This window comes from Phodopus roborovskii, unplaced genomic scaffold, assembly GCF_943737965.1.
Source record: "Phodopus roborovskii unplaced genomic scaffold, PHOROB, whole genome shotgun sequence".
Lineage (NCBI taxonomy): Eukaryota > Metazoa > Chordata > Mammalia > Rodentia > Cricetidae > Phodopus > Phodopus roborovskii.
In genome coordinates, this window is record NW_026125489.1 from 2,477,301 (window position 1) to 2,549,389 (window position 72,089).

Below are 72,089 nucleotides of genomic sequence, written 5' to 3' on the forward strand. Positions count from 1 at the left end.
TCTCCCCTGTCTGTTTTTTTTTTTTTTTTTTTTTTTTTTATTGTCTATAGCTAGCCTTTCCCTCATCCACGCACCTCCCATTCAGGTTCGAACTTGGGGCCACTCGCCTGGTTCCGATAATAGCATAACAGCGCCAAAAAGACAGCTCCTGGCAGGGCTCCATTCTGGTTAAGGAGGAATGGAAATCTCTCCAGGCAGCTAGCCTTGTCAAAAGAGAGGCACATGAGGACTTAACCTTGATGGTAAGTGTGGGAGGTAACAGGAAAATGCGAAATGGGCTCCTAGCCTTGAGATTCACGGACACTGTTTTATTTTGGGTGCTAGAATATGCTTCCTCACAACACAAAATATGCAAATCTGAAAACCTGATCATAGAGGACTGAGAGCAGAGAGTATATGAGATGGCTCTTTGTATAACTAAGGAGACCGCACAGGGCACAGTAAAGATGCAGATACGGATTCCAACAAATACGACCCACAGTGGCATCTGTGCGGCTCTGGACTGGCTTGTAAGCGTTTCCATGGACCTCGTCTTCCTCATTCCTTATTCTTGGGCGCAGATATCAGGTGGCCGTCCCAAGTGTTGCGTAAGTGTCATGCTGTAGCCTGGTGACCACCATTCTGCACTGTGCACCTGGCATTGAGGCAGTGCTCGACACAGAGTGACACTCAGACTCTTTAAAGCAACTCACAACAACAACAAACAACAAACAATGGCGTGTTTACTATTCCATCTGGTTCCTGAGGATCCAGAACCTGGGGCTTCCGTGTCCGTCATAGCCATTGGTCTCTTTTCAGAGAGGACAATCCAAGAGCGAGTGAAGAGTGAGCGATAAGCAATAACTATTGTTGAACACATGGATTATAGAATTTGAAGGAATTGAATAGGTATTATGGATTCTCCTTTAACTCAGGCAAGTTCTTCACTGGCAATGTGTTTTGTTTTCTTTTTTTCTTTTCTTCCAAGAACTAATGTAGCTCAGGCTGGCTTCAGAATTACTAAAGTAACCCTGATTCCTCCCTCTGCCTTTATATTCCAACTGTTGGGATCACAGACATGCACCACTATACAAGACTCACCGGTGTTACCTTCCCAGGAAGAGAGCTTTTATTGCCTAACTTATGATATTGGGTTCTCTACAGGAACAGAACAGATAGAATACATTTATATCAAAAGGGGATTTATTAAATTGGCTTACACGATACAGTCTGGCTAGCCCAACGATGCAGAGAGGATGGATGTCTTTGTCCTCCCAACCTAGTGTTTAAAGAGTGGAGGAATTCAGGAGAGTCACAGGACTTTAGTCCACATTGCAAGGCAGGAGCTACGTATGTGAACTTGCCAGCTGTAAAGTGAAAACAGGCAAGGCCCAAGGCAAAAGGGTCCCCACTGTGGTCCCCATCCACCAGGACTTCTGTCAGAAGGAGCTGCTCACACGTAGGGTGGATTTTCCCTGAGTCATCGGATTAAGAAAATCCCTGACAGCTTGTCCTTTAGTCAATTCCAGACGTGATCAACTTGACAACCAAGACTAACCATCACAACTATGCATAGGCAACTATGAAAAACTTCCAAAGTTGACCATTCTACACTTGCTTTTTATTGGTAGAATTCTGGCAGATTGCTTGGGCACAATTATGAATCATATATCCTCCTGTCTCAGAACATTTCTGTTCATAAATTATTTCTAGGAGTTTTTTTTGGGGGAGGGTTGTTTGTTGCTTGTTAGGCAACATTTTCAATATGTTGGGATAGCCACAGAAACAGCCAGGTTAGAACACACAGATTTTACAAGTGTGTGCATGACAGATCTCCGCTCCTTATTTATTTTTAAATATTTATTTTTATTTTATGGGTATGGGTGTTTCGCCTGTGTGTATGTCTGTGCACTATGTGTGTGCCTGGTGCCCACAGAGACCGGAAGAGGGTGTTGGATCTTCTGGAACTGAAGTTACAGATGGTTGTGAGCTGCTGTGTGGGTGCTGAGAATTGAACCTGGGTCCTCTGGAAGGGCCCCCAATGCTCCAAACAAGATTTATTTTATTTGTGTGTGTGTGCACGTATATTCGTTGCTGCTTGTGGAGCCCAGAAGAGTGAGTGTATCAGATCCTTTGGAGCTGGAGTTGCAGGCACTTTGCAAGCTGGTCTGTGTTCTAGGAGCCAAACCCGCAGGTCCTCATGATAGAGCAGCAAGTTCTCCATCCCTGATAGAGATACCTTAAACATTACACTATTGTTGAAATTAACTGATGTTTTTGTTGGAAACGTCAGTAAGGACCATGGAGCAAGGCTGACATTTTTAAAGCCGGACATTTTGCCTTTGGAGTCACTCTCTACAGCATTCCCTTCATTTTGAGCCTGCTCATGAGAGCTCTGACATAAAGTGTGAGTAACGTATTTAGGGTAGCTGCCTGATGGAAGTGAAGGGCTTCACCTTCCAGAACGATGGCTCACATGCCTTGCAGCCACACAAACCAAATTCTTAGTGTTGGATACAGACTTCTTAAAAGAATGAAGTTTGGAAGAAGGCCTTTCTCCAGACAGCAGGCTTAGGCACCCATGTGGTCAGTGGTATCACCACAGTCCTTATGGAGAATGGTAAATCTTAAACGTTTTTGAGAAATAGAAATCTAATACTAATATTTTATTAATAAACACCTTTAAAAGATCATTGCAGCCTTGGGGTTTATTGCAAAATGAAATCGTTACTGAATAATAAAACACGGCGTTATAAAAGACAAAACCGTTTTGATATGGGCTTTCAGGATACATTCTGTGAGATAATATGGAAACACTGTTCTGACTCTGATATGTTCTAAGACTTCCCACGTTTTGCCTCTCATGAGTTAAGAGGGGTGCAGGGTGTGTGTGCACACAGGGCCTGCGTGGGTGTGGTTAAGCAGCTCACCTGCGGGTTCAGCTGGCTCTTTACCAAGTTGCCACCAGAGGGCGCAATACCGACCGTCTCCCACAGCCTGGCAAGTGGTTCTCTGGCATTTATCTTATTTGGGGGCAAATTTAAGCACCGTCACATTCTTCTTGGAAGTAAGTTATTCATCCCGTTGCTTGTTTATCATCTTTCGATTTTAAACCATATATTAAAGTTCGATAGTTCGCTGTGTGTGTGTGTGTGTGTGTGTGTGTGTGTGTGTGTGTGTGTGTGTGTGTGTGTCTGTCTGTCTGTCTTTCAGGAGGCTAAATGAGAATTACGGCAGACATTGCAAGCACAGAGTGTCAGTTTATCAAACGCATCTTGATTTTCAAATTTGTACTGCCCAAAAGCTCAGGGTGGGGGTGGGGCTCCACCGGAGAGCAGTTGACTCACTAGGCGCCACACCAGTTAAGAAAACTGACATCCCCTCCCGGAGACCATCAATTGTCTATACTTTCTCAGGAAGGGCTCAGGAGCTCTTCCTCGCTCCACAAGGTCTGGCTTTTTACAATCCTTCCACCCCAATAAAAACACTCGGAGATGAGTGGAAAAACTGGCTCTGAGTGAGCAGGCTTAATCTGGTCCTCTCCCAGGACAAGAGCCATTTTTACTGTGCCATGGAGAGGCCACCTCTTGAGTTCACCCCGTGCTTGAAGCTTCCCTCTTTGCTTCAGGCTGAATGTTCTTCCTGAGCACTCTTGGCCCCTTCCTCTGCTCACAAATGGGGTGTGTGTGTGTTCACTTTGTGAGCAGAGGAAGGCAGCCCGGCAGAAGGCTGCAGAAGACCCAAGCCTTAAGCCTTTGAACTCGGATCTTCCTGAAGTCTACACCTGGATCTTCCCACTTTAGGAAATTAGTGTTTTCTCCCTGTTCCCACAATCAGTCTTCAGGCAAGTTCCTGAATAGTAAGTGGGATATATGAGGGCCCTACCCCTCCACGACCTGGCTCCTCCCCTCACGCCTCTGGCTCCATCCCGTCCTAAGCATCTCATTTCTCAACCACATCACACCGGTCCATGAGCATCCAGGGCTATGTATCTGTATCCGACATTTCAAGAATGTATTGTGCCTTTCCGGGTGCAGTGAAGGACTCTGCAGAGACTTTGGTTGGACTTGAGGAGCAAGGAATTATTCAGCCAGTTGTTTATGCCCCTCTGCCCTTGCGATGAATGGTGCATGTGAGATTTATAGGAAAGGATAGGCAGCAACTTCATGCTCTTGATTCTGTCCGGAGTGCGACGTGATTCTACCTGCCCTTTCCCCCATCCTTGTACCGTCCTCTCCACCTGCCGCCATGCCATTTCGGGAGCTCTGTATTTCTGGTCCTGTCCCATGTTACCTTGAAGTCACCAGAGAGCACGTTGAGTCTCATCTTTCCTCTCTTCATAGCTGTCTACCTTGTTTCTCCTCTTCAAACCTACGGTATTCGTGTACTTAGCATTTCCTATAGCTGTTACGAAACTTACGTGTACATAGTGTATTGCCACACACACACACCAGCATCTTCTGAAGTTCACAAAGGACAGCGCTATCATTTTGGGTACAGATACTGAAATTAGTCTTTAGTTTTTATCCATTAGGATGCCTTGTGAAACGATGACCTGCCTAGGCTGCTGCAGCGATGACCCCCCCCCCCACTGCCTTGGTGCGGTCATTCCCTTTGCCCACATCGACCCGATAGCGGGTGAGAAATCTGGTAGGACATTCCAGTGGATGGCCTCATACCTATAACATGTATGGGCAGCCCAAAGTGGTGAGGGAGGGTTCACGGTGAAGTTAGGAGGCGGTGGTAAGAACTAGGGAGAAGTTGGGGGTGAATATGACCAACATATACTGCTCCGGGTCTGAAGTGCTTCATGAATGCATGAAGATATCATATTAAAAGAGACTGGTGGAGAGATGAAGATGAGTGCACACCTGGACAGCTGCGGGGGGGGGCACCCTTCATCCTGAACACTCTACCTGTAAACATAGTGCTGAGCTTAGATTTGTCAGCAGAACTATAGAATGTTATTGCTGGTCAGACTCTACAATCACGTGGTCCCAGTCCCTTTCTTTTATAGAAGAGAAATCAGACATTGACTCTGCCCGCCGCCGCCGCCGCAGTGTCTTCTTATGTGGAAACTTAACATAATAAAGCCTGGGTGCATAGGGGAAAGAGCAGGGGCATTGGGAGGGCGCTGGCCTCGGAGGCAGAGGGCTTTGTGATTTGGTAGCAGCTCTGCCATCACTATCTGTGTGACTTTTAGGGCGCCGGTTTCCCTTTAAGCGTCGGTGAGCTCCCCTGTAGATTAGAAAAAGCTAAGTTCTTTCCTGCCTGTAAAGGTTGATTTTTTTTTTTGCCCAGCGTTTCCTCAGACTTTACTTTGTGCTACAACCTATATGGAGTGCACGATCACGTGACAATCTTGGAGTAAATTCTGAGGGTGACTCTAGATGACAATTAAGTGGTCTACTCAAGGTCATTGGACTCAGACGTGGAAGTTTGAGGCCTGAATGCAAAGCACGATCGAGAGATGGAGGACCAGAGTGTGTGAATGTCTCCGTGTGCATCCATACGTTCACACACAAGTCAAGCAAAGATGAGTCTATAGTGCTAATGAGCGAGCCTAGAAATAACGAAGCTGAGAAATGCTGGTTTGAGTCGTAAGAGCAGATAGTGGATTTTAGATAAGTTTATTGACTGATGGTGCCAACTAAAGTTTTTGTGCAAAAAAAAAAAAAAAAAAAAAAAAAAAGAGCCTTTTCTCATTGAGGAAGCCAGGGGACCGCCCTGCCTGGCTCTTAATGCACAGATCTCAGAGTGCCTACCAATCATTCTGGCTCCATGAAATGCCTTTGTTCAGGGTTACTTACAATCATGCTTCCCTGATTGCTTGCTTGAGTTAAAATATTTTTCTCCACTCTCATAAAAAAAAAACAAGCTAAAAATAATAAGCAATATTATAATAGGCAATTCATAATCAGAGGATGGATTTAAGATCTATTATGACAGGCAAGCAAAAGTGAAATTTTAATGAAGGTTTTCAAGCAATGCTCTGCCTCTCAGATTCCTCAGGAGCCCGACAGGTTGTCATTTTTAAAAGGCCTTATATTTTGAGCTGTCACTGGGCTAGAAGCAATGCTGTCTGGTCTTCCCTGTGAGGCGGTATCCTCGGAGTTGGTACCTGTGGTTTTCTGTCTCCCGAGGAAAATCTTGAGAGCAGAACTTCTCAGAGTGGATGGTTCTTTCAAAACAGGAATACACAAAATCCCTGTATACTGGGGAATAATTTGCATAGAGTAGAATTCATAGATCTTAACTCCAGTGACTCTGTGATATCATTATTCATACTTAGATACAGAACAGTTTCACTACCCTTAAATGTCTAGTCAAATCCCCCAACATAAGACAACCACTTTAGCTAAGATTTTCTTCTTGTCTCTTTTCTAACATCCCTTAAATGAAATAATATAATATTTGCATTTTATGTGCTTCCCTCTGGTCAGCAGCATTCTGTTCTGAGATTTACCCATGCCGTTACATGTCTTTTCCTTCTAGTTACTTGCTAATAAGTATTTTCTGTCCTGTGAATGTGCCACAGTTTGTCCATTCTCCAATCTGTTGGTGGACGTTTGGATTGCTCCCAGGTTTTGACTGTTACGAATAGAAGTGCTATGAATATTCATGTACAAATGTTTTTGAAGACATATGTGTCTAGTTCTCTTGGGTACAGAACCAAGCATTGAAATGGCCACACCACGGTGTATGCGTGTGCTAAGCATCCTGGCCACTAAAAAATCACAAAAGATTGTTCAAGAGATTTGCTGGTGTTTCACTAATTGCGTATAAAATCTTGAGCCAGGATGACCTTCATATCCAGGACCCTATTTAGTTTTGGAGAGCTTGGCTATGAATCACTCATTTCCTGGAGGACATCCACTTAGCTAGATGGTTGGTTACTAACAGACTGACCCATTGTTAATGAATTTATCAGAGCTCTGCGGAGGGCGCTAGACATCTGCGTCCAAAGTGCGGGTGGCAAAGGAGATTTGGTTTTATAAAACAGAGCAGCCGGATGAGGAGACAGACATGTGAGCAGCTCCAGCATCAGTGGAAACAGATGCACTTGCATGCCTGAGAAGCAGCAGATAGAGTTTATATCCACCTGGGAGTGTAAAGCAAGGTCTCCTAGAGAACATGACGCAAGAGAACCCTGAGGACAAGTCAAGTAGGGGTTCAGCTTGGGTAAAACCATCTTTCTTCTCCTGACTGAGATGTGAGTACAGGGGCTCAGGCAGAGGAGGAGGTGCCAATTAAAGTGGGAACACGGGAGCGAGCACACAATTTTCTTATTACGCACCAGTGAACAGTATTATCAGAGCTGAGTGATTAGACAGGCAGTGAGATGGCAAACTGGGGTTCAAAGGTGACATCTCCCCGTGTGGTGTGACCTTCAGGGCCTCTGTGGCCTGGGGAGGCCGCTAGCAAGTGCCCTTGCCCCTCACTTTCGATGCTGAGGCTCGCTGGATCCCGACCGTTGTGTGGCAAGAGATGTTAGGAACAGAATTTCTAGTCCCTGGCTTTAGACTTGAAGAAACGGAGTGACTAGCTCAGTGTGTTCTGCAGGGCTGGGGCCGGTGTGTCTGTCCCTGGACCGACAGTGGCGTAGGTGCAGGCACGTGAATGACTAGCCATTTGGAGAATGGTGGTGACTCAGGCCAGGCTTAGCTTTTGGGAACTGAACCCCTCTCTCTCTTTTTTTTAATTTTGTTTGTGCCTTTTATTTTCAAATAACAAACCTATTCCCAGAGCCCTACACTAATGTGGTTACAAATGCTGTGGCTCGTGCCAACTCATGGTCCCATCGCCTGTGGTGGGCGGTGAGGCTTCTGGGGACCCCGGTTTCCCTGGTCATGGGTGTGGCTTGGGTTCTTTCCAGAGCCCACATTCTGTGGAGCAGCAGCACTGGGTGGGTGGGGACTTCATGTTTCAGATCTGTGGTCCAGACAGTCTGAGAGACATAGGGACAGAGTGAAGTCTGCACATTTGTAAGCCCGAGCCTTCAAACGCATCTGACATAGACCCGGTTTGCTTCCTGTATTTCAACTCTAAACCTCATTTCTCCCTTGGTTTTATATCAGTCCAATGGGACATGCGCTTGAACAGAGTTTTCAGAAAAACAACCACCTCCAGCAAAAACAGCCACAAAATTTGAGCAGGAGAGACGCTTTTCCTTCTGTTCAGGTCCAGGTGGAGTCAGATGCAGGGTCCGTCTCCCTTTCTTATCGGACCTCAGGAATCCGCTCTCTATGACTTGGGTCTTAAACCATCCTCAGGTCATACTTACTGAAAGCTTGCTCCTCGATGCAACGGTGTTCAGAGAGATGTGGACCTTTGGGAGGTTACTGCGTCGTGAAGGATCTGGTCTGATGAATAAATAGATTAATACATTTTTGGGTTTGTGCTTGGTATAGTATTGGGGAAATACTAAAAGCAAGTCCCCCCCCCCCCAGTCACTATAGTATGAACAACTTTCTTCCACCATGTATTTTCAACACCATTTTCTACCTTAAGGTCCAAGACAACGGGGCCAAGTGACCATGGACAGAAGCCTATGAAATTATGACCAACATTAAAAGCTTTTCTCTTGAGTTCCTCATCTCAGGTATTTCGTTGCAGTGAGGGTAACTGACAGACATGGAGCGACCTTGTGGTCCCAGATGGCTGGCTCTTGTTCAAGATTCGCAGGAGGGAAGGACAGAACAGGGCCAAGGATGAAATTACTGCTCCCTCTGAAGGGCAGAGAAAGAGAACTACACCTTACCACCAGGTCATGTCACACCATGGCATGTGCCAGCTGCCCACACACACACCAACATGTCACTTACATGGTTTGGTTTTTCGAGGCAGGGTTTCTATGCAGCTTTAGAAGCTGTCCTGGAACTAGCTCTTGTAGACCTGACAGAGATCCACCTGTCTCTGCCTCCCAAGTGCTGAGATTAAAGGCGTGCGCCACCACCCCCCCCTGGCCTGAGTCAGAGTAATAAACATCTTTATTCCAGGTAGCAAAGGATGCAGCTTAAAGTTCAGAGACTTTGCAGCTATCTCTGCTACCTGCCTGATATTTTCTCTTTTTCTCAGTGACTTGGCCAGAAGGACATTGTCGCCTCCTTATTTGTACACATTATCAAGCACACATTAGTAAGACCACCCAAGGAGAGGCAATAGACCCTGACCGTAGACTGTCTCACAGACCCAGCGCTGGTCCTGTTGTGTGACGTGGTCCCTGGTGCTCAGCGAGGGCTTCAGTAAATGCTTGCTACTTTTGTTCTCGCCACCACTAACACTGTAAAACAGCTGTTTCTTTGGATTCCCCCCCCCCCCAGCCCCCTTTTTGGCTCCTCTTGTTCCAGCTCCAACAACTGCTGGTTCTTTCTTGTACTGCAGGATGATCTCAACCGTATGATGAGATCATTTCTCTCCCAGAGAGGAGATCCTACTTAAGTATTTGAATTGCTCTGATCTGCACTGCTTTTCAAAGTGAATTTAGCCAGTGGTGTGAGAAGGGCAACGGATAGGCCCGATTCTTAATAACTGGATGGACCTCTCCTTTTGGGCTTGTTGGTCAACCCAGTGTGGTACAATTAATTCAGGAGAGGAAAATCCAGTTCAACACTTCTCTTCCTGCTGTAGCGGGAGACTGTGAGGTTTTTTTTTTTTTTTTTTTTTTTTTTTTTTCTGTGTGAGGGAGTTGGTGCACAGACTTTGATTTCTATGGAACCAAGGGTTATGCGGTTATAGGGAAAGCGAAAAGGAGAAAGGTTAATGCTCAAATTGTTGGATTAATTGGTGACTCACTCACTCATGCAGGCACGGCCCTAGAGGCAGCGTATCATGTGAATGACAGTATCTTTATTTTGCTGTTATAAAAATCACCTTTCCCCACACCTGATAAAGTACCACAGACAGCAAATTAAGTACCAATTTTCAGCAATTCAAGAGTGTTGTTTTCCACTTACCCATCTTCCTGCAGCCATTTAGATATGCCCTGACTGACGGGCCTCAGAGCCCGCAAGTATTTTAAGGGAACAATTTACACAGTTAGCGCAGTTTCTTTCCAAAGAAAATACAAGCTTTAAGTAGGAAAGAATAGAGCTCTACAAATAGTAACCATTTATTGAGTCCAGGTTGGTTTGTTTCCCGCCCCACCCCATCTTTCCAAATAGTTTGCAAAGAACTGTGCAGCCAAACTATTTCCAAAAGCGTCAGCCACTGCTTTACACTGGGAGAAGCGAGGGGCATCAGGACCCATACGCTATGAGCTGTGAGTGATGCTGCCCCAGCCTGGGACTCAGGGGGTGGCACCCATCTGCCTTTGTTTCATTCCCAGCCCCCATGCATGCATGTCTGGTCTTCCCTCTCAGGCAAAGTACTTAATCTGTTTGCTTTCAAATTATTACCTGAAAATTAATATGAACAGTAATAATACCTAACTCTGGGGATTGAGGCTGTGAGGATTAAAAATAAACATGAATTACATTCATCTAGGGCTTGCTATAATTTGTTTTAGTATTCTTCTGTGAGGGTTATTTGTTTTTAAATCTTTGACTGGACGTGAACATTAACTGGAGGCAGACAACTCCTCTGCCTCTTGCCACCCGCAGATGACCAGAAAGCCCGATGCAGTTGCTGGTAGCAGCATTCACCTCATAGGATGGACGCATGGATGCATGGTGTGAGAGGCGGGGGATGGATGCATGGATGCATGGTGTGAGGTGTGGGGATGGATGCATGGATGCATGGATGCATAGTGTGAGAGGCGGGGATGAATGCATGAATGCATGGTGTGAGATGCAGGGATGGATGCATGGATGCATGGTGTGAGATGCGGGGATGGATGCATGGATGCATGGATGCATAGTGTGAGAGGCGGTCTCATTGTGATCCAGCATGGGCTGTAGAGCTCAGGGCTTAGATCTTGCCTCAGCCACTCTTAAACTGTGTGTGACCTTGAGTAGGTCACTTACCCTTCTGAGGCACAGTTTAGTTACCGATGGGGCAATTAAAGAGGGAAAGAATGGAAAGTGTGTTGTATTGCACAGGGTTTGGTGTAAGTGCTTAGTAGAAAGTGGCTTCTAACTATTATTGTGGCTAAGTCTTGGAGGGAGAGCATCTCAAAACGTGGAGTGAGAGGGCGGTTGTCCTAGTCTGCCTCTCCGTTGCTGTGCTCACACGGTGACCAAAAGCAACACTGGGAGGAAAGGGCTTCTTTTCACCTTACCGCTTGCCGTCTGTCCTGAAGGGAAGTCAGGGCAGGGACCTGGAGGCAGGAGCAGAAACAGAACCACGGAGGGAGGCTACTTAATGGTTTGCTCTCCGTAGTCTGCTCATGCCAGCGCCTGCTGCTCAGGACTGACATCACTCACAGTGGGCTGGGTCCTCCCCTACCAAGAAAATACCTCACGGACTTGCGGTGGCTGCTCTGATGGAGCCATTTCCTCGTTGTGTGCCCTGGTCCAGTTAGTTAACAAAAACTAACCAGGGCTGGGTTAGGTCACTTATTCCCCCCCACTATATATTTTCCTCTGGGTGTAAAGTTAAAACAAAGCAAAGCAAATTCTTTACTGAAATAATGTCTCAAAAACTGCTAACAGTTTGCATTTTCATGTTTTAACTATTCAGTTCAACTCTCGAGAGCACACGAGAAGCCCTTTAACAGATCAGTCCAAAAGGCATCCGAGGTCCAGGGAGAGGAGCATTCTGGCTGACAGCGTGAAGTCTCACTCGTGTGAGAACGAGATCTCACTGTGGGGCGGGATCTAGACACAGACAAGGGTAGAACCATGTCCTCTCAAATCACTGGTTGGATATATTTCTTTCACTTTTAAAACGGTTGTTTCTTTCTGCAGTTTTACTCAGAGACTGTATACAAATTTAAACTACCAATGATGGCTGTTGATAATTTATCCTTAGTTTTGTACTGTATGCTCGCCACTCCTGAGGGGTGGGCGGCATTATCCCGTGCGTAGGACTGTTTTGCAGCTGTAGTGAGTACTATTCTTTGCATAATGGGGTTGCATCAACTAGTATTTATTGCACTTGATATGCAGGGCTGCGTGATAAACTCAGAAAGGCATCTAAAGTAATGCTTTTAAAAACTGTCTTAAGTAAATGGGTGGCTTTTTATTTTAACCCAGTTCAAATAATTACCCAGCAGTGGAAGTAAATCTCTCTGGTAGGACATACTATGAAGAGTGATGGCAGAGAACTGAGTTCCTTCAGACTGAGAAAAGCGCTGGCTCCTGCTCTGCCCTTCGCGTCCCTGGCTACCCAGCATGCCCTGCGACTCTACTACTCCTGCCCCATGAACAAACAGAAACTTTCCGAGAAGCCGTCTTGTCATTCTTACCGCTTCTCTCGTGAGTCACTGGTCATTTTGGGGCAGATGTCAAAGGCAAAATTAGCATGTTCATAAATGTTAACTCATGATAAAGAATTCCCAGTTTCCTGTACTGATTTTGTTTTAAATTGTTTCAGTCTCAAAAACACACGAAAATTATAGGAATAAAACAGACCTTATGAATTGTGAAAAGTTAGCATATTATAATAATATAAACAGATGTAAACAGTATCCATAATTACAACTCTAACTTGTAAATACCATTAATATCAAGGCATATATTTTGTTGTGAGGACTTCAACTAACATGTGATCTGGGAACTGAAACATGAATGGTACTCAATGCTTTAATTTTCTTCTTTTGTTATTTTTGGTTGTTCGAGACAGGGTTTCTCTGTGGTTTTGCAGCCTGTCCTGGAACTAGCTCTTATAGAGCAGGCTGGTCTGGAACTCATGGAGATCCACCTGCCTCTGCCTCCCGTGTGCTGGGATTAAAGATGTGGGCCACCCCTCACCTCCCCCCCACACCTGGCTTTAATTTTCTTTTTAAAGAATTATTTACATTTTATGTGTGTGGACGTTTTGCTTGCCTGTCTCTGTGCCCCGCATGCATGCAGTGCCCACAGAGGCCAGAGGGTGTTGGATGTCCTAGAGCTGGAGTTGCTGATGGTGGTGAACTGCCATTGAGTGCTGGGGTTTTAACCGAGGTCCCCTGGAACAACAGCCGGTGCTCTTACCCTGTGAACCATCTCTCCAGCCCCACCCACTTTCCCCACGTGAAGTAAGTGTTGACACTGCATAGGGGAGGGCCGGCCTTCACTCCAGCCCTTCCCACATCTGGATTCCCCTGAATTAATTACAACAACCCTTAACCACTTATTAATAGTCAACTGAATATAGTGCTAAACCCTGTGTTAGATTTTCTAGTACCCTGCAACCACTCTATGATGTAATTGTTAGCTCCCCTTCCAGAGTTTAAAAAATGGACCGCTGTGTGGGAAGTGGTTACATAGCTAAAGTCATACATGGTAGTAGGGTAGGAAAATAAAACTCCTCCTGATAAGTACATCTGCTCTGGTCCAGGAGGTCTGCTCGCCATTCTCTATCAGGATCCGTCTATGGCCACTTTGCAAGGCCCAGTTAAGACCCATCTCCATTTCTTTCCCTTTTCCTCATCTAGGCGACATTTATCGACACTGCGTTGCTTCTCAGCCTTCGCTGATTGCTCCTCCACTGCGTATGTGTTTCCCAGCTAGATTGCAAACCATTTATTTTGGAAGTTGTTCCTTCAGGGGACAGGTAAAAACATGGGACAATCTTTGTTATGTTTGCAATATGTGACTGTAATGTATATTGTAATGAGGGGTACCATCGGTGTGTGGTGCCTGAGGCCTGGGGTATTAATTAAATCTCACAGCATGCATACGATTGTCCTTTTCTGTGGGAACTTGTCTCACCCTAAATGGTAACATTACCTTCCTCTGGAAATGCTGGTGCAAAGGGATCAAGAGCAAAGGTCATCCTTTCTGTAAGCTTGGCGTTGTGAAGTCTCTGTCCTACTCATGAAACGTGTTGGTTGGCTGTACTGCAATCTTTCTCTCCTTCCATAGGTTTTGTTTCTGTGTGAAAGACAGAACTCTTAACGAAGACGATATACCTAACCATTGTCATGAAACAAATATCTACGACAGAATCTAACATATCTAAACAAATATCTACTCCATTTTTTTTGGGGGGGGTGTTATTATTTCCAACAATCATTTCTGTAAGCAAGATATTTTTTATGTCTTAGGTTCTGAAAAATCCATCCTCTAAAACAAGACAAGAAACTGACCAGAAGAAGGTACACAAACTCTATCATGTTAACAGAGTTTTTGGTAAATGCTACCAAGGATATTTTTATCAGAAGTACCTACTCAGAGGGGGGGGAGGGCATTGGTTGTGACATGTTGTTTGTATTGTGGATAGTGAGGGTCTGGTCTGTTATGAGGTAATTGTCACCCCAGGGCCCTCCATGTTGCTAGTTGATTGGCCGTCACTTGGCTTTACCCCCTGTATCCCTACCTCTAAACTGTTGTCTTGCAGATGCTCCTCTGTGTTCTCTGGTTTCCACCAACTGTACTATCCCTGTCCAGTGTAACTGGAGGACATTCAGGAACCTTCTGGCATCCTCTGTGCACCTGGAACAATTTCAGAAATGTCCCTTGTCCTGAGAGTCGGGCTTTGATGGGGTTTGCCTTTTGAAGGAGCCTTTGGCATTTAGACGGGAGGGAAGGGCATAGGCCACGGGAGCCGGTGGCTCCTGGTCTTACTGTGTGCAGGCACTTCCCCACTCCCGCCCATCCACCTCCCCTCCACAGTATCTTTGTAATGTTTTCACACACTTATGCCATTGAGCTTTTTCACACTCACCCCATCCAATGTCCTCGCCCATACCCCTCCTTTCCCTCTTGCTGGTCCTTCTCTTCAGATAGACCCTCTTTGTTTCCATGACACATATGCTGTCACCTTGCCCCTCTAACCCACTCTGGACTTCCTCCTCCTTCTCATAGTCCTTATTGCAGTTTCATGTTCCATCCCCCAAACAGTCCACCCTCCCCCCATTTAAATGTACATCCGCATATTGAAGAAGGTTATTAGTATTAGTCCCTCTTGGTCTGGTGTATTTTCGTAACATACGACTTCAAGTTTCACTGGTTTTCTTGCAAATGGCGCAGTCTCATTCTCCCTTACGGTCAACAGAATATGGACCACATTTGTCTTTATGGCTCATCTGTTGTTGACTATCTAGCCTGTCCATAACTTGGCTGCAAATATCTCTTCTGTGGGGTGGGATTCACAGTCTTTCAGGCTGGTGCACAGGAGCAGTGTAGCTGGGTCATAGACACCGCTCTTTCTAGACTTTTGAGGAACCTTTGTAGATTGCAGCAGCAGAATCTGAGCACCTCCCCCCTTTCCTCATCTGCATTAGCTGTTGGTCTTCTTGGTGATGCCCTGAGGGGAGGGTGGGTATAGGGTCTCACATCTGCTTTAATTTGCATTTCTCTGATGACTAAGGATGATGAACACTTACTCAAAAACCTGTTGGCCATTTGCATTTCTTCCTTTTGAGAAATTTTTATTCTCTTCATCAGCCCATTTATTAGGATTGGATAGTTTATTGTTTTGGTACTTTTTTGAGGTTCTTTCAGCTTCTAGATGCTAACCTCCTCGCAGATGTGTGCTGACAAAGATTTTCTCCTATTCTTTTGAAATTGCTCCTCTCCACAGAAGAAATGAGCCATTTATCTCGTTTAAGTTACTGTTAGAGAGAGATAGAATTAATGCTAATTATCCCGTTAATTGATTAATTGATGCTAATCAATGCCAGTCATTAGTATCCATTTTCCAAGCCTAATCTTATAGCCTCATATTTCAGGGGTTACTCAAGAGCGTTCCAAGAAATTCTTCAAAGCTTTTGTTTTTCTTAGAGAGAGAGAGAAAGAGAGAGAGAGAGAGAGAGAGCACACTCGTGCATGCGTGCGCAACCTAGCAGAAGCCAGAGGGTAGAGGCTGAGGTCTCCCTTCAGTTACTTTGTACCTTACTTTCTGAGGCGTGCTCTCTTACCAAACCCGGAGCTTGCTGCGTTGGCAACACTGGCTGGTGGGTGCGTTGGCAACACTGGCTGGCGGGTGAGCTCCGGGGACCACCCTGTTCGTTGTTCTCCCTTGCGGTCTGGAGTTACAGCCAGGCCCGGCCACACCCAGCTTTTATTGTGGGTGCTGTGGAGTCTAGACCAGGTCTTTGTGCTTTCTCAGCACTTTATGAGGAGTTGCTGAGCCCTTTCTGCTGTTTACATCACCAATAGTAGTATTTTAAATAAACACATCCTCAAATTCGGACTTGATCAGCTAGGGAAGTTGAGAACAATGGGATCGATCCTACTATCGGAGTCCAGAAACTTACCTTTCCTCATTCCCTTTAGCTGGGCAGCTGGTAGGCTGGACTGTGTGTGGTTTGGGGATTAGACCTTTTGCCTACAAAGGCCAGAACATTGTGTAAAAACTTTAAGGGGGCTGATGTATTTTGACTACTTCTCGTAGGCTTAAATAAGAACTGCGAAATGGGCCTGATTTAAAAGAGAAAGAAAAGTCCAACAACTTCATGAAGAAAGGTCTTTTGTGTGGTAATCTGTTCTCCAAAGTGGTGAGATCTAGTCGTCTGGCATGGTTGAGGAACTCTTTTGACCCTTGACCCTTAGCAAGGAAGCAGGTAGTGTTGGAGGTTACTTGGGTGAGAGACCCAGGCTTGGGTTAATCTGACCCTGTGAGAAGGGTAGAAGACAGATGGAGAGAAATAACATGTTGCCCAGATTCTACCCCTCTTGGTCTCTGGACTTTCTAGTTGCATGAGCTAAGGAGGATGCTTTGCTATTTAAGCCAAACATAATCTGTACCGACATAATCTGAGCTGGTTTATCACAGAGTTGCCGATGACAGGTGCTTGTGTGCATGCAATCTTTGACACTAAGTCTAACCCTCTTCCAAGAATTTAATGTCATATTGGTTAGATCTGAGTGGTCCTTGATGACATCTCTAACCTCCTGGGTGCTTTCTCTTTTGCCTTTATGGTCTCATCAGTCAACGTTGCTAATAACATTTTGATTGAAGGTGCCTCGTGGGGCAGTACGCTTACACTCTCCAAAGGTTTGCCTCAGAGGCCCCACCCCTAATAACAGCTTCTCTGTCTGTTCCAGGAACCCATAGTATTTGGTGCTGCCTTCACTTTTCCTTGGGAAATGTTTAGAGCTAGCAAAGTGTTCTTGCATAAATGTCACCAGAACCGGTGTGTACCTTTGTCCGATGACAAAGGTTACTCTGCTGCACCAAGCAGCCTTTACCGTATTCCACAAGATTTTGGTGAAAAATGTGTTCCAGAGACAGAGCTGGATAGCATTTGAAAATAGTCAGTAAAGGAGCACGGAGGGATTGAGTTTGGTCAACAGTCCTTGAAGTAGGAGAGTGTGGTTATAGCTGGAGCCAATTGTTTCTGTCCGGAGGTCTTGGAAAGGTCATGGGGTCATCTCCTTGAGCAGGCATTTCTTTGAGGGCCAAGCTCCACATGTGCTTGTTGGGGTGAAATGTCCAAATCTGCATGATTGTCTAAAAAGCCAAAGTTAAAACCAAACTAACTCTCAAGAGGCTAAGCCAAGGCTGGAACACATCAGTGCTGCGTGAGGTGTTTCGAGAAGGGACTCGAGGACCAGTTGACGTTGAGTGACTTGTATATCTTTAGTCCATCCCGAACTCTCTACTCTACCACTCTGAGAGAATCTAAAATCAGGTCGAATCTAAATCAAGTCCAATTGTAGCAGGTGTCACACTTGTGGGAATACTCTGGCTGTGGAGGCATGCCTTTCATGCCCGGAAACAATAGACGGAGCAACACAAAGTTAGCCTTTGCCATTGAGTTTGAGATAGCTGGATGAGAACAGGCTCTGGAGTAAGTCATCCTGTATGCAGAAGGGAAATGTGCTCTTCGTTGACACTTCTGCTCAAGAATTATGATCTGTGCCCCGGGCTATCAAACATCAGTGCATACAATTATTCACCAAGGGTTTATGGTTCAAGTGGTAAATCTGGGCATTTGCAAAATGTTGACCCAAGTGAGTCAGCACAGAAAAGCTTGATCTTTCAGTTTGATGAAAATGGAATTTTATGGATGTCAAGCTGAAGTTCAAAAGTGACACGTCGTGTCACACAGATAAATAGTTTTGCCAAAAGCAATGCCATAATTCATAAGCACTTGTCAGGCCAATAGTAACTATGGGGCTGATTAAGAGAAGTGCTTACTAATAAATGCAGTCTCGATCCAATACCATACATTAGCTTTCTCTCAAGCATGAAGATGGCGCTGGGTGAGCACTGGAATTAGTTCTACGAGCGAGAGCCCAATGTAAACACATATGTGATTCTTTTGCCCTTGTGAAGATCAATTTTAGAAAAATACGCAGCAATAAAGTGTGACTATTCAATACCTCCCCCGGCTGTCCCCTCTCCCCATTTTTAGGTTCCTGCAGACCAGCCAAATAACAATGTAAAAGTGTGAATAAATGTAGCAGCAACAACAATACAATAAATCAAATGGTTCTTCTTCTTCTTCTTCTCCTCCTCCTCCTTCTCCTTCTTCTTCGTTGTTACTCTTGAGATGCATTAGCTCTGAGGAAGAAAGAGACTAGGAGATCTTTTTTTTTTTTTTTTTAAAGCATTCTGGTCTAGACTGGCTTTTCTAAAGATCTTTATATATGTGTGCAGGTGTGGGTTACACATGTTTGAAGGACTGAGGTATGTGTGGGGATATCAGCCTTGCTTACTCTCCCCTCTACTGAGGCACGGTCTCTCACTGAACCCAGAACTTGCTGATTCTTGTCTAGTCTGTCTAGCTAGTCAGCGTGTCCCAGGATTCCTCACTCCTGCCTCCCAAGGGCTAGGATTACAGGCAGTGATAGCACCAGTATTCTACATGCTGCGTCTGATTTGTACTGGGTTCCAGGGATTAGAATTCCAATCCTCAGGCTTGCAAAGCTGTCTATCCATTGGGCCATCTCTCCAATCCTAGATTTCATATTATTTTGTAATATATATATATCTCCTGAAAATTTCTTTTATCTTGCCTGTTTTTAGTAGTTCTGTCTTTTGAGTCTCATACTAAGGATGAAACTGATCCACACCATGGGTGGTGGTGCATGCCGTTAATCCCAGCACTTGGGAGGCAGAGGCAGGCCAATCTCTGTGAGTTTGAGGCCAGCCTGAACAGAGTTAGTTCTAGGACAGCCAGGGCTACACAGAGAAACCCTGTCTGGAAAAACAACAAAGAAACAAACCCTGCGTCACAGACCAGCAGACCAGCAGTTTCCTTCTATTCGGACATGTGAACTTTGTGCTTTGGTAACTTTTAAGATGCCAACTCAGAGCCTTTTGTTTCAGCTCCAAGAACTCCCTTTAGCAATTCTGTCTTGGTGTGGGATGAAGACTTCTTAACTTCCTGAGCCAAGGGTTGAATGTTTTCCCATGTTTGGATACTTTTTAGTTACTGTTTCTTTAAAGACACTTTCCTTTTCTTTGAATTCCTTTGCTTCTTTCTTTCTTTCCTTGCTGTGGCGACTTAATGTGGATCCCCTACTACTCTGAACTTGTGGTCCCCCTGCCCCTGTCGTCCAAGAAGAGTTTGGCTTCTCTTTGAGTTCCTTGATTCCCACAGGCTGTCTTCGTTATTTCCCCCACGACTGGATAATTTCTAGTTTTACCTTGCCACCCCCTCCACTCCCTGAGTCCTGATAGAGTCTATAAAGTTTCCTATTGCATCTCCCGTCTCAGTCCTTCATCTCTAAGATTTCAGCTTTATGAAAAATTATTTCAATTCCTTCGACAAACTTATTTTTCTCTTGTATTGCTTTTAAAATTTCCATTTTCCCTTTTCCATCTACTTGTGTAGTAATATCTTTTCTGAAAATACCTCTTGCCTTCAGCTTTTGCCCAACTTTGAAGCCAAGTCTGCTACCGTTCTGTGTGCTCATCCCATTCAACTTTAAGAGGACAGTGTGTGTTGTAATTTAAGAAAAGCGGCACACAAGAGAAAAACACCATGTGACAGGGTTCATTAAAAGGCACCATGACAAGTGGCTAGTAGGAAGGACAGTTTTCAAAACCGAGTTTTTCGTAGCTTCCTTTGGGGGTTAATCTGTCCCATGTCTTGGAAGGATACAGGGAAATCACTTAACTCCAAAGTTGTACAGCTTTTTGATGACGTGCGGCAGCCAGCGAGGGGAGGCGAAAGCTATTCCGATGTCACTAGGGGCAGCGAGTGGATTTAGGTGATCGGGTTTATTGTATTTCCTCGACTCTCTGCAAATACATACATTGTGTATCAACAGCAGGTTTGGTGCTAATCGGAGCCTTTCTTACAGGTAACAGTCGATGCATTTGTGGAATACTAATCCTATGCTGGGGAGACTCGACCCATGCACAAAAAAGGGGAACTCATTAGCAGGCAGAGTACAAACCCTCCCACCTCCCATTCCCAGTCTGCTAAGTGAGATTACTGGCAGGAAAACCTCCACTGCGCTCTCCAAATACAACTGTTAGTCTGTTCGTACGCTGTGATGTCTTTTCAAGCACTGGAACTGTATAAATTAGTTGAGTTTTAATTACAGGAGTGTGTGGGGTTATAGGTTCTATGCGTGCCGGTGGCCGTGGCGGCCGGAAGAGGGCGCTGGAGACCCTGGAGATGGGCAGCCTGATGGCAAGTGCTTGGAACCAAACTAGAAAACCTTTATATGCTTTTTACTGCCCCTCCATCTCTCCAGCCGCTACAAAACACACTTGTACGGTTAAAATAGATGACACAGCATTTCTAGGTTACTAGAACATTTCTCTGATGTTGCTTTTACTAACGGATCCAGCTTCTATTGCTGCAAAGACTACACTGGGTGAAGCAGCTCCAGGCGATGTCGTGAGGGCTATGGGGGTCTGAACTTGGATCAGATGAAGCTGCGCCTCTTTGCTTTCATTTGTCTTTGCTGGGAGTGTGGACCTAGCCGGTGGTTTTGCCATTTCAGGTGTTTTATGTTACCTACAACCAGGGTTTTGCTTTTCTGGTAAACACATGTGAAATATTGATGATGATCTTACCTCGTTTCTATTTCCTTGAAATCTGATGAAGGATAATCCACATTTGTCCTTGTGCGTCAAATACATATATTCCTCTACTTGAAAAGTTCCGCATTTGGAGTATATGCAACAACACTTAGTAATTTAAGGTACATGTAGATAGCAGAAGAAACAAGATGGAAATAGCTCAATTTGTCATGCTCGGTCTGGGTGTTTGCTTTTAAAAAGCGTTTTATTCTATCTGTTCTAGAATATTTTTTTTTTCTGACACGTCCTTTTCTCTGTGTGATTTGGTAAGGTGTTATTTCTCACAAAGATAGAATCACACTCTGTTTCATCTCAGTGTTATGATTTTACATTATTTATTTCCTCGTATCGATTGGAGCTCAGATTCAGGGCCGCCCAGGCAGAGCGAAGGTGTGAGACCTTTTGATCAGATGGGAGAGCTTTTCCTGCAGGCCACAAGCTGCTCTGAGCTGCTGCTGCCCTCTCGGTAGGGCTTTCCATTCTTGCCGCTTCTGGAAATCTACAAGTCTGCAGGCAGTTACGGATAAACCACAGTAAAGGCGGCCCCAAGAGGACTAATAGGGCGCAACACGTGACTCAGACCACTGGCAAACTATCCTTCTTTTAACAGATGAGCCGAGTGAACTGGGTGCAAGGGCAATGCATATTGCACATTAGGTGACCAGAAGCAAGCAGAGGTGACACTTGATGAATGCAGACACTTGTTTGTTAAACTTAACTTTCATCTGCGGGAAAAAAAAAATGCCCAGTTGCAGTTGGTACCCACCGAAGAAAGCAAGCTCGAAGAGCAGGGCTTCCTTCTTAAATTATTTGGAGATTATGAACAAACACATAAGCATACTTGTAAAACATTTGCTAAAAATTAACATGCTGGGGTTGTCACTTGGTGGCATAGTGCTTGCCTAGCGAGCATAAGGCCCTGATTTCATCTCCAATTCTCTAGAAGGAGGAAAGTATTCCCCCCCCCAAAAAAAATTAAATAATGAAAACTAAAAGGATGAAATATTCTTATTTTACAGGCTGTGGATAAAGACGTGCCAACATCACTTCTACCTCTACATCTAACTATACATTAAATCCCTCTTTTAAAATTTAACTTCTTTACGGACTCTTAGGGAATTTCGCATCATGCACCTCCACTCTGCTCACCTCCGGGTCCCCATATCTTCCCCTCATCCCTGTTACCCCACCCCCAGAAAGCAAAAGCAAGCAAGCAAGCAAGCAAACAAAAGCAAAAAAGCAAAAGAAAAACCCCAAACCAAACCCAAACAAAACCCACCACAACAGAAAAATCTCTTTGCTTTCCTTTTTTCCTCCTCTCCGACACCTCTTCATTCGTCCTGGAGGCTTCGGTGTGCCGTACAGAGGACCCCTTTGTTCCATCAGCTTTCCTGGCAAATGTTCATTACAGTAAGTCACTGGTCTGGCTCGAGACCTCTGGTTTTTGGCACACCACCATCACTGGGTCTTCACCGGAGTGACCAGATATCTGGTGCCTGCCCGGAGTCTTACAGATCTTTCCGGTATTGTCCCACAGGAACTCCCTTCATAAACTCCAGCAGGTCCTGGATGGTGTAGATGCTGGGGTGGGTCAACCCAAGGTCCAGTTGTGGGCCTGGGTGGTGGCCTAGCTGGTCAGTCCAGGCCACTGAGGCCAACCACCTCAGCGAGGGGGCGGAGTCAGCTCCCCTACATATGCTCCCTCAGGGTAGGTTCACTCTTGACTGTGATGAGGGGTGGGGTGGGCCTTCTCTCCCAAATGCAGGGGCCAGCTCTCTTCTGCAGTGGGCTGCTGGAGGTAAGGCCAGGTTCCCCAGGGCAGTGAAAAGGTTGGACTGGCTCAGTATCGCCCTCTGCTGCTGGACTATGGAACCGGACATGGCCCCTGGCAGCAGCTGTCCTTTTCAAGCCCTCGGTGAATTAGACAAGGCCGGTGTGGTGGTTTGAAAGAAAATAGCCCCCAAAGGGAGGGGCACTATTGGGAGGTGTGGCTTTGTCGGAGGAAGTGCGTCACTGTGGAGGCGGGCTTTGAGGTCTCCTATGCCCAAGCACCGCCCCCAGTATCTCAGACCACTTCCTGTAACCTGTGAGTCAAGATGTAAGAACGCTCAACTCTAGCGCCATGACTGTTTATATGCTGATGATATATATGGACTCAACCTCTGACCTATAAGCAGCCACCTCAATTAAATATTTCCCTTTACAAGAGTTACTGTGGTCATGGTGTCTCTTCTCAGCAAGAGAAACCCTAATTAAGACAGCCTGCCACACTGAGGTGGGCCATCATCTACTTTACCCAGTCTGTGGATTCCAGTGCTAACCTTTTCCAGAAACATAGATACAAGAAATAATGTTTAACCAGAAATCTGGGTATTCTATGGCCTAGTCAAGTTGGTTAAGACTAGCTGTGTGGAAAGTTATCGACAGTTACTGTCATGGCGCCCCTTGGCGTAATGCAGTGACCCCCCCCCCCATCAGTTGCCTCTGGTCATTACTGCTGGACACTGTACTGGGGTTTTATGGCTTGTGTTCTCAGCCTGGTTCACCACTGTGGCCTCCTGTACATCCTTGACTCCTTGTTCTTCTCGTGGGTGTAACCCACCAGCTCTATCTTGTAGTGGGATCAAATGAGCTGTGTACACATATGCCACTACCACTCTTAACCATCCCACATACTTTACTTGGCTCTGGCATCTGTACTATGGAAGGTATCGCTACGGAACCCATATACTATTCACTACATAAAGATTATTTAAAAATATTTATCAGACCACCAGAAAAGCTTTAAGAGAGAAAGAGAGAGAGAGAGAGAGAGAGAGAGAGAGAGAGGTTGGTGATGAAGTCATTGCAACTTCTCTCCTGCATTCAGTTTGCTAAAACCAATTTCCTATTCTTAACCCAAGCAGACAGCCATGTCCCCAAGGGCTTCATTAACTCATTGTTCCGAGGCAATGTCCTTCCTGATATTTGTTGCCAGCAGATGGGGAGGGCTCAACCTCACCTTTGTTGTTAATGCTTTATAATCTTATTAAAAGCTGAAGAAATACATGCTCAGCTAACTTCTTGCATTACTAAAAACTGATTTACCGGCATCACATCAAATATTTACTTTGCCCGAAGCTACCAGTAATTACAAGTTGATATTGTTGAGGCTCAGACAAACACGGGGTAATGAATTTCTGCTAATTATTAGGCACTGATGAAAAATGTGACTTGTCCCACTCCCAGAGTCATCTTGGATGCATCTGGGACAACTTCAATAGATACGGATATATTTAAGGTCTGCCAGAAAGCACTTCACCGGTGTCAACCGGAGGTAATTACCAGTGTGTCTGGGAAAGTGATTAAAATGGCTTAAAATTAAGATTTGGTTCGCAATAGTTATTTCTATGCAAATAGGCCACATTTTTCAGCCGATGTGGGTGTCTTAATTAAAAACAGGCTGAAGTTGTAGAATAACAAGAGATCTTTTAAAAACCCACCGAACCTCACACTATTAGAAATGATCCTCGTGTGTCAAGTGCAAACGAAAACCAGCCCTCTCCTGCCGCACAGCTTACCGGGCTTTTAAAAAAGTCGCCATGCAGACTGTTAATGAAGCATGCATTTCCCGGTGGCAGGCTCACATGGATTGCAGTGTTCTGTGTGTTTCCTGTTTAACTGTGCGGAAGGGAGTTAGTTGGGATCCTCCCTAGGAAGGAACAGGGGATGGCTTCTTCCCCTCCATGGTTGATGCCGTCAAGCCACCCCCAAAAGTGACTGATATTTGCACCTCTAACTTGGAAGGAGGGAGAGAACAGTTCTCTGTTTCTTAAAGATGTTTTTGTTTTTAGCTGTGAGTTTATGTATGCATCTGGGGTTTGCGCATGCGAGTGCAGTGCCTGGGGAGGTCACAAGAGGGCGCTGCAGTTGGAGTTGTGGTAGCTGAGTCACTGGACCACGGATGCTGCGACTGATTCCAGACCTTTGCAAGAACAATAGGAACCTTTAACTCTGAGCCTTCTCTCCAGCCTCTCTGTTGTAAATACTTCTTGTTTCTTAATGCTGTGACTTAACCATACATAGAGTTTCCCAAACAGAGAACCTTTAATTCTCTGTAGCTCCTTCAAACCCAACCCGGGAAGTTAATTTCATCAAGGGGATAGGTAACCACAGCTTTCTCTCTTGTTCCTTTCTCGCCCCTTTGTGGATACTCTCAGCATCACATAAACCGTCCGTTGTCATTGTCAAGGTGTCTTCAGTGACTTAATCTGAGATTCTAGCTGTTGTCTCAAGGTGAGCGAGGAAGAAAGAGCCTATACTGCAGACAAGTTCAAAATGAAAATAATGCTTCCTCAGTTTGTGTGCTGGATAATTTTATGTCGACTTGACACAGGCTAATATCATCTGAGACATTAATTTGAACTTCAGTTGAGAAAGTTCCTCCATAAGATCTGGCTGTAAGGCATTTTCTTAATTAGTGATTGATTCAGGAGGGCTCAGCCCGGTTGTGGGTGGTGCCGTCCCTGGGCTGGTGGTCCTGGATTCTATAAGAGGGCTGAGCAAGCCACGGGGAGCAAGCCAGTAAGCAGCATTCCTCCATGGCTTTTGCACCAGATCCTGCCTCCCCATTCTTGCTCAGTTTGAGTTCCTACCTTGGCTTTCCTCATGGGACTATGGCCCAGGATATGTAAGCCAAGTAAGCCCTTTCCTCCCAAGATGCTTTGGTTGTGGTGTTTCATCACAGCCATAGAAACTCTAACTAGGACATTTTACCTTTCTTCCTCCACTGCCCACGATCCCTGGGTTTAGCTTCAGCTACCCTGTACATATGCTAATACCTTCCTAATCCACTCTCTTTAGCCAGGATGCTCTTGTAAGACCCACAGGTTCATATTGTGTATATTGCCAAAACACGTCCCAGTCCCCAAACTCAGCTCCCTCCCCCAGCCTTCCCTGGGACAATCATTAGACTGTTGCAGTCATAATCTTGACTGTTACTAAGCCGGTTGCCAGAACTGGGCACCACTTCTCATCAACCGTCTTTCCCTGATCCTCTGAGTTCTGTTTTCATGAATAACTCCCTCTCAGTTCATACTGCTCCTACCCAACAGGTGCTCACCTATATCTTCGTGTCTTGTAGGATGTATTCTTCATCCTTTACCCCTATACCCTTCTTCTCATAACTTCTTTTCTTTCTTTCTTTTTGTCTCTTGCCTAAGCTTCCCCCCCCCATAGTTATTCATTGTCTACAGTTAAAGGTCAAGCCTCTAACCATGATGTGGTGAACATCAAATCTGTGCCTCCCCTCCCCCAGCTGCATCAGCTCTGGCATCAGCTGCAGTGTTAAAAGATGATGTCTGTAGTTAGAGTTGGAGCCAAACCCGTGTCTGGAGTGGAAGGGAAAACTACTAATGCGGATCTTATCTTCATTTAAAAGTTTTAAATCTTGTCTGTCGCAGCTTCATTTGCATTGATTTTATCTAGAAATATGACACCCACGTTACTTTTATTACAGGACTTTTTGACAATCCTTTAAAGTTCATTCCTGGGGTGACAAGGGCCTCACCAGCTTTGTTCTACTCTGGGTCTTAGTTGTGATTCTGAAAAGTTCCCTGTAGAGTCTGGGAATGAAGGCAGTCCAGCAGAAGACCAGAGTCTTAAGACTTGATGGCTTGGGGGCTGGAGAGATGGCTCAGAGGTTAAGAGCACTGGCTACTCTTCAAGAGGTCCTGAGTTCAATTCTCAGCAACCATATGGTGGCTCACAGCCATCTGTAGTCCTCTCTGGCGCCCTCTTCTGGCTTGCAGGAATACATGCAGGCAAAAGGCTGAATAATAAATAAATCTTAAAAACAAAACAAACCTTGAACCCTAAAGTTCCTGAAATTTACACCCGGATCCATTTCCGGAACAGTGCTGTCTCTCTCTCTTGCTGAAATCTTTAGGTGAGTTCCTGAATAAGTGGGGTCGATGAACCCCCACCCCCACCCCCACCCCACCCAATGTCCTGACTCCTCCCCTCTCGCCTCTGCTGCCAACCCTTCCTATGCATCTCATTTCTCAACCATAACCTTCTGGTCTATGAGTATTCAGGGCTATGTATCTGTATTTAAGGGGCTCTGTCTTCTGCTAATATTTCAAGAATGTTCTTCCTCGATTGCTCTATCTAGAGAAAATGTACTCATGATATAATTAATATGTAGTTTAAACATCACCTCCACACTTTTTTTTTTTTTTTTGGTGTGTGTGTGTAAAGGTCAGAGGTCAACATTAGGTGTCTTCTTAATCTCTTTCTACCGTATCTTTTGACACAGGGTCTCCCATTGAACCTGGAGCTCACTTATTTAGCTGGGCAGAGAGTCACAGAGATCCTCTCGTCTCCCCTTTCAAATATATGAAACAGTGGATCAAGTTGGAATCCTATTAAATTCCCTCTCAGACCATTGCCCTTGCAGAAGCAGGTATTTTCCCCCAGAGCTTCATCTTACAAAATATAAAGCATTTAAAAGTAGAAATAGAAGCCCCAGAGTACCATGATGGTGCCAAATTCTAGATGCCTCTTCTCTTAATGTATACTGGTGTGATAATGGAAACATCATAAAATAAATATGGTGTTTAATAACATAGATGGTGAATGCTTACGGTTCTGTGTTTTAGCTAGTCCTAGAAGCCCCATAACTTTGAAAAGAAAAATGAACAAAGGAAAAGATTTAGCTGGCCCTAGACATCTGTCTGAGACTTAGGCACCACCTAAGAACGTTTTGGCGCATGAATTCACAGTTAAACACGTGCAGGTTGTAAACCCTGTGGAGCAGCCTCCTCCCTACCCCCACCTAACTCCTGTTTACACACATGCTATACAGCCTTGGAACAACCAGGCCCCAGCTGCTGCATGGGGAGAGAGTCAATTTTTTTACTGCATCCAAGACCCACACAGCACACCAAACTGTCCACATTCTTTCCTGCAGGTCTGCGTTTCCTGTTGGGACTTCCTAGATTACAGGAGTGTAGTGAAAACATAACGAGAGAAAGAAAGGCCAGGTGCAGGCTCTTATGGGTCTTTTCTGAGACCCCAGGGGTTGAGTTTTAGCAGCAGAGCCCTTGTTCAGATGTGGGCAGGTGCATTCTGGGTGGAGGAACCGTACACTGAGCTCCTGCTCATTAACACACACTTCCTTACCTTCTCAGCTCCCACGTGTGACTCTGCTGGGGTTCTGTGAGGGAAAGCAGGGTCTCCTGGGACTAAGTGACACTGGAACTGGCTTCTGGAAAAGGGGTTGGGAAGAGGGATGCGGAGTCCAGCCTTGGAAGTGGACCTCTTCCCCATCCCTTGCTGTACCCCTGGTCTTGCCATTAAAGGGTCCTCTTGGGTCCATCTTCCCATGCTATCCCCTCGTGTGTAATGCGTCTCACTCCAGGTCTCCATGACAACTTTTTTTTTCAAGCATGTCTATGTTCCAAAACTACCCGCCCATTCTTCATGAATGTTACAAATTGTATGCATGCATGCTCTAAAATGAAATGGTCCTTGCATACAGGGAAAGCACTAACTTTATAATATATCGGAAGATAATGTGAGGATCTTGTTCCGTTATATGATGTACAATGTAACTACTGAGAAGTTGGGTAGTAGCCTTGTCTGTCTTCTAAGACGAGGGCTTTTCTCTGCTTTGGGACGTGCTTAATGTTTTCTAGAAGGGAGGTTTGCGCTCCCATCCCAGAACTGGCTGTAGCTTGCTCTGGGCCACTCTGGGTATGGCTGGAGCCCTCAAAGTACTTCACTTTATAAGGCAAACGTTTGACTTAGGCAACTCCGCTTTGAGTATAAGTGCCAAGAGAAAACGACTCTCTATCTTGTTTACAGACGCGAGCAACCTGTCTGCCAGTGCCCCAGGAGGTACACACTGATAAAAACGTGTGTGTGTCAATAAGTAATGATATCTATGATTATATAAGCCCCGTGAGAAGCACCAGTGCTCTAAGCTTATCAGTCACAGCAGATGTGACCACCCCCACACACAGAGCCCCCCAAGACTGAGTCATAGCAGACAAACTCATGTATCACCCAGTCACTCATCGTGAATCCAGCCCGGGAAAATGTCCGTAGTGGAGGATCTCCGCCTCTGTCACAGTTTCTCTGGTCCTTGACAGGAAACCCACTCCAGAATTCCACCCATAGTTCATAAAATATCAGAGACTTCCCCTCACCACTGTATCAGCACTCAGCCTTCGTCTTGGTTGGACCTCTCTGAGCTCTGCAGCTCTTTAACCCTTTTTGAGCCATCCAACTGCATCCTGCACTTCATTATCGTATATTCTGTATCTCCTACTTCTTGAGCATCTGGCTTTTTACATGTTTCCATGTAAAACAGCTTTTTAAAGGAGAGAGTCATCCTTGCCACCTTTGGCAGGAGCTCTCCCTCCAAGGCTGTCAGAGCCAGAGACCAGATGAAGGCAGCTGTGGAGAAACAGTTTTCCTGGACTACTCATCATCTAGCGTCCTCGGCTCCTCCACTTAGAGTCTCTGTCTTGCTCTGATTTCACTGTGAGGACATCTGGACCAGTGTGAAGGGACCTTGTCCCAATGCAATGGCAAAGATGGTGGGAAAAGCAGAGACTTTCGAATGCAACTACGTTTGCCCATTCACAGCTGTGCCAAAGCCACTATACCTCTCAAGCACTGGTTAAAGGCAGAGGCAGTCCCCGGGGCCGGTCTTTAGAAGTCCTCAATGTGTAACCCTCAGAATATTTGTGCTTAGGGAACAAGACAATCAGGTAGTCTTCTAGCACCTTGGCTCGCTAGCTAATTTTTGCACAGCTTTGATTTCTAACTCCAAATGGGAGCTTCCCAGAGTTGAAAAGAGCCCTAGGCTAACTTTCAAAAGCTACTTCCATAATAATAATAAAAAAAGACTAAGAAGATTTCACTACTGTTTTGTGTGTGTGTGTGTGCGTGAGCACACGGGCGTGCATGTGTGTGTATATACATGCATGCATGTTTGTGCGTGTGTGCATATGTGTATATGTATATTTAGGCATGCGTGCGTGCATGTGTGCATATGTGTTATATGTATGCATGTGTGCGTGTGTGCGTGTGCGTGCGTGAGCAGGTGAGGACAGCTTTTCAGTCTCCATATTAGTTAAGTTTTATTGCTGTGATAAAGCATAGTGAGGAAGAGTTCCTTCTCTGGCTCATGTTTCCAGAGAAAGAGTCGTTAACGGCCAGGAAGGCATCAGGTAGCCATAGCTGGAAGCCGGGAGACTACTTCTTTACCTGCAAACACAAAACTCAGGAACTGACCTGGAAGCGGAGCCAGGCTGCCAGCGCTCAAAGCTCGTCCCCAGTGACGAACTTCCTCTAGCAAGGCCCCGCCCTCTGAAGGTTCCGTACCTTCCCGAACAGCGCCACCTACAGGGGAACCAAGAGTTGAAACTCCTGAGCCTATGGGGCCCGTTTCTCATTCAAGCTGCCAGAGATGCTGTTCTTGTTTACTGAGACAATGTAGAAGGTCCATCTAATTCCCCAAAAGATGAGAAAAATGCAAACTTTACAGTCTTAATGCTGCTCACCATGGACACCGCGCCTTCTTTATTTGCTAATAAAAGAAAAGAAAAGAAAAAAAAAGCAGGGTTGGGAAATTTAGGTGGTGTGGGGAAGATGTGTTCCTCAATCTCCTAACATATCCAAATATTTCAAGCATGAGATTTTAATAGGCAAGTAGCTTTTAAACAACTTGTCTTCTATTCGTGTACTTGATGTGCTTATGCCGGTCCCAAATGCTTATCTTTCACCACAAATTTCAAGTTCTCTCTTTAAAAATTTCCCAACCTGTATATCTGTGGTTCCAGAACTTTCTTTATCAAGACTCCTTCGAGTTAGCATTTTTAATTTAGGAGAATAATCTGATAAAGCCTGTTTAAACTTCCTTTTTGACCATCCATTGGTATTTCTGCGTCTCTTTAACGGTCCGAGTATGGAACGGTGAGAGAGGCTGTGTGTAAAAATGTAACAGGTACAGGTGCATGGGTTACAGAGGGCTGTAGGAGGGGTTGTGTAGTAGGGGTTTCCGGTCAATGCACTAATGACATTTGGGGCCAGACAGTTGTTTGGGGTGGGGGGGGGGCTGTCCTGTGTTTGGACACATAGTGGAAAGTTTAATTGACAGCATCCCTGGTTCCACTCAGAGATGCTCCAGTCAGGGTAACCAAAAATATCTGCTAACTGTCCTTGAGGGTACGGGCACGTGCCTATGTTCCACCCAGGTGTGTTGAGGGTAGCGGTGTAAAGTTTTTAAAAGTACAGGAATAGCATCCTAAGACCTCCCCCCCCCCCGCCGTGTTTAGCCTCCTCTCTTTTTCAGTGACTTTTTTTTTCATGAGTATCAGCTTTGTTTTGTTTTGTTTTCAGTTGTGAAAATGAAGGTTCAATAATCACAATTTCCTCTGAGAACTGAATGAAGTGAAATTTCGTATAATATGGCTGTCAGTCATTGTGAATGTTTCTCTGCCCCTGAATTATCACGTGTGTGGTGAAACCTCTGCACACACGCAGCAGCTTCATTGTTCATAAACTGCGGCTGTGTGTGCTCTCGGGACTTGAAATAACGTGAGGAAATGAAAAGGAGGCCGGTTGTGAGAAGAGGGATACTGGCCATCAAAAGGTAGACATGAACTCAGAGTCCATCAAGGAGCCTGTCATGTGGTTTTTAACTCAGGGTAAGAGTAGACATCTGTGGATAGCAGGAGAGGGTGTCCTTGAGGACAAGGAGTGTGTTGGGGTATTGGTTGGGGCTGAGCCTTTCTGCTCTGAAAACCGAGAAACTCATTCTTAATGAAGACATCATTTCACAAGCTTTCCCTCACCTAGTTTCACAATCACTATATTTGGGAGGAATAATTATACATACTTTATCAGTGTACAGAGCAAAATCTAGGCAATTTGAGACAATTGCAGACTATGGCAGGCTGAAGACTTACTTAGTCTTTTGGAACCGTGCCCTGCAACCTACCCCTCTCTCTATTATTTGGATAAATTAAAATGCACATGGGACTAGTTTGAATCTGAGAAGGTAAGCTTACAATCTGTAGTTACAAAGAACGTCACAGGACGGCCCTTCGCTCCTGATCAGAAAGTTGGCCCAAATCAAAGGTGTTTTTAGCTCATCTCAGGACAAAAAGCTCCAACCTGTGTTTTTGCTAAGGCTCCTGCCTCAAGAGGTGGTTGTGAGGCTCAGTCAGCAGACTGGCTATTGTTGCACAGCCCAGGCCAGCTCTGCCTCTTTCTTTAGGGTTGATTCACACCCCTCCCCCCACATTGACTTTAAATATGCCACGAGCTTAACATAATACCATCATATGAGCTTCGTTTAGGGTACTTGACCAGCTATTTACCATATGGAGATTCTCTAGACATTAGGAAAGGGAGCTTTGCCTGGTAAAAGTGCAATTCAGAGCTCAGATCTCAGGGAGATACTACTTATTTTATTTTCCAATCTTGGAAGATAGTTTTTGTAGTCTTCCAGGACCAATGAGATGGATGCATAAAGTGTGTGTGTGTGTGTGTGTGTGTGTGTGTGTGTGTGTGTGTAAGAAGTTTTTGGAGGTCCAGTGAGGTGGCTTGGAGAGTAAAAGTACCAGATTCGAAGTCTCTGGAATCCACAATGGTGGAAGGAGAGAAATGACTTCCCTAAGTTGTCCTCTGACACCCACATGAATTCCATGGAAATGTGGGGACACACTAAAATAAAAGAAGTATAAATGTGAAAAAATGATTATATACCCCAAGATAAGTTACATAAATGTTTATTCAAATGGGCCAACTAGTCAACAGCTATAGTTTGAGCAAATTATATACCAACTGCTATCTTTTATTTAAAAAAGAAAAATAAACAAAATATCATGTAGCCCAGGCTAGCCTCAGCCTCATTAAGTGGCCAAGGCTGACCTTGAATTTCTGATCCCCCTGCCTCTGCCTTTTGAGTGTTGGGATTATAGACACATGTCACCACACTGGTTTAAGTGGTGCTGGAGACCAAACCTAGGGTTTCATGCACGTTAGGAAAGCACTCAAACATTTATTGAGCTTTTATTAGCAAGAATAATTTAGCCATTATGCTTTGGAATAAGCCTATTGAATATTTATAGCTGGTGCCCCCCCCCCCCCCCCCCCCCCCGTTTGTGACCATATTATACTGGTAAAATTTTAGTATCATTCCTGGTTTCTGCCAGGTTCTGGGCGCTATACTAAAGGGTTTCATGTAAGTTGTCAGCTGCCTCTCAAAATGTTAAATTATATTTTATACAACAACCCTGATGGCTAAAACTGGTGCATTGGAAAGTTTATTTTCTACTCAAAATCTGTTTTATTTTGACCATTAGCAGTCAGGTAAGATGGCTGCTCTTGAATGCTAACTTGGCTGTGCTAAGATGTTCACATAGCTAGTAAAACTCCATTACCCATTGCTGTGAGGGTGTCTCTGGAAGAGGTGGCTTTCAAATTAGTGCACTGAGTAAAGCAGATGCCTCTACCTAGTGCAGGTGGATATTGATGATATTGTTGCAGGCCCTAATGGAACAAAAAGTCAGAGGAAGATCTGCATTCTTTTGAAGTTAGAAAATACCATCCCTGCTTAATAGGCTCTTGGGTTCAGGCCTTCAAACTTGGGGACAGGTCGTGTTGTGAGACTCGCTGGCTTAGATAACTGTGTGGATGGATTTCTATATTAAAATCTCTTCTTGTATATTCTCTGAAGAGCCCTAAGTAGCACAGTGATATTCATGAATGCATCTATGTATGTGCATGCATGTGTCTAATATATTTATGGGCATACAAAATTCATGACAGATTTAAATGAACCCTAAGGACAAGAGACCCTCCAGAGAGATCCATGCCCTGCCTCTGACCACAGCAAGAAAAAGTTTGGTATATTTTATTTTATGTGATGACCTACCTCGGTTCAAAATACTTGAGGGGTTGACATCCCCCTAGGAGATCCATTAAGAATCATTTCTTGGCATCTAAATATATTTTATTGAAAGTGAATTCAAAATACGTTGTAGAATTTACATCTGAGGCTCTCAGTGTTGGAAACAAGATTGACATCTGGTTGCACAAGAATCTTCCCCGCCAATTTGCAATGCAAAACCTGTCATCTTACTTAAATACAGTATTCAGAACAAGAAATCAGACAGGAAGGACAGTAAGGATGGGTGCACAGTGTATTGGAATTGTTTGACAGACTTCCAATTTTCTCTGGAGACAAAACAACCTTCCTACCAGCAAGGAAAGTTCCAGTGGGGACAGTAATAGCCACAGTTATATTTCAAATTAGAGTTGATAGAGATATTTTTCTCAAACTGAATGTAAGGGTATACATTTGTTGATTTAGGTGGACCACCTTCCTGTAGTATTTGAATTACTTGATTGACCTTTCAAAACATGAAAGACAGGCGCAGTCTGGGAAATTGAAAGAAGAAATGGCAGTATGAAGGAAAGAGTCCATTTGAACTTCCAGAGCTGTCAGTCAGAGGCAAACACTCCCTCCTCAGTGCAGTTTCCTGGGTTGAAGAAGGGATGGTTAGACGAAACAATCCTGGGTGTTCGTATCATCTTTTAGCTATCTGGTATAATGATTTATAAAGAGGGTGTGTGGACACCCTAGAAAGAGGGTGTACCAAGTAACACAAGCAGTGATACTTGCTCCAGGGAAACAGTAATAGTTTGAAGTACATTATTCCGGTTTCATTTCTGTGCACCCAGGAATACAGGCGCTTGCTAAGTAGTATTAGTATTTACGCATGCTCCCTTATTTGTCTGAAGTGAGGTCATTCCATAAAATGCATTTGTTATGGTCTTACTTAAATTCATTATTCTAAAATCACCGAGTGTCAAGCCATAAGGACAGAGACCCGGGGGGGGGGGGGCAGGAGCCACACTGAGTGAGCACTGGCTGCTGTGGCTTCCTGCTTGTTCAGACTCAGCTGACCTATAGCATTGCAGACAAAGTACATGGAAATATGGCCACATGCTAGCAGAGAGTGTAGGCAAAATATTACTCTGTTGAATGGGAAATGCTCCATCTTTATTCCCTTCTGCAGAAATTGGATGAAAATCTGGCATGGAATGTCATCCATGTTCTTAAGCAAATGGTCCTTTTCCCTCCATGCTCTCCTGTGTTCAGCTTCCTTTCGCCTCTGTGGACAGGGATGATTTTATCTCATCTGTGTTGGTTTCACACTTCTTAGCTAACTGAGCTTAGCTAACTGTGTGCACCCTTGTTTTATCTTGTCTCTGGCAAAATGCCTGTGGTTCCCTTCTAATCACTTCAAAGTTCGTATCTGGGCCAGCTGCGTTTCTTAGCTCCACGGCTTTAAGATTGTGCATGCGTTGACCACGCCCAAATCAATGTCTCCACACGTACAGTATCTACTCAGTGCTCACGGTAGACAACTGGGTATTTTTGGGACATATCATCCCGAACATCCCAATGAAATGCTGGATACCCACTTCCTGCCCCACACCTCAAAATCTTCTCTCCACTATGTCTTCGCTAGAGTAAACCAACCAGCATCTGTCCAGATTCTCTGTCAAAAGACCCAGCGGTCATTTTATTCTCTTTCCACATCCCATGGATAATGACTCAGCAGATAGTGAGTCAGCCAACGAGTCAGTGGACAGACAATGAGTCAGCAGATTGAATGCTCAGAGGTGAGCTGAGCTGCACGGGGCTCAGAGCGGCAAGCTGTACATCTTTCAGAAATTTGGAGGCTGGATTTAGAAAGCAAGCAAGCAAAGAGCTTCATGCTGCAAGAAAGGAAGTCCATCCTTTATATCTTGTAGGTTATTTGTGACCACTCTTTACCACATGGTCATGTAGACACTGAATACTAATTAAATGACCCGAGGTAAGCCAGCTCATCCCACTAGGATGGCTGCCTCACCACAGGCTTGAAGTCAATGGAACCATGCAAGCACAAACCGAAAGCTCAGAAACCATGAGCTGAAATGCAATTTCCTCTTTTAATTGACAGTTTTGGGTATTTTGCCATAGGAAGCTGAGTACAGGATATATCTTGAACACAGAAGAAGTGGATTTGCTCCATCCCGCATGGCCCTCTCTCTCTCTTATATAATTTGTGTTTCTGGTCAGCTGTGGTTCTGGAATTGCCTTTCCTATTACTCTGGAAAAATTCTTTACATCTTTCCCATGTTAGGATTCTTATTTTCCAAACTCCATCATTTTTTATTTTGGTGAAGCACATATTTTAATATTCTCTTAAATTTAGTGCATGAAAGACTATCTATATGTATATCTATCATCTATCAGTATATTAATCTATCTACCATCTCCCCATCATTTATTTCTCTATCATCTACTGATCCATCATATATATATATATACATCTGTATTTGTCAGGGTTTTCTGAAGAAACAAAACTGGTGCATTATATATAATATGCAATATAATATATGTATATATAAACAGGATTTAATTAGAATGGCTTACAGGTCATAGTCTTAACTATTCCAAAAATGGCTGTCTCCCAATGGAAGGTCCAAGGATATGATAAATGTTCAGTTCACAGGGTTGGATGTCTCAGCTGGTCTTTGGTATACCCCAGACTCCCAAAGAAGCAGGATCTGATGCCAGTGAGGGAATGTACTTGTCAGTGACAGTGAGGACAAATGGACAAACGGCAAACACTGTCCTCTTTCATGTTCTTTATATAGGGTACCACCTCTATAGATAGACACTTATGATAAACAGATGGTAGAAAGATAGGCGATAATAGACAGACAGATGATTTATGGGTAGACTTCTGTGATGCCGGTTTAAATCTGTTTTAAATTAGCTGTCATGTATATCTGTTCTTGTTCTCTGATACTTCCTTTCTACAGTATTTATTTCCTACCAGTAGGAAGGATATTTTCTATTATTTGACTGAAACTATGCATTATGTATACTTTAAAACAAAATTTCTTTCTCCTAGACTGCTTCAACTTAATCAATCCCACTGGCCACCAATATTTTATTTTTCTGTGTTACTATAAGAGAACTCCTTTAACTTTGGACTATTTATGTCTGAGACATCTTATCCTCACATTAGTGCCATTGTTTAATGTTAGCCCACCAACAATACCCAGCATGAAGGGTTAACAGTATTTGTTTCATAGGTGTAGAAACCTTACAACTTAAAAACGTTTATTGAAATAAAGTTCACATACTACATAACTCCCCCAGGTAGCGCATAGGATGCTATGTCTTGAGATCTAGCCACGGGGCATTTAGTCATCATTGTGACTAGGTTTGTATCCTTTTCACCATCGCTCAAAAGAAACCCTGTCCCCATTAGCTGTCATTTATCTACCCACCCATCTCCCCCAGCCCAGGACAACTATTCGATTTTACTATTCTGGCAATTTTAGGCACGTGAAATTAGATCATATTTAAGACTTGCTTCTTTTATTGAACATGACAGTTTTGCTTTGTTTGTTTTTGAGACAGGGTCTCACTAGGTAGCCCTGGCTGTCCCAGAATTCGCCATGTGGATCAGGCTGGCGTCAAGGTCATAGAGACAGGAGGATGTCGGCACACCCATCCTCTACTTCTCTATTTCTGGGATTGCAATTGTACATCGCCACACCAGGCCTTTTTCTTGGGTGCCAAGGATTGGATTCAGGTCCTCATGTTTCTGTGGCACGGGCTTCATCAACTGAGGCATTGCCTCAGTCCCTCCTGAAGCTTCATGGTGAGCCTTCAACCTGGTGACACCAAGCATATCCTTACAGACTGACTAAATTTGATTTTTGATTAAGAAACAAACCTTTTTTTTTTTTATAAATATAACTCTGCTTTCCCTTTTTATCTATTATGAAAATTGTCAGTTATGAAAATTGTCAGTTATGAAAATTGTAACGCTGTGGCATTTTACCACATCTCCGGTGATATCCTATGGAATCACAGTTTCATCATGATTCAGATACATATCTCTGTGAGTTCACTCGGCTCCAACCTGTTGATTCTTAGCTTCTGTGTGGGAAACCGTTTCAAGTCCCAAGTCACTGGTTTGCAAGATATTGAACACAATTTAGCTGTAAACACAGAGCCTCTCATACTTAAACTGAGAGCACTGTAGTGGATCAAAAGTCTGTGGTTTGTTAGCAACAGCAAGGACAGTCTGCGAATGTCACTTGACCAGCAAATTTCAGTGCAAAGTCTCTGTGGCACAGGAAAAAGAGCATGCGAGAGGAGAGAAGTGATATCAAGCCCCGTTGTTATGATAAAGCGGGAGGGGGTCCTTGCGCGGGCTGGTGAGGGTGATCGAGTTGGGGGGCAAACACGCCAGGCAGACAGAGCTTAGTGAGGAGTTTTATTAGAAAGGGGAGGGAGGAGGAAGGAAAGAGAAAAGAGGCGAAGAGACACAGAGAAGGAGACAGGAAAAACAGTCCCGTCTGCCCCAGGGGAACAGCAGGAAAGACAGACAGAAAGAGCATAACTGGGTGGGGGTTTGTCTTTTAAAGGGTCCTTTGCACCTGCGTGCAGACTACACAACAGGGAACCCTGGGCGGACCAGGGCACTGCCTGAGTGCATTCTGCCAGGTGACAGGGGCGGGCCAGCGTAATGCCTGACTCCCAGCACCCGTCATACTTCCTGGAAAGCGGAAGAGCTGCATGAGAGGACTTCAAAGACCTCTTCCAGCTTCAACAGGCTCTACTACATGAGAGCCAAGGTTTCTGTCAAGTTTTGATTTTTCGTTCCAAGTTAAGATCTTTTGTTTTAATAATTGATTTTTTTTTAATTTTTTTTTTTTTTTTAAATTCTTCAAACAGACTCGGGGTAAAACCTGACTCTGTCTGAATCTCCGGCACAGCCCGGCAAAGCTAGAATGACCTCTTGGAGGCTTTCCAGTCATCTGATCATCTGCCACAGTTGCTGCACTCAACTTTATCCTTGAAGCCACTGGGTGGCCTGCTGGCCCACAGAGCGGAGCCCATGTGTATAATTTGCCCTGGTTGCTTTCCTGTAATACAATAAGACGAACAGTCCTTTCCTGCGGGGGGTGGGGGGGTACATTGGCATATTTGCCTCTTCTGGAAATGGAAGGTGAGGAATTCTGATAAAGTGGACCGCATACTTGTACCCACAGGCGGGAGTCCTGTGGAAGGGCAGAGCTGTCACTCCTCTAACACAGTGGTGTTCTCGGGTCCCTTTAGGAAACTTCCCCCTAACAGTGTGACCTTAACTGCGCAAGCTCCTGGGCTGTTTTTAGCCATCTACCCCTTTCCTCTTATCAGGCTAAGAGGGTTAGCATTAAGGTGGTTTTTGTTCTGCCTGTGTTTTCTGATGCTACTGATTGTACACTTTACTCTCTCCCCGTGGGAGTGCCTGGTCTTTGGCTCGCCAAACGGACAGTGACTTTGTCAAAATGTCTGGCTGCTCATGTAAACAAGACTAAGACTCTGTCCCTACATGGATGAGAGTTCTCAGAGAGGGTGGCATTTGCTCGCTGGTGCCTTGAGTGAGGGTGCTTCTGCACACAGGACAGAAGAGTGTTAGTAAATTTCCACGACAATTCTTACTTTGTTTGTTTCTTGTTTTTTGAGACAGGGTTTCTCTGTAGCTTTTGGAGCCTGTCCTGGAACTTGCTCTGTAGACCAGGCTAGTCTTGAACTCACAGAGATCCGCCTGCCTCTGCCTCCTGAGTGCTGGGATTAAAGGCACCACCACTGGGGAAAGGTAGATTTTTGAGGAAGGAAGAAAAGTGTTGTGTTTTTGCTTATGTCGTCCTGGTGGGTCCAAAAGAGAGAATGCTGTAGAATGATTCCATTTTCACATTAAGATTACATTTTTGAGACAGTTCTCAGCCATGTAGCCCTGGATAACCTGATACTGTAGGATATGCTGGCCAAGGACTCACAGAGATCTGCCTGTCTGGCTACAGAGTGCTGGGACTAAAAGCATGCACCACCACTGCCCGGATCCACAACAATTCGTAAGGCATTTAAACTTGCTAGAGTGATTTAGTTCTGGGCATCTTTAAAAGAAGCCAAGACACAGTAGGGTTCTTAACAGAGGCCCTGGAGGCCCTCATGTCAACTGGGAGGCTGAAGCAAGGGGCAACTAAAGGACACATGGCACCATCAAGCTCTCAGGAATGAGGGCAGACGATGAGCACACAGGTTTCCAGGAAAGCACCAGCAAGTAGCTCATATAATAAATGATCATGTAACCCACAATTATGTAACTAGCGATCACGTGGGCAAATGCAGCCTTAGTGTGAATCTGCACGACTGCACCTCTAAAACCAGACAAGGCATTTGTGTGTGTTCGAGTGTGCACCTGCCTGCCAGCATTTGCTTGTGTGCTGGTGTGAACAAACTATGTCACATCTAGCATGCGGTTCCTCACATTTTCCCCAACGTCTCTGCTTCCTGTGACTCCACTTTCATTTGGCATTTGGGTTAGCATTCAGGCATTACACTGGCTGGCCTTGGGGTCTTCAGCTGCAGACACTAAGAGCACTCTCTGTGCGCATGCACTTGCCAGTCCTAGGGCAGGCTAAGGCAGGGTTTAGTTGTATGAGGTTTTCATTGATTTGATTGATTGATAGATGCTAGTCTCGAGCTCCCCCAGTTAGGAGAGAACCTGGGTTTAGAGCTCTGTGTGGCAGCTCACAATCAGTCGTAACTCCAGTTCTAGAAAGAGATCCGTTTCCTTCTGACCTCCATGGACACCAGGTAAACACGTGGTGCGTATACTTACGTGTAGGCAAAACACTCATGAATATACAATAAACTAGTCTTTAAAAAAGAGAGATGAGGAAATACGTGGGCATTGGGGAAATATATTTAGAAAAGAATATGCCATGTTGTAAATAAAAAGTGTTAAAGGTAGATTGAGAGGCAGGGGTTTCCAGGGTTGCCGACTGCACACCCCCAGACTCCAGACAGAACACTCTTCACCCAGGGAGACGCTTCCTGTGGTAGAATATTATTTTAAGGTGTATGACTTTTGTTTACACTGCCTTTGTTTAACTCTGTGAAGCTGTGATTCTTTGCCTGCCTAAAACACCTAATGGTCTAATAAAGAGCTGAATGGCCAATAGCAAGGCAGGGGCAAGGATAAGCGGGGCTGGCAGGGAGAGAGAATAAATAGAAGGAGAAATGAGGTAGAGCAAGAGGACAAATAGAGGAGAACATCAGGGGCCATCCATCCATCCATCCACCCACCCACCCACCTATCCACCCATCCATCCACCCACCCACCCACTCACCTATCCACCCATCCACCCATCCATCCATCCATCCACCCATCCATCCATCATCCACCCACCCACCCACCCACCCATCCATCCACCCATTCACCCATCCATCCATCATCCACCCACCCACCCACCCACCCATTCACCCATTCACCCATCCATCCACCCATCCATCCACCCACCCACCCACCCATCCATCCATCATCCACCCATCCATCCATCCACCCATCCACCCACCCATCCATCCACCCACCCACCCACCCATTCACCCATCCATCCACCCATCCATCCACCCACCCTCCCACCCACCTATCCACCCATCCACCCATCCATCCATCCATCCATCCACCCACCCATCCATCCACCCACCCACCCATCCATCCACCCACCCACCCACTCACCCACTCACCCATCCATCCATCCACCCACCCACTCATCCATCCACCCACCCACTCATCCATCCACCCACCCACCCATCCACTCACCCACCCATCCATCCACCCACCCATCCATCCACCCACCCATCCACCCACCCACCCATCCATCCATCCATCCATCCAGCCAGCCATGGAGTAAGAGTGAAAGTAAGATTTACAGAAGAGAAAGATAAAAGCCCAGAGGCAAATGGTACTCAGGATAATTAGAGAAAAGCTGTTGAGAAACAAGCCGACCTAAGGCCCCCACATTCATAACTAAGAATAAGCCTCTGTGTGTGATTTATTTAGTAACTGGGTGACAGGCCCCTCAAAAAGACCCAAACAGGCCAAAAAAGCCAAAAGAGCTAAAACAAAACACTATTGCTTCTAATCCAGATGCCAGGAGAAGAAAAGTTATCATAGGCCGACCCCATGTCTACCCTTGTTTGCTTTCTCCGGTTGATAGACCCCCTAGTGCTCTGCACTAGCTGTCTGGTCTAGTGGCTGGCTTGTCCTGCTGGCTGGCTTGTTGCTCCAACGTTGCCCATATTAATGATGGAGTGTCTTGGGTGTTTGGTTATGGGAAAGCTATCTCAAAGAACTACTCATGTGTGGCAGGCCACTCAGGGAGGCAGCTTTCTGTCCCTCAGCCTGCATTATCTTGGGTCCATTTCAGAGAAATGCTTGGCTTCCTCCCGGGAGGAAGTTGTGATCACAGCGGGTGACACATTTTTCTTGCGGTTACAGCAGAAGGGCTGTGCATTCCTTGGGTGAAGCTGAGGTTTCAGCATGCAGTGAGCAGCCCTTGGAGCCTACAGGTGGGAGGGAAGTACACAGCCTGGGGGCAGCACCTGTCACCCTAAGTATCCCGTAGTAACGGATCACCAGAGTGCATTTTGAGTTGGAGACCTATTTGATATCTGAGAGATTTTAGACTATGGACGATTCCTAGCTCTCTGTCTTGGCAGGCTGAAGTGATATCTAAGGTGGTAAGATGGGCACAACTGAGCGAGTATGGTTTCCCTGTCAGGGGACTTTTAAAGGGATTTGAAAGGCATGATCTGCTTCCCCAGAAGACACTTTGGCTCTTTGTCTTGCACGCTACCCCATTCCCCCACCAAAGCTCTCTCTGGGGAAGGCACCTGCTGTGCATGGTAATAGCCATGGCCTCTGTTTAAGACTCTGCTTTCTTTTAAATGAAGTCACATTGGTAGCCATTTCCCTGTGAAAAGTGTGTGTGTGTGTGTGGGGAGACTGTTTGGAAGATACTTCCTTCTTTTAAAAAATGCTTTCCCCTTTCCCCAAAGTGAGATTTGTTATTTTGAAAAGGTAATGATTTTCAAGTTCCACAAAAGGAATTGTTATGTCTGTAAATCCTTTGACACCGTTCCTGGAGTCTCTAATTTGCCAGGAAAACTTTGTTGATGAAGTTAACAGTCTTGGTGGCAAGCTTTGGAGACACCAACTGGGTCAATGATTAGTGTGTGTGTGTGTGTCCTGTGTGTGAGTGTGTGTCCTGTGTGTGATTGTGTGTGTGCAAGTGTGCCTATGTGTACACGTGGAGGCCACAGGAGGGTCTCCTGTATCCTGTTCTGTCACCGGCTGCCTTATTCCCTTGAGACAGGATCTCTCACTGAACCTGGAGCTAGACTGGCAGCCAAAAGCTACGGCAGTCCCTCAGTCTCTATTCCCATCAGCTCTAGGGTTACAGGCATGTGTGTAGCCATGCCTGAAAGAGGGCGGTTGATCTTTGCCAGTCTAACATTAACACCTGTCAGCTGGAGAGCTGTTCCCACGTATAAACCATCTACTGTCTTTCAGGTAGGGAGACTACTATAAGATCCTACTTGAGTTTTTTGCTTCTGAGTGGGGCAAATGAGATCCCAGGGGCTCACTTTTGATTATTTTTCATGATTATATTATTTATTCCACTCTGTGCATACCCCGCAAAGAAAAAAAATGTGGTGTTTTCCCAAGAAAGCTGTAACATTCCTCTGGGAAATTTTATGTACTCGTTAATTCACCAAAAAACTTATTGAGGATTTCTACTTTGATAGGGATTGTATTAGTGCTGGGTCAAGGAAGGACCAAAAATTTATACAAAAAAATCAGGTATAGGTTATAAAACATACAGCACAAACAGGCATGTCTTATAAGCTACTAGGGGAAGTGTGACCCCCATGCCCTCAACAGGGCATACCAACACGGCCCTCTGTGTTGTTCTGCATGGAAATGAGTATTTGCCCACTCGATCACATTTTCATTGAGAGTTATCCAATCATCTGTAGTGTTTACTATTGTGTGGAAACTTGACAGGGTCTAGAATTGCCATAGGTGACAACTCTGACAGTCTGTGGAAGAGTTTCTAGATTAGGCCAGTAGAGATAGGAAGAGCTACTCACCATGCTACAGGCTGGAGACCAGGAGCGAGCATCAGGAGAAAGCTAGCGAAGTACAGCATTCATCTCCATGCTTCCTGATTGCGGCGGCCATCTTGCTCCCTTGGCTCTGCATACCCTCAAACTTTCTGTCCTTAGATGCCTTCGTCATGTATTTTGTCACAGTAATAAGACAACTGTCATCCCAGCTTTCTGACTTGCCCTTGTCATTTGACTGTGGCATTCACAGGAAGACCAAAGCAAAGGTTCTGACGCCGAGTCAGAGATGTCTCTGCCTTCCCAGAAGCAACGTTCCCTAATTCCACTCCAAACGAGCTCATATTCAAGGGTTACAACCCGTCTTAACTTGCCAGCATCTCTCAAGGGTCTTGGCACCCCTAAAATTGAGTTAGAAGTTGGGGGTCTCTGACACACAGAGCAACCACAGTTGGCAAAGTCTCATTTCATACATCCTGCTTCCCTGTTTCCCCATACACGCATACATCCATCCCTGCTTCCCCATTTCCCTTCTCTTTACAGCCGTGCGTCTCATGTCTGGATGAGAAGATTGAAGATGCCAGTTTCAGGGCCTGCCAGCCTGGCTGCTGAAACCAATTATTTTACAGTGTACAGAGAATATGAATAGGGAAGCAGGTGTGTCGAGGAGAGGCGCTTCCGTCAATGTTGACGATATTACCGGGGAAGGGGGTGTGTCCAGGGGGAGAGGCCTTTCGGTTAGCACTGATGTTCTCGGTCAGCTTCAAGTTCGTGCCTTCTATTAAGAATCGGTCGAAATGATTTCTGGTCTGAAAGCAAGCTTTTTCATTGAGGGGTTATTGCTGGGTTTTCTGCCTTCAACTTCTTCCTGATGCTGGACTAATGTGTGTGAAATAGATTTCTGGGGACCAAAACTCCTCTAAGTCTGGGGAAATAGAGTTTCTCGATAGGCATGCTTCCTCCAATGCAACACAAGACCTGAGTATTTAAAATACACACAAGGTAGCTTTAAAAAACAGGCCACAGAAGTAGAAAGGTTAAAATCAGTACATTTATTAACATGATGTTAAATGGGATGTCTATTCATAGATGGCTGCCTCCTTGATAACATCTTTTGCCAAAATAAGTAACTAGCTTTGTTTCAAAGTCAGTCCTGTCCTTTAGCATGTGTGCTCCCAAGCTTTCAGAACTACAAAAAGACAACATGGGAACTAAAATAATTAACATCATCAGTAAGTTTCAATTATTGTGTGCTGAAGTGATCCCCCCCCCCTTTTGTCTTTTAAAAGGGAATGCAACTCTTGAATGCTGTTGCTGGTAGCATGACAAGCAGATCTTACACAAACACGTGGACTTGACACAAGCTTGCTGTTTGAGAAATTTCTGTTACGAGACCTACTTTTCTTCCAGTGGTCACAAGAAAGTGGATGTTCTAACTAAAGCATAATGCCATCAGAATGTTGTTTAAGGAGGCTATGATGGGTAGCTTTAATGATCAACTTGACACAGCCTAGAGTCACCTGGGAAGAGGGATTATTTGTATCTAGTTGGCCGGTGGGCATGTCTGGTTGCCTTAATTGACATGGGAAGATACACCCCAAATGGGGGCAGTAGCTTCTGGTAGCGCCCAGAGAAAATGATGTGGAAGGAAAAAAGGCCTTTTCTTTGTTGTTGTTGTTTTCTTTCTGCACCCTGGCTTTCACTCTTCAGGCCTCCAGTGGGAACTGAACACCAGAAGCATTCCAGGAATCTACCGGCCTTCAATGTCAAATTGGAAGTGCTGAGAAACCCAGTCTCAGCGACTGAGCAACTGCGGGGCTCGCAACCTCTTCAGTGTGAGATAGCCGTTGCTGGGCTACTCCAACCATCTCCTCAAAGCCAGCTCAATAACCCCCACATACATACATACATACATACATACATACATACATACATACATACGTGTGTGTGTGTTTTCCATCAGTTGTGTTTTTTCTATCTTAACTATCATAACCGTGGTGTATGTTACAGGCCAGAGTGTTGGGTTGCTGTGATCATGGTGTCTCTTTGCAGCAACAGAACCTAACCAAGATGCACACACTTCCCCTGTTCTCTTTCCCCTGTTAGAGCTGCCGGGATTGTTGACTGAGGAAGGAAGAGCAGGAATGTAAACCAATGGCCTCTCTCACTCTTGGCGTCTCTGGCATGCAGAAACCCAGTAGGGGAGATCTGAAATCCTTTATTGACAGAGAAAGGCTTACAGTACATTTTTGCAACTGATTTCTGTCTAGGCAGCCAGCTAAACGTGCATATCTGACACTGCCTACTTGACATTTTGGTGAAATAAGTAGCAAAAGCAATCACATTTTGCTTGAGTCAATACCTGTCATGTTAATGTCTATCATGCTTATAAGGATGCAAACACTGTTTGTGAATGGCCAAGACACATTTTGGGCCTGAGTTGCACCATCTGGATGACCTGGAGGAGTTTGCTATATGGTCTTGCAGCAGGGCTGAAGTGCACATATGACCATCCAACGGTGAATTCACTCTTGACTGTGTTTGAGTACACAGATGCTTCCCTGACAAGCATGTAAGTGACATTCCACAATCAGGACAAGCTAGCTAATGACCCCTAAATGGTTGGTGACTCATGCCAACTATTGCATGAAAACAAATCCATGGTGTACTTAACTTAAAAGTATAGTTAGCATTCGATGTCTACATGATGTAAAATCTCTATGTTGTGAGAGTCAAACAGTGGCAGAAACATTTGTAAAGTATTAATGTCTCATCTTAGAGTGGAGTTTGCCAATGGGATTGTTTTAATCTGTTTGGTATTCCGGGAAACATGATAGTGAATAAGAAAGAGCTTTTCAAGAGTCCACAAAAAACGTTCCAAAACTTAAATCCCTTTGCTGTCCTCCAAATAAAACCAAAGACACTTATACTGGACATTGAAATTATTTAATATTGAAGCTAAATGCCCTTAGAATACAATGTTATAGTAGTCTACTGTAGCTCAATCCACAAAGTTATGAGTAATTTCACAGCTCTTTTGAAGATGGTTGATCTATTATGGAGTTGCTACCTGCAAAGTCAGAGGTTTTAGATCATTATCATTTAAAGGTCTTAAAAGTGTGTGTGTGTGTGTGTGTGTGTGTGTGTGTGTGTGTGTGTATGTGTGTGTAAATGTCTTGGAAATCTGTGACCCAAACTAAAAACTGTGATGCTCGGTGTGATCATTTCTGGGCTCTTACACCTTCTGAACGTGCTTCTAAAGATGCAATTGTTTCCTTCTGCACATACATTACAACTTAACTTGGAAATGATGAAGGGACTCAAGCAGGAGTTATGACAGACAGCTCAAACAAATCCCAGGATTGACAGTCATCATTCCCTGAACAGTGAATTAGAAAATCTATCCTTAATAACCCTAATGAACATATGCCTTGATGAGCGTTCCTGGGGAGAAAACAGTATGTGGAAATAGGAATCCACAAAGCGAACAAGGAGTTGCTTTGTTCAATTATTCTTTGCTTTAAACGAGTTTTCCTTCTCATTTTTGGCAGGCTCTTGTCATGTAGGGCCAGCTGGCCTCATACTCAGCATCTTTGGTCCTTTCGCTTTAGCCTTTATTACTCGGAGCTGCATGTGCCACTAGTCCTATGAAAATGAAATCTTCTGAGGCATGTATGTGTTCAAAGCATTTCTTTAAGAGATGGTTGCTAGGTTGGGGGGGGGGCGTTGGGGGTTATGAGAGAGCCAAAGAGCTGAAAGAAAATATGTCTAAAACTCAACTCCTTACCTCCCAGACAAAACCCACGATCACTCATCTCCATACCCTCCACTCATCCTATCTTTAGCTCGGCTCATTCTAGGCCACCTGGGTTCTATCAGTTGCCAGATCGAGAAGGCTGTCTTCCTTGATTCCTAGGTCATCTTGCACAATTACCTGCTAATTCTATTTCCTGTGCCTGCTCCTCTTATTTCCTTCATTGAATGAGATTATTTTGCTGTTTTGCCCATGGGGGGAGAGTTTTACCGTGACCGAGACACTCCAAGACTCACACGGCAGCTCAGCATTCTAGATTTCACAACAAGTGTACAAAGATGGACTAACTTGATACCTACACTTAGTTTAGGAGCTCAGATTAGGTGTGTCAAAGAGGATGTGCCCATATAGAAGATTCTTGACCATTTACAGAAAGTTGAATTAGGGCAAGCATCACCTCCCCTGTCAGTCAGTGATGTGGTGAGTCTGGAGGTCTGTGTCATCTCTGCCATTAAGTCAACAGACAAAGGTGACTGAGGCCCAGACAACATTGAATTCTGGTTCTCTTCCTGTCAGTGGGAGGGGTTAAAACTAACTCTCCCCGACCCCTTAGTGTCCACATCTCAACATACACCACGGTCCAAATTTGTTCCGACAGTTCTCTCTAGCTTATAGAGAAAGATACTAACTCATTCCCTTCCATATCATGAAGATGAATGTCATAACAATGCTGTGTTCACCCTCACTTTCGTTCTGAATTGCAAGCCCAGAACTTGGGCTCCGCCGTGCTCACAGAGAAACAAATGAAGTTCATACACAATGAGGCTGGTATCTTGCAAATCCGTCTTGTATAAACAAAGCCTCTAAGGTATAGCAGTCATTCTTAAATAGACATTCATTTGGATTTTCTGACGTGCAACTGTAGTCGTCTAAAACAGGCCTTTGCTTTCATAAATCCAGAAGGAGATGTTGATTTGTTATCGTTGCTTTCCTGGAGGTGACTACGTCTATTAGCCAAACCACAGCTGAACAGAATCACCTTAAATAATATACGTTGGTATCTTGAACGAGGCAACATTTTAACTGCCTGTGAATTTGGTTTATATGCTAATTAAGATGTAAGGCAAACATTCACCCTATAGCCACAGGAGAGAGCTAAGAACTGCCACATCGAGGGAGGCAAACTTGAGCACTGACTACTAAGTGCCTCTCCTGACCTTTGTCCTCCCCATCTGGTCCCTCTGCTTCCTCTCTGCGGTTTTCCATCGAAGGGAAAAGCGCTCAATCTCAACCCCAGGTAGTTCTGTTGAGACTGAAGAAATTTTGCTCATGAGCCACAAAACATGATCCATAAGACAAGCAGATCAGTGGAACGGAGACAAAAGGCCAGAGGTTTACAGAGGAAGTTAACATGGCCAGAGTCGAGTCTCTTTGGCTTTTCTTTTCCATGAAGTAATAGTTTATAGTTTATCAAAGGCCTCTTGGCATCACTTTGCCTGACTTGACATCATCCGTGCTATTTACCAAAAGAATCTACTCATCCTGATTGTTTTCCATGAAGCCATGTATGGACCAGGGAGAAGATACAGTTCCTTGAAATTGATATCATATGTGGTGATATCTTTCTTGCACAAATAAAGCCCGTGTGAAGGTCAGAGAATGGAGCGTGCCACTAGCTGACCATAGAGGTGTGGAGGTCTGTGCAGACAGACAGGAAGTGAGGTGGCTGGGAGGAAACAGGAAGTGAGATGGCTGGGCGGAGAGAGGCTATAAGCAGGGAGAATCAGGAACTTGCTCTCTTGTATGTTGAGAAGCCAAGGAGGTCAAAGGTGGCTTTGGCTCGCTCCTTCTCTCTGACCACTTAGCCTTTTCCTCTATATCTGACTCCCGGTTTTCATTATTTAGACCAGTTAAGAACTCCTTTTTACATATGAACATTTCTCTGAGCAGAAGAGTACATATCCTAACGTGACCACACCGAGTCACTGTCCTAGTCAGACACTAATAAAACACCCGCCTGTGCTAAACACTAATGGGAAATACTTAGCAAGGAAGGATTTATTCTGGCCCATGGTTGGAGATTTTCCAGGGCTTTATCTATGGCTCCACTGGCTCTGGGCTTGTGGGCAGACTAAACATTCTGGATGTGGAAACATGTGGAGGGCATTTTTCACTTCATGGCAGAGTGGGAAGTAAGGGGACAGGGTAAGAAAGCCCCTGAGGACAGGTCCCCATCTCCATAACCTCTCCAGTCAGGTCCACTGTTCTACAGACTCCAATAGTCTGTTCAGAGTTTGAACACACCAGTGGACTAAATATCGATTAGGTTAGAGACCCCAGGCTCTAATCATCTCTTAAAATGGCCTCCAGACACTTAGAGGTGTGCACTGCTGAGCTCCAAAGCAATTCTCCATCAAGTTGACAGCCAATATTAGTTTTCTAAGTCACTGAGTCTTTACAATGGGCTCAAGAGAGAACTACTATTACCATTTTTATGCTCCAGCTAGACAGTTTATGTCAACCTGTAAAACCCTAGTGCCAGGAATGGGTTACATTCATTTTCAAGATGGAGGAGCTAGGATACAGGAAGGTGAAGAAATATCAAATCTACACAACCAGCCAAGTGGTGGACCCTGGATTACAACAAGGCTAATTTAAAATGCTTTCTTTCCTCAGCTACTTGGCTGTTGATGCAACTCCTGGCTTTGAGCTGGGATCATCTCACATAATGATGTGGGTGCTTTTCTGGTTTGGTGACCTAGTTTTTGACAGAATTTCTTGGCTTATAGATTCCTGGTGCATTTTGATCCATTTCTAGATTATTCTCTTGCTTGGGTGACTTAGCTTTCTCTGAAGTGGAAGGTCAAAGCAATAAGATTTTTGACTTGTTCCTTAGCTTATCATTCTTTGGCCCCAAATGTGCAAAACAGGAAGTTGAACAGGAATCTAGGTTCAAGTGCTGGTAGAGTATGTTTTGGGACTGAGGACAGGATCACTACTTCTAGCAATTCTGTGTCTGGAAAAAGGTGCCACAGGGGTGGCTACTCGGTCAGTTTTACTTTGGAGGCACTTGGAAAAACCGGGCTGCTCAAGATCATCACATGGAGTGAACAAGTAGTTGCTAAGCAGATTCAGCCGAGTTAGAATTTGGTTCCAAATGCCCAGTTAGTCATTATTGCTGGACTAGGGTTGGTTAAATCTCTTCCAAAGATCTAGTCTTTTTTCATATCTGTATCCTTGATGTGTAGGACAGTGCTGGACAGTGAGTTGAGTGAAGGAATGAATGCTTGTTGACTGAATAAACAAAAACATATGAAACAGACGATTTGGCACCTATCAGTAGGCTCCACAGGGAGTGTGCTCAGTATTGTGTGGCTTGGGCACAAGCCTTTTACATGCAAGTGTCTACTAGCGTCTTCTAACCTTACTTCTCAATACTTTCCTTCCATTACTATGGACATAACTGTGTCGAATAAGTCTTAAGAGTCTTGCAAGCATGTTGACAAATTCAACTGCAAAATTTTCAGTGAATAGTGAAGAGTTTTGATTTCACTTCCAGAAATAAAGTCTTGGCATAAAAACGTGAGTGAATAATTACAGTATGTTATCTTGAGTGTCTCTATTAAAATATGAAAAAATATTTTATTCTATTGATTTCCAATGTTGAGATTATTATACTACATGTTAGTTAATCAACAGACATTTTTTCAATTAATTCTTCTTGCATCATGAATTTGGAAGATGGAATTACATGCTTGCATATGAAGCTTACTCTTGTATAAGACAATGAGTTAGGATGAGCAGAGGCATTTGAAATGCCAGTATAATCTGCATACATAATTTTAATTTTTTCCTGTATCTCATGGAAGCATTCCAGAGAGTGTTTGGCAAACAAATGGACAGACTAAGATCCTTCCCCTTCTAGTTGCTGTTCACCTCCCCACAACAGTCTTGGCCTTTAAAGCAATGGCCAAGAGCCTGGCAGTGAGAGCCATGGGGAAGCAGAGATTAACTCACACATTTCTTGGTCAGGTTTTAAAATATCTAAAATGATATTGGGTGTCAACTCTGTATTCTAGAAACCACAAGACTCATTTTTCTTTTACTTTAAAAAATAATCCAATAAAGAATAAACTTTTATTATTTTTGGTCTCAAATACCCTGCCCTTTATCCAGAGAAATAAAATGAATAACTTGACCATATATATTTTTTTATTTCCATGTGACTCCTGGGGCGAATATATTTATCACTTTCTGACTCTTTTTACATCTGAAAAAGCGAGAGAACTGTTTCTGATTCATTGCTCGCACATGCATTGGAAATTAACTGCTGCACCAGGGGAAATTACACGAAGTAACAAGCATTTGAGATTGCGTGGTTTTTATGTGTGTAACATTTGCCTGTATGTGTGTATGTATGTGTAGCACACGTGTGCAGAGTCCTTGGAGAATACCCAGAGAGGGTCATATCCCTGGGACTGGAGTTACAGAGAATTGTGAGCTACCTTGTGGGTACTGGGGCTTCTGTTATAGCAGAGAGTTCTCTTAACTGCTGAGCCATCTCCCATTCCTGCCTTCTCTTATTTTTTTCCCGAAGGAGGATCTACTTTTCTCTTGGCCTAAGACTGGTCCCATTGGGCTGAGGGAAGATGGGAAGGAGAAGAGCAGAATCAAAGATTCAGGCAGTCCAAATTGCTCTATATAAAAAAGGACTACAGAGGAGTGTGTACAAGGGCACACATCACTAAAGACGGTTCCATCGCAGAGATCCACCTGCATCTTCCTCTTAAGTACTGGGATTAAAGGTGTGGTCCACCATACCTGGCTATGACTCTTAAGATGCTTAAGGTCTGAAAAAGACTTTAAAGTATAAATGTAATAAATACACGAGCTCTAGATAAACTAGTGTACTTAGGGGTTTCAGTATTTTACTTTTTATTTCAAAGGTTTTCTTCCTGCTTAATTTTGTCTTTCCTTTTGTTTTGACCAGAGGAAAATAGCCAAACAATTTTGACTATTTGTGCTAGCCTCCCTCTCATATGTCAAAAAAAAAAAAAATTAGCCATGGATAGTGTTGTTCTTTTGTACAGTTATAGGAGAGAGCTGAAGAAAGGGGGTGTGTGCTCCAAGTGGGGATCCCAAGGTAAGGACCACGTGGGAGAGCATAACAGGTTTCTTAACAGGTGAGGGTGACCGAGGTGGAGGGAATAACACGACAGACAGAGCTTAAGTGAGAAGTTTATTTAGAAGGGGGGAATAAGAGGGAGGGGAAAAGAGACTGAGACACCGGGAACAGAAGAGAGGAGAGAGAGGTAAGGAGAAGAACGAAAGAGATCGTGAGTGGGCAGGGTCTGGTTTTAAAGGGTCCTTTACACCTGCCTGAAGACTAATACTCATGGAACCCTGGGCTGACCAGGGCACTGCCTGAGTGCATTCTGCCAGGTGACAGGGGCCGGCCAGCGTAATGCCTGAATCCTTACAGGTAGAAAAAAGGGCTGATCTCTGAGAGTTACAAACAGCTCCTTCCCAGACTGGGATGAAAGCTCAGATCAAGGGCAGGTCCAGGAAAATATCTGCCATGCACTCTTAATTTGGCGGTGATGGGGAGTCTACATTCTCTCATCTCTTTACTTGACCTGAGAGGTGTCAAGGGCATGGAGGATATAATCAGGTCCTTGGAGTCAGGTGAAGTGGAAAGTAATGCGTGAGTGGGAGAATGGAAGAATTATAAATAGGAAAAACATCTCTCCCAACATTGTCTTCCCTCTCCCCCTGTCTATCTTCTCTTTCCTCTTTCCCTTCATTCCCCTTATTGATCTTTTTGTTTTCCTTCCCACATTTTTTTTTCCTTGTATATGTATCCGTTACAGTGGTAAAATGAGGTGGGTCATGAAATTGTTCTCATTGATAGGGTATCAAGACTGGGAAGGCCCAGGAGTGGTTAGGGTGTGGGTTGGGGGGTGGACACGTGAGGAAGTAGATCTCTTGATCCCTCTCTGATCAGAGGTTGGGCTGTCCAGTTTTCCTTATTCCTGCTCATTTCTCTTTTATGGAAGATGATCTTATTAGTTAACACCTGTGCCACTGTGACCAAATACCAGGCAGAAACAAATTATGGGAGGTAAGTTTTTCTTTTTCTCTCCACTACTTCCAGTCCATCTCCAAGGCCTGCTCCTAATAATTCTTTTGATTAGGTCCTGCCCACCTCCTGAGTTTTTCAGTTTCCCAGAATGATGCCACTAACTGGGGATCAAGCACTCAGAACAAAACCATTGAGGGACATTGAAGTTTCACTCAAGAACTCTGTCGTTAATGAATATGTCTCTCCTCATTGGTAAGAGTAGGGCCACAGTGGAACTCAGACTAAAAGTGGGTGCTGTTGGTTGTTATACACACACCTATGCTAAGGGGCAGTTGTCTTGGCCCAATTCACCAGGATGAGCAATCCTCCAAGAGAGGGAGGAGTTCTGTCCATGGTGCTGAAAGAGGTGTCGCTTATGGGTTTAGAGTTGGGGCTCAGGACCTAGCTTCTGGGTGGAGTGGCAAATAGAAAGGTTTGTTAGCTTTATCTGGTAGCCAGATTGAACAGGAGAACCCCTGAAAGGTGTCTTAGTTTACTTAGCCCCGATCTTATAGCATTTTCTTTTTAGAAGCTCAGTAAATAGAGGCGTGAGAGGTGTAGAAATGACCGCGGCTTCTTTTGTACACCTATTTGGTTTGGCTTGTAGCAAAGAATAGTTCTGGGTAGCATTATGCTAGAAAGATTAAAGGGATTATTAAAATATTCTTCCTTGGCTGTAGCAGAGGTTTGCAACTCTTTTTAAATTACAGTCAAGAACACAAACTGACATGTTTTAAAACCAGGTAACACTGTGTGAAATACACAGTGCAAAATGTTCTAGGATTAATCTGTGTTTTACCTCTGAAGATACAAAATGATGGATCAATTTCATCATGCACCCCAAAATTACGGTTAATCATAAAAAGATCACACGCTCCATTGCCCTACAAGGGGAATTTTATTTGGACTATAAGACATTTCTAAGCTTTGCGGATGACTGGTGGAAGGTGTAATCTTTTGTGCCACAGAGGGCTCTGGCTAGAATTATGTTTCCCATCAACAAGATTGCAAGTGGAATGATTTTGCTTCAACAGTCATATCCTAAGGGCAAATGGGTCGGTGATTAAACTGGAAACACAAAGTCTGTAGTAACCCCTACATGTGTATCCTTTGCTGATGACTTCACTTGTTTTTGTCAGGACTTTCATTTCTCGGACATTTACCACTGAATTAAGATCTGCTGATCACAGTAATAAGTTAATGAGCTGATTGACGAGGCCACTGCATTTTTTTTCACTATCAAAGTACCCTCAGCATAGGAGGCTGTATGTTGATATATCTTTCTAAATTGAAATATTATACAGAGGGAAAAAGGATTAGATCAATGTATCAAGTAATTTGATGTCAGGGGAAAACAGTCTCATAGATCAACCACGATGAGCTTCCATAGCTAAAACACAAGTACATGCTCTGTAGCCATCAGGCAGATATTTGAGTTAGAATAACTTTTCAAGCTGAAAATAATGGAAACATTATGAATGTTTATTTAAAGTAGCTATCCTGACCTGGTAATCCTGAACAATTGGCAAAAATGACAGCTTATGCTTTGGAAGATTCTACTCTGGGAGTTACAGATGTCTTCAGAATGAAGCGTCTCTCTGAAGTCTGGCCTCCCTGACACTGCATTTTCCACACCAGATTTACACGACATTAACTGATTTGTATTGCGCCTTTCTTGCAGCTGGCTGAGAAGCAACACCACACCCAACAGATGTGGCTGGCAGAAGTGTGTAGGCCTCGCAGGTGTCGATGCACACAGTACCTCAGGTGTGTGCCATACAACATTGTTCCCAGGAAGCGACATCGTAGTGACTATTGAAATCAGAGCAGGTGTGATGATCAGCACAAGGTTACATGGTAGTAACATTTTGCTGCTGTTCTACCTGAGGTTTTGGTAGGCTTGCTAGCTTTGCTAGGGTTCCCTGGAAAAACTGACCCTGTCGTATACAGAACACCTGCAGGGTAGGCAGGCAGCCCGCTGCTGTAGGGTGTCGGTGTGAAATCAGGCTGCTGGCAGGGTTCTCTCTCCCTTGGCTTGTATTATTTTTTTTTTTGGGGGGGGAGACTTTTAGTGAGTGATATGAGGCCCGCTCACCTAGAGGGAAGTCAGCTCAGGGTACTAATTTTAATGCTGACTGCATCTAATGATAAGATGAAAGGGACATCTGCGTGTGTTTGAGTAAACACTAGGTTATGGCAGCCTAGATAATTTGACACTCAGCACCAATCACACCACCATTGGGAGGTGTAACTAGAGTGGAGTGAGGGGAAGGGGCAGGGTACTGATGGTGAGGGATGCAAGGCTGTGTATTATCTCACTCCTACTTTACTGTTGTACTTAGGGGTTGTTTCCAGTGACCTCCCACATAGCCCACTCATCACTTGCTGTACTTGTGTTGTTCAGATGATGGTGAACACCGTCTTTACGGAAGGCAAAGTCCCTGCCAGTAGAAGGGTGAGGCGGCCAACCCCATGTTGCTTGTTGAATGAATGAATGTGTTATCGCTCCCTTTGTGCATCTATTGCATTTAGACATCGGCAGATCTCTGGTCTGAGTGTCTGTCCCTGACTTTCCCCTGAGGGGTCACCTCTGGCCAGGAGAAAGTTGGGGACCAAAGGGCTTATTTCAGCTGGCAGCTTAGTCATCCTGAAGGTAAGTCAACTCAGGAACTCAAGGCAGGAACCGAAGCAGACGGGAGAGAGGGATGCTGCTCACTGGCTTGCTTAGTCTGCATTCTTGTACAACCTCGGACTGCCTGCTAAGGAGTGGTACCGCCCATAGTGGACTGGGCCCTCCTACACCAGTCATTAATCAAGGAAATACACTTAAGCCTAAAGGAGGCAGTTCCTCAACTGATAATCTTCTTTTCAGATGACTTCAGTTTGTGTCAAGTTGACAAATAAAATAAAATCCCAAGATTGTTTTCTCTCAGAACTTCTCTTTCAAGCTTCAGACTTAACATGAATTTATCTATTGCTTACTAAACACTTCTCCCACATTGAACATGTCTGACATGAAATTAATCTCCTTCCTTAAGTCAGAAGGTCCTTCTTCTCTGTTGTCTATCTGACAGCTCGGGTCCCTACCTACACTTGTGTGAACTCAATCTACGTCTTTTAAAAATCATCATCCCTGCTCCTGAACCCAATGAGGCAAGAAATCACGTTCATTTGGCCTCCTTAAGATCTCTCTACCCATTCCGTCTTTGTAAGCCCTTGCATGCTGCCCTACTTAAGAATCAGATCTCCCAGTTGTGATTTGAAGAACATCTTATGATACCCACAGCCATGCCTGTCTTCGCCTGAAGTGCTTGCTGGAGATGTGTAGGGAGAATGGTTCCTGCCTCGTGAGCCTCCGTGTGTTCCCACAGAGCCCAGCCTCCCAGTGAGGCATAGCTCACATTTGAGGGCTGACATCTTGGTTCAGTTATGACCTAATTGGGCTTGGTGAGAGCTATTTAATATTCTGGAAGGAATTCCTTCAGGTCCCTTCTTTCCCATAATGAATTTTTTAAGGGCAACATTCAAAATCAAGGTCAGCTCACAGAGGCATCGTTTGCCTGATGGTACCGGATAGACGCCTCTACGCCAATCTTATCCAGAGTTAAAAAGTTTTCGTTTCATGTAAAAACTAGCTGTAATAGATATCATTAAAAATTACACTACATATAGTACAAAGAATCCTAGTGACATCTGCTCCCACAGCAGAACCCAACAGACACCATGGATAGCTATCTGCCGTGGTAGTCCGGAAGCGCTTGGTACAACAGAAAGGCATATCTAGTCCACTAGGGAGCTGCCCTTAGCCCTGTGATGTGCAATCCTTTGTCTTCCATTCTCATTTGTAAGGCTATTATACAGATACATGCAGTGTATTTTAGCCTATGCCAAACATCAAGTCTTCAAAGTGATTGCATTATAAAATTGTGTGTTTTTGCCTGGTTGAATGCAGAGCTAGCCACAGACCCTTCCTTCTTATCCAATGGAAAGAAAATAGAAACCTGAGAGTAGGCAAGAGGCATTTTTGTTTGTTTGTTTGTTTGTTTTTTAAAGGAAGGAAGGGTTCTGAGCAGCAGAGTGAGGTGGGTTCCCTTGCTGCAGGGTTTGGTTTTGAGTATATGAGGTACAGAGGGATCTTCAATAAGGACTTGGTAGTCTTGAGGCGAGATGGGGGGAGGTGAGGGACAGAAGGCCGCCGCCATGTCTGCCCTTACTGCGGGGCATCCTTCAGCACATTTCAAATGTACTAGATTGCATAATTGCTGCCACCTGTCCTTTGGAGACTTTCCGAATACAGTAGGGAGGGTCTAGTGCTTTATGTAAGACTGGTATGAACTTGATTGTGTGTGTGTGTGTGTGTGTGTGTGTGTGTGTGTGTGTGATAAGGATTAGAAAAAGAACCCTGTGTCTGCAGAAGGTTTTGCCCTCTCCATTTGACAGTTTCAGAACCTGCAGTTTCTCAAGGTTTGAGGTTTCCTTTTAAAATCGTTATTATTAGAGAGAGAGTGTGTGTATTATGTGTGGGTGTGGTGTGTGGCATGGCATGGTCGGAGTGCCATTTTATGGAGTCAATTATCCCCTTAAATCTTTACGTTGGTTCTGAGGATTGAACTGAGGTTGCCATGTTTGGGGCAGAAAGTGCCTTTTCCTGCTAAGCCGTCTTACCAGCCCTAGGTAAGACTTCTGTTCTCAAGATATACCCAAAGCTAGGATGGGTTTCTTTCTCCCTCCCTCCCTCTGATACACAGGAAGGTGGCAGTATTTACACTGGATTTTTAAACACTTCTCTAAATAACTCCAGTCAGAGTAGCATCAGGCGATCTCTTCCCCCGGTGCTCTCTAGTGAAGACGAGGTAGACGAAAACGAAGAAGAAATGTGTGCGCATCTGTAAGAGCCCCATACATGGATCTTTACTACTAACAGAACCAGATTGTTTTTTCTACATGTTGAATTTTGGCAACTACACTTTTACATCTTGTTCTGTTGCTACTCTGCTGGGAATGCTAACCTCTCCGGGGATACTAATTACAATAATAATTAACGCTTACAACAAAGTCCTTTCACTCCCTGGGCCAGGCTTCCCTTTTGTGCAGCCCCTCTCCTTAGATGTCCGTGCAGCTTTGATCTTTATGCGAGAGGCTCCGAGTTGATCCTGCAGGTAACAGACCGCGCCTCCTGTGTGCTTGTGGAGACCTCTCTGCTTTTCATTTCTTCTCAGCGAGAGGCTTTCAGGTTTGTGTATAAATCTTGATGTCTGTTGGGTTTCTAATTAGCCAGCTTATGCTTTTTATCTTTTAATCCTTTCTCCCTTGCTTTCCTTGGGTTGATTTTGTGTTTCCAACCCGGCTTTGGCATTCACTGTTTATCTTAACTCCCAGGGAAGAATGATGATTTTGAACTCTTTTTCTGGTACATTCATTTTTCCTCAAAGTCTGGATTGAAAAAAAAAATATTAACACCACACAAAATAGCAATATGCAGTAGAATGCAGGCTTTCCAAGTATGTTAATGATATGAGAGTGTCTCAGAGCGGTTGTCGGGGAGAGTGGTTGGGGTTGTGTCCAGCTCTTGAAGTGCTTGGTTAGACTCCTCATCCCCCTCTGTGCATTACTTTGCTCCTGGATCTGTTTGCTTCTTGTAGATTGAGGGGTGTGGTCCAGCCATGGACCAGTTTGTGCACAGGGTGCAATGGGTATTGACAGTCTCTCTGGTTCCTTGTGAGACACCAGAAATTCCCCAGCAGTGCCTAGCAGTAGGTAGGTAGTTCAGAGTCTTCCACTGTCAAATTTGTTCATGTGTTCTAAGACAAAAACAGACTCCAGTCCCCACTTCCCGAGTGGATCTTGTCTAGAATACCTCTCTGGCGCAGTAAAACTTGATTTGGCCGCAGGAGAAATATGGAAGTGTTTTTCCTCTGTCTGTACTTTGTTTCCAAGCCTAGTTTATTGGTTTACATGCTAGGGAGAAAGCATTAGAAATGAGGAACATGTTTAAGGACATCCACCCTGTAGGGCATACTCAAGAGTCGGGCAAGCTTTGTTAAAGTGTCCCCAAACGGCCCTCACTCCTCCTGCAGAGCAGTGGCCATGTTACATGCCACCATTTGTCAGTGAAACACAACGCAGCCAGCACAGTGTCTGTGGGTAATTCAGCACAGGCAACCCTTCAGTCTTTGCAGACAATGTTTAATGAGGGCCCCTCAGGTCAGTCCTTGTCTCCCTGGGAGACACGCTGAAAAGGAAGAAAAACTACAAGCTCTTTAATGTAAACATGTTAATTTGGTCTTCTGAACCAATGAAGATAATAATGGATTAATTGGGGTAGAGCTTAAAGAGGTGTGTGTGTGTGTGTGTGTGTGTGTGTGTGTGTCTGTGTGTGTGTAGGAGACTGACACTGGGTGCCGAGTCCTGCTGTTCTATGGTTTCATAATGCCTGGAAGATGTCTCAGTCAATACAAAGGGCAGAAAGCAGGCGTGGGGCTGGTGGTATTTCATGTCACAGTTCTTCACGCTTTACCATGTGACTGTGTAGCACTCTTCCACCTGACTCTGTGAGTTGAGTGTTAACACATATGATGCAAGCAAAATCTTGAAAAGAGAAGGGTCTCTTAAAAAAAAGAAAAGCATTGTGTGTGTGTATGTGCACACTTGCATATATGTTGGTGCATGTGGTCACCTACAAAGGCCAGTAGGGGAGTTGGCTCTCCTGGTGTCGGAGTTACCAGAAGTTGTGACCTACCCAATTCAGGTACTGAGAACTGAACTCTGGTCCTATGGAAGAGTACTATGCCATCTCTCTAGCTCCAGAATGCTCTCTTTTAACTCCTTTGTCTTATCAAAAGGATGATCTCAGGCTGCCTAGCAGTGGGATGGAGACTCCTGACTCAGGACAAGATTCCACCATTGAGCAAGCCGAGGCCATCCTAGTTCAGGCAATAGAAAACCAAACCTCAGCAGAGACGACTCTCAGTCCAGTGCAGCCATGTTGCAGACACAAGTGTGCATATCAACGAAGCTGACTGCTCGTAGCCCCAACTAGCTGACCCCCATGTGTTTAGCTGATTCACGAGCTAAATCAATGTTAGTTGTCTACCACTGAAGGCACGCGGTTATTTGTTATACAACGGTGGTGGTTCAACATTACAAAGTTTATGTTATTGATCATCTTTTGAAGATAGAGAAGTCAAGGCTTTAAGATTCATTAATACACCCAAGGCCAGATAAGTAAGCGGCCAAGCCAAAATTTGACCAAGGCTGTCTAACATCCTTGAATTACATCATATGCCAATTACAGCCAGTAAAATGGACAAAAGTTTTTATTAGTTTATTTATATGGTGGAGTATTGCTGTGTAATCTTGGCTGGTCTACAACTCATGGTTTTCCTATCTTAACCTCCCAAGTGCTAAGGTGAAAGGTGTTCACTACCATGCCTGGATTTTTTTTTTTCTGTGTTTATATACATGTGTGTGCATAGACATACATGCATGTACATATGTATGTAGGCTGCTCAAACACAGGGCTTGTGTTTTGTAAACATTACTACCGAACCCGTCTTCAACCCAAGATAATCTGTGAAACAATAAGCTTGGCTATCCCTGCCTCCTATGCTGATCCTTTAAAAATACAGCCAGAGAGGAAAAGAAAAATCAAGGCAGACGTTCTCAGAAGAGTGCAAAACTACTACAAACTTGGTGTGCTTCTTACACTCACTAAATTTGTGTCTCCTCTCACTTATGTTATGCTGAAATTGCTCCTCACTCAAGAATCCGCTCCCTTCTATTCCTGTATTATAAGCCATGGCAACTGCATGGAAACATAAAAAAAAAAAAAAAAAAAAAAAAAAAAAAAAGAAACTCCTACCTTACTTAGGGGAAGAAAATAAGGTATTATGTAGTTTTCCTCTGCTGGTGTAAATAAGCAGATTTAGCATAAGTAGGACACTGATCCTATCTCCTTTTCCCTGACACAAAAATAGTGCGTTTGACCATTTTTTTTCATGTTTTAGTACATTTTTGTCAACAATCTTTTATTATATATAAAAACCCTATCTCTATTGCTTATAGGAGTTTTAAAATCATTTCACAGCTGAGTGAAACCCTAAACAGAGCTATCTTAGGGTAATGAAGCAGAAAGCGATCGTATCTTAACAAGACTGGTATATGGTGACAAAAAGCTCATAAAAACCCATCTGCTACAAAACGCCTCTATTTTACTTGCCTTAGCATCTAAATAGTGTATTTCCTATTGCTTCTCAGAAACAACTTGAGAGAAATAAAAAAGCCTTTGCACCATCAAATTGTTCTCTGAAGAGAAAAGCACTCGGTTGCTAATGTGCTGACAAAGTCTCTCCCAGGACTACCCGGGGTCTGGTGGGTCTTCTAAGTGTATGTGGGTTTTGGACCACACCCCTTTCTCCTTTCCAAGAGGGTCGCACAGTAACGTCACAGCATTTGTGATGTAGCGTCAAAGGACGGTCCTTGTCCTGCCTTCTGCCTTAGAGTTTATTTATTAGAAACAAAATACAAGAACAGAATTAGAATCCTTGGCTGTAGGAACTGTTGGTTTGTAGGCAGCTTTTCTGTGACCCTGTAATGGTGGCCACACCCCTTTGGGTGAGGCTTCAGGAGGATGGAAGAGGGCAGTATGGCATGGTCCTAAACTGGTCTTTCTCTTGGGTCAGCTGATCTGGAAGGGCAGAGAAGCGCTCCCATGGTTCTTTATATTTATCTGTGTAAGTGTTCCCCAATAAACACCCATTTATCATTTATATTGGGTCTAGTGAAATCATTACACCCTCGCCTTCATTAGTTAGCATGTTCTGTTTTAGAAGGGCCATTGCTGACATCTTTCACTTCCGGTTTTATATTATTCTGTGCATGTGTACTTATTTTCTTTGTGTGGCTTCTTCAAAGTGCGTGTGTGCATGCGTGTGTGTGTGTGTGTGTGTGTGTGTTATTTCTCATTAATTTATATATCTTGGCCAAACAACCTGTTTGGAAACAGACTTGATAAAATTATGACCTGAAATTTTCAATATTTTTTTTGTCTAAAACTAGACCATTCACTTTTTGTTTTTGTGCATCTGTGGTGATATATTATTTATGATTTATTAAAGCTTGCCTCAAGATTCAGAAAGCAAAGTCAGCCTCAAGCTACAGAGATCAGGCAGTGTTGGTATACACCTTTAATCCCAGAAATCAGGAGAAAGGCAGATGGATATCTGAGTCCAAGACCACCCTAGGCTACTGGAGAGTGAATCAGAGCTCATGACTTTAATCCCAGGATTTGAGGGCATACAAGGTAGAGGAATTCAGTCTGAGAGTGAGTCTCTAGCCACACTGAGGAGAGCAGTGAAGCCGGGAGCAGTCTGAGGATCACCCCTTTGCTCTGAGCTGCCATAGAGGAAAGAGCTAGTGGATGGCTGCTTGCTTCTCTGATCTTCAGCTTGAAGTTTGAACCCCAACATCAGTCTCTGGGTTTTTATTTTCATTGTGTGTGTGTGTGTGCACTGTGTAATCCAGGGGTCCTCCACTGGGTAGGCTTCCTCAACATCTCTCCATACCTTGTTTTGTGAGATGGAATTTCACATTGAACCTGGAGCTCACTTAGGCTGAGGCTGGCTGCTGAGCCCCAGGGATTCTCCTATCCCCATCTCTCTAGTTCCAGGATTGCAGACACACACTGCCGTGGCCGGATGCTATGTGGGTGCTGAGAATCAAAACTCAGGTCCTCATGCTTGTATGGCTAACACTTTACCTTCCAGCCATCTCCCCAACCCCTGGGTCACCATCTTTTTACAGAAAACAAATGGACCAGAACATTCAACAACTTTCCACAATGCCACATATCTACAGGTACCTCTTTTGTGAAAAATAATAATCCATCTTCTTGCATTAGGATATAAAAATCCGTTACTTCCTGGGTTTTTAAGATATGGGACATTTCCTTGCAAAGAGAATAAGAACTGGTAGTTAAATAATTTGACCTTCAAGTAAGAATATTATGGCAATTTCTGGTCTTTTGGAGAGGCCCTTAAAGAAGCGTCTGTGACTTGGCCCCCATTTCCATACCATCTCTGTTCCGGGCAGAACTTTACCATAAAGCTTATGGCCCATGTGCTTACTTTCACGGTCTCAATAGTCACCTAGTAGTTAACTTGGCCCTGACCCTTATACGATGTCATTATTCTCAAAGGAGCTCTGTGAGGTGGTTCTATGACCCCTTCATAACACAGAAGAGAGATGTGCACTCACAAGAGGTTGACGTTCCTTAGCAGCTGGCTAGGTTTTCCTCTAGAGCTTTGTATTAAGTTGTGCTGCCTCATGCATATGTGTGTGTGTGGGGGGGGGGTGCAAAGGACAGAGAGGGTGCAGTGGACTATGGATCAGTGCTTGGCTTTACTCTGCCAGTACCTGTGTAGCTCTGGGCACATTGCATTAATGGGATGGATGGCAGGACTGAATCAAGACTGAGCCAAGGCTTTGTCAGACTCATTTGTCTGGATGCACATTATGATGTCTGCCAACTAAAGCACTCCTATTCTTTGCTTGCTTGAAGTACTTAAATGTTACACTGATGTCTGGACGTTCAAATAGTCATCATTTTTCTGTTGGTGAACATTTAGGTTGTTTCTGATATTTCGCCGATTCCAAATCTTTATGCTCGAGAACATTGTTGTAGGAATTTTTGTGGTCACGTGTGAGCACACTTCCCTTAGGACTATAAAGAGGTGTGATGCTCATCTGGTCACTAGAACCTGAGTAACTACTGTGCCTGTCCGGCCTTGTTTGAAGTTTAGCAGTAAAATGGTAAGTGAACGTGAACCGTGTCTGCTCTCATGAAGCTTATCCAATGTTAGGGACAGCCACTTAGTAAGCACAGCCAAGGAAATAGGCAGGAACTATGATAAAATGAGTGGATGACGATGAGGTAATGAAGATGGAGGTATGGTTGCTTTTTAACACAAAGGGGCATCAGGGTTTAAAAAGGATCAGGAAAAACAGATAGGCTGATAGATGTTTATTCAGGGAGAAATAACTTACAACCGAGACAGATGATCGCCAGCAGGTTCCTGGTCCCAAGGATGCCTCCGGATGCTCTCCTGTCCTGTGAGAGCGAGCACCAGGGCCTCTCCTCAGACCTAGCTCCCCCAGGTAATGCCCGCTCTGTCCCCACCCCCAATAGGCGTGGTCAGTGCCACAGGGGCCTTCAAAGTGAGTATCTCACTACAAAGGGCCCTTCTGAGGTGAGTGGAACTGAGGCCATCCCCCTAAAGGGTGGGGCGCTAGTGTCATGGATGGAGTTCATGCAAGCAAAGGAGGAGGCATAATGCAATTTAGTAGTGTGTCAGCCACAGCCGCCTCTGCTAATGATCTATAAAAAGCCCATCCAGGGAGTGTCGTCAGACACCACGAGGCTCCTGTCTCTTTCCGTTTCCGGCGTTCACGGATAAATGACGAGACATCCTCATTCTCGGTCATCAGTGGGGCTAGGGAGAAATCCAGACTCCGGTTTTCTCTCATTGTGCCATAGCAGCCATCACCGTGGCCTGGCTTTGATCACTTGCTAGGCGCCAGGTGCAGTAGTAGGCACGCTAGTTCACATTTCCTCCACACTAATGTCTGCTCTTCTGCTCTTGCAAGATCATGTGGTAAAAGAATCACCGCCTTTTTTTTTTTTTTTTGGTCACAGGAGAATGAGGCCTTGAACAGGTTTTTGCTTCATCTCATAGTTGTGGAAAATGATTGAGCCTGAATTTGGCCTTAGTTCTGGTGAACCGGGGAGTCGTGGGACCATGTGTTTATGCATTTTTCTAATCTGTGGAAGTTGTTTTATACATTTTTGTATACGACTAAGCAAACATGTGTCTAGAAATGTTTTTTATTATAATAAAAATTTAAAAATGAGTCATCAGAATTTTAAATCAAGTAAAAACTGAGAGGAGGGTACACATAAAATGCAGTCTCATTAAAATAACCTTTTAAAGATGGATTTCAGCTACAAAATAGTCACAAGAAGCTAAGCTATCCGATATGAGCATATTGATTCTCAGTGGGCTGTACATTACTGAAGCTGAGTATTGTGTTATTCTGGTTACAGTACGTAGCTGGTAACTTGTAAAATAGATGTTGTGTACACTGGAAGAGAGACAAAATGGTCAGGTGGCCACAGTTTGACTATAGACTACGTAGCTTGGAGAGGTGACAGTGCTCATTGAAAATGACAAGGGCCGAAAGACAATTCCCCCAGGGCTGTCACTTACCAGGGGTGTTCCGTGATTCCACATGCTATTGTTTCTTGCTTCCATTAGTTAAGTAAGAAAGGGGGCTGGGCCGTGGCCAACAGCTCAGGTAGCTACTAAATATTGTTTCTTCTTCAGTAAGAGCTTTTTGTTCTTGAGGACTTCAGCTACTTAGGTGTTACCTTGGAGAAAGACAGGCTGGACTTCCCTTAGACTCCACTCCAGCTCTCTGAAGTAGAAAGTATCTTAGGCCAGGGATGTTACAAATAAGACACATGTAAACACCCTCAAACCCTGTGGATGTTTACGCAGCAAGAACACAGGCTGCCTAGCTGTGTGTCTCCATTTTTCCTTTCTCCCATTTTTTGGTATGCGAAGTCATCTTACCGTAATTTCCTTTGTAATGAACACAAGATATTAAAGCCATTCTTTGTAGGAAGCTAGTAAAATGAGAATTCTCTTCCGATTCTCCTCCTCTTCTGCTGCCTCCTCCCATTCTTTTCTGACTGCTGCTGTCCGTTTGCCATTTGAAATGACAGCTTTGGAGATGCCCTTTTCGGAAGCCGCCATTCTTTATGTTTATGGGCTTCTCTGTCGGCATAAAGATAAAGACAGCCACGGGTCTCGGGCCTAATGTGTTAGAGGTGAAAGGAGCCTAGCGGCACTTTGGCATGTCTTACTGCTCCCCAGTGCCACGGTCTCATTATACCACAATGCCTTTAGGCTATGTGGCCGCCAAACTCACACAAGCAAGGCAGAAACATATTAAGGTAGGTGAAATGGTGGATGTGGCTTCTTGAACTTACAAAGGAAAAGGGTTTGCCATGTTAGCGGCGGCCATGCAAGGCAACAGCAGGTGTTTCAGGTGTGAGGGAGGGGATGAACACAAGACCACGCCGTGTTCATAAAAATCTGTGTCTGTCTCTGGCATCTCTCTTCCCAGAGATGAAAGAGCACTGAATGAATAGAATAATCTGACACGCACAAATAAGGCGCACAGCGCGGACTAAGTTCTCGCAAGTCTTAGGGACTTCCGGGTGTCTGGATGAGTCACCCAGCCTGAATTCCTGTTTACTTAGGGTGAGGTAGATACAAACGTATGGTGCTAAGACCATCTGAAAGATGTTTATAAGACTTGTGCTGGCTTATGAACAGGCAAACAACCGAAGCAAAAACCCCCTGCCTTCCTAGGAGTGTTAACTAGCTTTAGAGTGAATTACATAAGCAGATGGTAACAAAGTCTTTTTATTTCCCTTCCTTACCTCTTGACGTCCCGGGTAAGGCTTTTTGTTAGTCGTCCCTGTTACTCGCAAAGAAACACAGTATGGCTTTTCCTTCTTTTCCTCACGCGACATAACACGTGCAGAATTGAACTGGGGACGGCTCTACCATGAATGCAGGCCAGCGGTGGTGGTGCTCCCTCCCGGGAGGAACCATAAGCCGTGTGCAAACTTCACAAACACACACATAGCACACCACGCGCTGTATCAGGAAGTCACGTGATATTTAGCCTGGACGGTAGAGCTGACAGATACGTTGTGTCCAGCTTCTATTTCCTTTCCGAGGCTGCTGCACGAGTCCTATCCTAAGGTGGTGCGATGCCTCGTGAGTGATGCTACCTGAGGATGGAGATGGTGGATGTCATGAGTCTGGACGCAACCAACAGAAACCGTTCTAGGTCAAAAGAGAAATATCTGTTGGAAGGCCGGGGAGGGATAGAATACCAAAAGTGACCGAGGGTGCTCCAGAATTCCATGGAGCAGTAATTCTTGCGTGGGCCGGCTACAGTGCTGCTGTTAGCCGGTAGCGGTTCAGGGGTCCAGGAGGGAGCACTTGCCTGAATCACCACGGTCATGCTTTCCCTTCTTACTGTCATGGCTACAGAGAACTTTTGTGGATAGAGGAGAGGAATTTCGTGCCCATATGTAGCAGAAACTGCTGCCTACCTAAGCCGCATTGCCTTGCCCAGGTGCTCAGGACAGCCTGCATGAGCATGCGTGGCAGGAGCTTCCTCCCTGAGCCAAACCACCAAGCCTGCCTCTACACCCATAGACACCTGACCCAGAGCCACCAATGAGGACAGGACATGCAGCAGAGTCAGCCGCCTGAGCCAATGGGACCTTGGGAGGGGGTATAAAGGCAGCTCTAACGTCCTTAATAAACGAGTCTGCAGCATGCTGTGCTCCTCACTGACCCCTGGTGCCTCAGTCGCTGATGATGCATCTTCTCACCCCGTCCCCCGAGGGCGTCTCAGCCGGGTCACCGCAACACCTGTCAGCTCATAGAGGTAATTACTCATTGCGTAGTGCAATGCGTTCTTCACTCCCTAACCCTGATTTCCTATGCTTTTAGTTTGTAGTCTGTGAGGGGAAGGATGGGGTGTAGATGGATAATGTGGGACGGTACACAACCTGCTGTGGTGTAAGTACCTTGCATGGGCACCGGACATGTACTTCTGCTCTGTTACCAGCAGACACAATGCTGAATTTTAACCCACAGGAGGTGACATTGTCTGAACTTTCCACCCCCCCGCCCCCAATTTGGAAATCTGTCTCAGCTGCAATGTTACGCGGGGTTCTCGGTGGTAGGATATTGTTTTCAGGTGTGTGACTTTTGTTTAACTCGGCGAAGCTGTGATTCTCTGCCTGTCTAAGACACCTGGTGGCCCCAATAAAGGGCTGAACGGCCAACAGTGAGGCAGGAGCAAGAATGGGCGGGGCTGGCAGGCAGGGAGGATGAATAGGAGAAACCAGGAAGATGAGGAACAACTAGAGAACAAGGAGAGGAGGAGTCGAGGGGCCAGGCACCCAGACAGCCATGGAGTAAGGAGGAAAGTAAGATATCCAGAAGAAAGGTAAAAGCCCCGAGGGAAAAGGTAGATGGGAAAATTGAAGTTAAGAAGAGCTGGCTAGAAACAAGCCAAGCTAAGGCCGGAGGTTCGTAACTAGAAATAAGCTTCCATGTGTGACTTATTTGGGAGTTGGGTAGAGGCCCTCCTCCCCCAAAAGCCAAGAGTAAAACAATAGGCAACAGTTCTTTAGAGGAGCGATAAGGTGCCTGCCTGCAGGGGACAATGACGACCTAGTGGATTCTCTGATCCAGAAGCTGGGTGTGGTAGGAGCAGCGTTGAAGCTTCCTGGAGAGCTGCTGGTACTGAGCGCGTGTTGGCAGGCGGGGAAAGCTGGACCCCGACAGCACCGGAGCTTGGCAGCAGCCAGGTAAACCGGATCTCAGAAGGATGTGGCTAACCCAGGCCTTTCCCTGGCTTGCTGTTTCATCTGGGGCACTGATGGAATGTACCACACACACACTGAAGGGCTGGTCTGTTGGAGGCAGGTTAAGCCCAAAAAACGGTCTTGTAGATGGAACAAGGACCAAGAGAAACAATGGACTATCACCAGGGATGGGGGTTTGGGAGGTAAGGCAGGGGTCTGGGGCTTGGTGGTTTCTCTGTAAAGCCGTGGTCAGATGTTGCAGACCTGCAACGTGAAATGCTATGAACCAGAATGTGCCATGCAGAACCAGAGGAGACTGAGCTTCTCTGAGATCATTGCTCTGTCTGATGGCTTCTTTTCCGTTTGAGCCGGTATATTAATAAACTTGCTGGCTTGGGCTAGCAACCCTCACAGCCTTTCAGACCTCACTGTGTATTTTTCTCATCTCCCTTGGAGTTCCAGCATGAGCCCCGAAAAATAAAAACAAACAAAAAACCCCACGACACTGGTATTCCCTTCTTAGTCTATCCTCTGCACACCAGTCCTTCTGGAAATGCCATCACATGCACAGACTGATTTCACCAGTCCTAGGGCACTCAGTCCTATTGCATTGACAACTGAGACTATTCTGTTTGAAGATTTTTCTGTCTGACTCTAAAAATAGTTCGCTGATGGGAGATGCCATTATGTATATATGTTTCTCATACTGGTTAATGAATAAAGCACTGTTGGTCAATAGGAAAGGAAGATAGGAGGGACTAGGAGACAAGGAGGAAAGAGGAAGTAGGAAGGAGGAGTCAAGATGGAGAGTCTGGGGAGACCAGATGCCGGCCCCACTGCGCAGTAAGAAGACCACATAAAAATATTAGATTAACAAAAATGGGTTAATACTTAAGACAGAGCTAGCTGACAAGAAACTAGTACTTGGCCAACAGAATTATATCAAATACAGAGTCTTGGTGTGTTATTTGGGGCTGGCGTGGCGGCGGGACAAGACTAGGCGGCCAGTTCGCATGTCTCTTTTTTACCAATAGATGGTACAGAACATAGGTCAGTGAACAGAAAACTCCCCCTCCCCCCCTACAGACATGCAGCCATACTCCAAAAACCAGACTACACAAGTATGAATATGTGTCTCATCTCTATTACAGTGTACATGCCTGAGATGGAAACCTCAGTTTCCTCAGTAGGGTGCACATACAAGGGCAGTTACAGAGACTTGTAACACTGGGCAGATAAGACCAAGTCCCAGAATCTAGGCTGTGAGTTTATATACAGGCTGATAAATGACAAAGGAGAGGGAAAAAAAAGGAAAAAGAAAAAAAAAAAAAAAAAAAAAAAAAACAAAGCAAAAGCAAAAGGAAAACTCTAGACTGTTTCATCATGGAGATACTTTGTATTAGACAGCTGGGTAAGAATTTTTCATGGCCTCAAAAACAGACATGGGTTACACTAGCTTTCCTTTATACACTGCCCATAATCTGTCGTTCAGTTTTGTGTGTATTAACTGTGTAGTAGACATTTGAGTTGTGCCTTCTGTGTTGGTGGTTTGGCTCTTCACAAGTTAGCTTTCTGTCATTTTCAGGTGACTCCTGGGGGATTGGGGAAGAGCTTGGCTCACCTCTCAATGGATCTGGAGGCTAGCTACTACGACAACAGGAAGGCAAAGCTGCAACATCGTCGAACACGTCTCTGGATAGAACAGATGTGGCACAGAGGAACAGGTGGGTGGCCTTGTGGTGGGTGAAGCATCGGTGGCCTTGTTGTTTGCTAGCTTGGTGATCTCTCTAAGCTTTCTTTTCATCAACTGAAAGATGGAGAAGAGGCGATGGCCGCTGTCCTGTCAGCCATTGGCGGATCAGCCACGGGCATGGTTGACGCAGGGTCTGCCTGGAGCATTAGTTCTCTATGTTTTCCTTTAGGTTTCGCACAAAGATGCGACTATAGTAACTCACGAGACATGGCGATGAGAAAATAGATTGAGTAAAAGCTTTGGCTGCAGAGCTGGTTGGAGATGCTTAGCCTATTGATTAATTGATAACCGCATACATAATAAAGCAATTGTAAATACCTTGACAGAAAGTCATAGTAGGTCCTTCATAAGCCCAGTGTCAAACCTGTGTGATTTATCTACCGCAAACTTTAACGCAACGTTTACACGAATCTACGGCAGCATTGTATCTAGATCCCAGGATGGGATTGCCTCTGTTGTACCGTGCTGACTCTTCAGGAGACATCTGTGGCATTCTGAGCAGTTCTGGGCTTGGGGAACATTTAATATGTCGTGTAAAAACAGTTTTCTAGAATCTGTACGAGGTCTGGATATTCGCTAAGGGACGGTTGAGGGAGTGGGGATTGGATGGAGCAGAGATGAGGAGGAGACTTGATTCCTGGCTTCAAGGGATGCAAGGCTGGTCATGCAAAGCCTGCCTGTGTGCAGTGGCTGGAAACAGAAATAGATTATGGTCCAGGGCGAAGCCTTTCATCATTGGAGCCATCCTGAGTCCGGGGTGTCCTGCATCGACCGGATCCCTATTCCTAGGAGATTTTCTTATGTGTGCAGAGGGGCAGCGGTTTTTCTTTGAGTTGGCGTTCTTGAGAAGTTGCTAAAGCAATTGCAATATTTTGACTCTAACACTCAATAAACTTTCTATTAAGACAAAAAAAAGCAGTCACAAGGCAGTTAAATCTTACTGTTTCCCATGGCTAATTTCTGTACACGGGGACATGC